Source organism: Triticum aestivum, chromosome 7D, assembly GCF_018294505.1.
Source record: "Triticum aestivum cultivar Chinese Spring chromosome 7D, IWGSC CS RefSeq v2.1, whole genome shotgun sequence".
Classification (NCBI taxonomy): domain Eukaryota; kingdom Viridiplantae; phylum Streptophyta; class Magnoliopsida; order Poales; family Poaceae; genus Triticum; species Triticum aestivum.
In genome coordinates this window covers 462,261,142-462,331,898 of record NC_057814.1, presented here as the reverse complement: position 1 = coordinate 462,331,898, position 70,757 = coordinate 462,261,142, and the positions used below count along the sequence as shown (strand labels likewise).

Genomic DNA, 70,757 nt, shown 5'->3' with positions numbered 1-70,757 from the left:
TCTCATGATTTTAATTTCTCTAAATTTCATAGACAACCTCATGATAAAGAATTGCCTAGTAAGGATGAAATTATTGGTCTTGCTTCTATTGTCCTACCTCCTACAGATCCCTTAGAACAATATTTGCTAGACCATGAAAATGATATGTTTATGAATGAAATAAGGGAAATAGATGAAGTATTCTTTAACCAAAGGCCTATTTTGAAACACAATTTGCCTGTTGAAATCCTCGAAGATCCTCCTCCACCCAAGGGTGATCCCGTGTTTGAGCTTAAACAATTACCTGATACTCTGAAATATGCTTATCTTGATGAAAAGAAGATATATCCTATTATTATTAGTGCTAACCTTTCAAAGCATGAAGAAAATAAATTATTGAAAACTCTGAAGAAGCACCGTGCCGCTATTGGATATACTCTTGATGATCTTAAGGGCATCAGCCCCACTCTATGTGAGTACAAAATAAAATTGGAGAAAGATGTTAAACCAGTTGTTGATCATCAACGACGGTTAAATCCTAAGATGAAAGAAGTGGTAAGAAATGAAATATTAAAGCTTCTGGAGGCAGGTATAATTTATCCTATTGCCGATAGTCAATGGGTAAGCCCTGTTCATTGTGTCCCTAAGATGGGAGGTATTACTGTTGTTCCCAATGATAAGAATGAATTGATTCCACAAAGAATTGTTACAGGTTATAGAATGGTAATTAATTTTTGCAATTGAATAAAGCTACTAGAAAGATCATTACCCTCTACCTTTTATTGATCAAATGCTAGAAAGATTATCCAAGCATACGCATTTTTGCTTTCTAGATGGTTATTCTGGTTTCTCTCAAATACCTGTGTCAAAAGAGGATCAAGAGAAAACCACTTTTACTTGCCCTTTTGGTACCTTTGCTTATAGACATATGCCTTTTGGTTTATGAAATGCACCTGCTACCTTTCAAAGATGTATGATTGCTATACTCTCTGACTTTTGTGAAAAGATTTTTGAGGTTTCATGGATGATTTCTCCATTTACGGAACTTCTTTTGATGATTGTTTAAGCAACCTTGATTGAGTTTTGCAGAGATGTGAAGAAACTAATATTGTCTTGAATTGGAAAAGTGCCACTTTATGGTTAATGAAGGCATTGTCCTGGGGCATAAAATTTCTGAAAGAGGTATTGAAGTTGATAAAGCTAAAGTAGATGTTATTGAAAAGATGTCGTGTCCTAAAGATATCAAAGGTATAAGAAGTTTCCTTGGTCATGCTGGCTTCTCTAGGAGGTTTATTAAAGACTTCTCTAAAATTTCTAGGCCTCTCAATAATCTCTTGCAAAAAGATGTTACTTTTGTTTTTGATGATGATTGTGTACAAGCATTTGAAATACTTAAGAAAGCCTTGATTTCTGCTCCTATTGTTCAGCCACCTGATTGGAACTTGCCTTTTGAAATCATGTGTGATGCTAGTGATTATGCTGTCGGTACTGTTCTAGGACAAAGAGTTGATAAGAAACTGAATGTTATTCAGTATGCTAGTAAAACTCTAGACAGTGCTCAGAGAAATTATGCTACCACTGAAAAAGTGTTTTTAGCAGTTGTATTTGCATGTGATAAGTTCAGACCTTATATCGTTGATTCCAAAGTAACTGTTCACATTGATCATGCTGCTATTAAATATCTTATGGAAAAGAAAGATGCTAAACCTAGACTTATTAGATGGGTTCTCTTGCTACAAGAATTTGATTTGCATATTATTGATAGAAAGGGAGCTGAGAACCCCGTTGCAGACAACTTGTCTAGGTTAGAAAATGTTCTTGATGATCCACTACCTATTGATGATAGATTTCCTGATGAACAATTAAATGTCATAAATGCTTCTCGTAATACTCCATGGTATGCTGATTATGCTAATTATATTGTTGCTAAATTTATACCACCTAGTTTCACATACCAGCAAAAGAAAAAGTTTTTCTATGATTTAAGACATTACTTCTGGGATGACCCATACCTTTATAAAGGAGTACATGGTGTCATTAGACATTGTGTACCTGAGCATGAACAGGGACAGATCCTATGCAAGTGCCACTCCGAGTCTTACGGAGGACACCATGCTGGAGATAGAACTGCACATAAGGTATTGCAATCCGGTTTCTATTGGCCTACTCTTTTCAAGGATGCTCGTAAGTTTGTCTTGTCATGTGATGAATGTAAAAGAGTTGGTAATATCAGTAGACGTCAGGAAATGCCTATGAATTATTCACTTGTTATTGAACCATTTGACGTTTGGGGCTTTGATTATATGGGACCTTTTCCTTCCCCTAATGGGTATACACATATTTTAGTTGCGGTTGATTACGTTACTAAGTGGGTTGAAGCTATTCCAACTAGTAGTGCTGATCATAACACTTCTATTAAGATGCTTAAAGAAGTTATTTTTCCGAGGTTTGGAGTCCCTAGATATTTAATGACTGATGGTGGTTCACATTTTATTCATGGTGATTTCCGTAAAATGCTTGCTATAGATGATGTCAACCATAGAATTGCATCTCGATATCATCCTCAGTCTAGTGGTCAAGTAGAATTGAGCAATAGAGAGATTAAATTAATTTTGCAAAAGACTGATAATAGATCTAGAAAAAATTTGTCTAAGAAACTTGATGATGCTTTGTGGGCTTATAGAACTGCTTATAAGAACCCTATGGGTATGTCTCCGTATAAAATGGTTTATGGAAAGGCTTGTCACTTACCTCTTGAACTAGAACATAAAGCTTATTGCGCTATTAAAGAGCTCAACTATGATTTCAAACTTGCCGGTGAGAAGAGGTTATTTGACATTAGATCACTTGATGAATGGAGAACCCAAGCCTATGAGAATGCCAAGTTGTTTAAGGAAAAAGTTAAAAGATGCATGCCCCCGACCTTGTGGCCATCTCGTGTGCCCTCCGAACTCCGTTTTCTTGCACAATACTTCTTTTGATCGGTAAAAATTCATTATATAATCTCCCGAAGGTTTTGCCCACCGTACCACGGCAAAATCCCCTGTTTTCGTTTTGAGTTGTTTTCTGCCAGAGTTTTCAAGGCCAGGCATTATGTCGTCCTCCTCCTCCAACAACGCAGACAGCGGTGCTTGGTTGATGCTAATGGAACTTAGAAGGGAGGATGCCAAGGGAGCCACGATGGAGGAGGATGAAGGAGATTCGCTTGAGGACCACCCTCCGGCTTCGGAGAGAGGCACTCTGGCTGGCATCTCCACTATTCCCAATCCCCATCAAGCAATAGGGACTACAAACAGCCATGAAGACCAAGAGGTTCGAGAAGTGCTTCCCCCTAGGAGGCCCTTACACAGGTCACATCAGAACAACTTTCATAATTTGGTTCATAATTACGATGTGGAGAACACCCCTCGTACACATATACCCTCCAATTGGGACATATCCCGTCCAAGTGAAAGCAATGCAGGAAAGAGTTCTTGGGGGGCTGAAAATAAGCATCTTTTGGAGGAAATCCAGAAGAATGCAAATATGCTCCAACGTGTGCTCCAAGAATTGAAAGTCCTGAAAGGTGCCTTAATAAAGTTAACGGATGCATCATCAACTCCATCATCACAACCTCCGAAGAAAGAGAAATAAATACATGGGTATGGGCACTCCCCTTGGCAACTGCCAAGCTTGGGGGAGGTGCCCTGGTATTGTATCACCATCACACCTCTATCTTTATCATTTTTCTTAGTTTGATCCTTTTGGTTATATCTTGATCTAGTAGAATAAAGTTTTAGTATGATTTAGCTTTGAGTTTTGTTTCAATCTCTATCAATGTAATCGAGTCCGTGAGTTATATATAATAAAGAGTATTTTTGAGTTGAGGGCTTTGCTATCTTGCTATGATCTTGAGGAAATTAAAGAAAGAATAAAAAGAAATAAAAAAGATCATATATTGATCTTATGGGGAGTAATGACTTCACATATAAAGAGTATGATGAATAAAATTTGTTGAGAGTTGACAAACATAGTTTTGGTCATTGTTGCAATTAATAGGAAGTAATAAAGAAAGAGAGGTTTTACATATAAATATACTATCTTGGACATCTTTTGTAATTTTGAGCACTCATTAAAATATGACATGCTAAAAAGTTGATGTTGAACAAGGAAGACAACATAATGGGTTATGTTTTCTTATATCCGAATAAAAGTTATATTGTCATGGATCCTCCAACATGTTGAGCTTGCCTTTCCCTCTCATGCTATCCAAATTCTTTGCACCAAGTAGAGATACTACTTGTGCTTCCAAACATCCCTAAACCCAGTTTTTCCATGAGAGTCCACCATACCTACCTATGGATTGAGTAAGATCCTTCAAGTAAGTTGTCATCAGTGCAAAGCAATAAAAATTGCTCTCTAAATATGTATGATCTATTAGTGTGAAGAAAATAAGCTTTATATGAACTTGTGATATGGAAGAAATAAAAGCGACAGACTGCATAATAAAGGACCTTATCACAAGCGGCAATATAAAGTGACGTTCTTTTGCATTAAGATTTTGTGTGTCCAACCATAAAAGCGCATGACAACCTCTGCTTCCCTCCGCTAAGGGCCCATCTTTTACTTTTATATTCTACCCTTATACAAGAGTCATGGTGATCTTCACCTTTCCTTTTTACACCTTTTCCTTTGGCAAGCACTATGTGTTGGAAAGATCCAGATATATATATATATCTACTCGGATGTAGGTTTTCATAAAGTATTATTGTTGACATTACCCTTGAGGTAAAGGTTGGGAGGCGAAACTATAAGCCCCTATCTTTCTCTGTGTCCGATTGAAACTTTGTACCCATAAGTATCGCGTGAGTGTTAGCAATTGTGAAAGACTAAATGATGGTTGAGTATGTGGACTTGCTGAAAAGCTCTTATATTGACTCTTTCTGATGTTATGATAAACTGCAATTGCTTCAATGACTGAGATCATAGTTTGTTAGTTTTTAAAGAAGTTTCTGATTCATACTTTACCTTGTGAATGAATTGTTACTTTAACATAAGAAATTATATGACAATATATGTTGCTATTCTAAAGATGATCATGATGCCCTCATGTCCGTATTTTATTTTATCGACACCTCTATCTCTAAACATGTGGACATATTTATCGATATCGGCTTTCGCTTGAGGACAAGCGAGGTCTAAGCTTGGGGGAGTTGATACGTCCATTTTGCGTCATGCTTTTATATTGATATTTATTGCATTATGGGCTGTTATTACACATTATATCACAATACTTATGGGGAGTGGAGTTTTGGCTCCCGGGTCTAGATGACCCTGATATCTAGGCCATCCAGGATCGCATGGGGATGTGAGCCGTGTATTATTCAGCTGGATATACGACAGCAGAAAAGGCTGGGGAAAGGACATGTACGTATAGTGTCAGAGGGCTGCTCGCGACGCCCCGTCCACTTGCCGTTAGCGGATGTGACGCCCGCCCGTTCGTGGCACAGTACTGCTGTCAGGATCCTTCCGATGCAGCCCGTGAGCTAGACCCACCAGTCAGCAGTGGGACACTTGAATGCACCCCCCGGCCAGCAGGGGGTCGGTCCATTTGTTGAGTAGAAGGGGATCCAAGGACGAGCAGAGCAGTGGGCGGCGGCGGATCGGCGGTGGCGCAGCCATGGCGATGGATTTTCCAGTATCTCCGGTGGGCAGGTAAACACTCTTTAGTTCGTGATTAATTTTGGTTTCCGTCCCCTTGAGCCAACTACCCGACCAGATAGCTTAGGGGATTCGATTGAATGTTAGCAGGTTGCCCATCTTCTCGGGTGAGGTAGGAGCTCACATGGGCACTATGCTAGTATGTTCAGAGAAGAAGCAAGTGTTGATGTCGGCTGCGGCGGGATATCCTTCGTCAGCGAGAGTGAAGGTGATAATGCTGATGCCATTGGACATGGGGGTGTTTAATCGCATCTCGATGGTCACCAGGAAGCTGTTATCGGAGGTAGAACATGAATTGCAGATGTAGGGTCTGCTCAGTCTACTGGCAAGGTTGATCCTCAGGCCCCGGATGGTCGAAGAGGTAAAAAAATGTGTTTGATCATTTACTCTGATGAAAAATGTTTGTCTCTGATATTTGTTTACTGATTTAGTTACTGGAAATGAATAGCATGTAATTCTTGGGCTCACATATGAATTCTTGCTGAACTAATGTAGGGAGAGGGTCGTCCATTTTGGAGTCATTCATGTGCTAATTGATGTTCATGCTGCAGGTTAAGGGTTGGGAATCAGCCTCCAGATAGGGCTCCATGTCCATTCATGTTGTAGGTTAAGGGTTGGGAATCAGCCTCCAGATAGGGCTCCATGTCCTGATAGAGTCGGAGCGCTTGAACAGACTATTAGGGGCTATGCAAAAACACTTGTTGACCATGTGGTTGAGCCTGCTATTGGTTTGACATTTGACTCATTGGGCAAGGCATGTGATTTTTACAACTTGTACCCTTGGGAGCATGGATTTGGCGTAAGGTACGGCAAAAGAAGACTTAACTCTAAGAAGACAAAGTGCATGCAGGAAATGGTGTGCGGATGCTCTGTAAGTTCTTCGTTGTAAAGTTATCGAAGATTATCATGAGTAAAATACTAAAAGGTATGAAGAAGTGTTGATGATCTGTGATAGCGAAGGGGACAACGCAGCGCTGGTGGGAGGCCAGGGTGCTGTAACTGAAGATCGTTCTAAAAGTGGAGATGCAGCATCGGTGTCGTCTACTAGCAAAATCGACCCGCAAGCCCCAGTTTGGACTAAAAAGGTAATTATCAGTTGCGTAAAACTGCATCTGCCTTTGTAGTGACCGATTAGATGACAATGGTTCATGCAATGTGTGATCTCTTGTTATGTGGTTTAGGCTTGACTCCTTCCAAGTACTTGCAAAAAAATGAGCTACCTTGAATTTGCTCTGGTCTGAATATGCAGGTTTAGTCATTGACCTTGAAGGTTCTGCTGGTCATGTGGACACTGGTGAGGTGCCAGGACACATGGACCAGGCTGTCGGTGATGTGGATACTGCAAATGCTTCGTCCAGTGCCTCTTGAGATGAGTCTATGGGGCATTTGCCTGCTGTGATGCATGACAACATCATAACACTAGTTCCATATGGAGACATTGATGAAGAGGTTTCCCTGCCTGACGATGATGTTGCCTTCTGCCTGCAGTCAATGTTTGCAGAACTAGGTTAGTGTATGAAGATCATAAACATGTTGCTGGTGAGAGTACATTCAAGGACTATACGGTGCAGCTTATGGGCACACAGATCCAGACATACTTTGATTGAAACAGTGATCCAAAGGTTGACCACATAGTGGCAATGTGGTGGCTGCTGAGGAAAGAGGAGGCAAAACTGTTTGCTGGTTTACCTGGACGCTTTAGGGTGATACCAGACTTGAGATTTAGTGTAAGTAAAAGTGACGGGTTTCAAATTGGACAGGTTCTTATGATAAATGCCATCACCGGAAAAATCATACTGATGCAAGACATAAACCACTCATGCAGGTTGAGTTCATGGAAGCAGAGAGATCATTACACCTAGAGTTCGACTAGATTGAAACAATGATAACCGAGGAACGCACTGGTGTGAGGATTGAAGCTTGGAAAAAGGTAAAAGCATTAACTAAATTACTGAATGAAATTGAATTTCAGAAGCAGGTGTCAGTTGAGGGGCTAACTTGATTACTGTTGACCATCCTCACAGACCACTCTGCTGCTGAAGTACCAGGATATCTGGGCAGTCTATGCAATTGACTTTGAGAAGAAGACATGCCGCGTCATGAAGTTGAAGCTAGGTAGGGAGAGAAGGTTGAAGATGAAAGTGCACGGCATCATTTTATTTTGGGGGAGGCATTCTTCAGGAGACAGAACAATGAGCTGGACTATTCCTCCCACCCGAGTGATTTGTGGTTCTGTTTCCCTATCATATTATTGTAAGGATCTATGATCTATGCATGAACCTACGTATGTAGCTAGTGCACTAGGTTGACAGAACTTTAATCGCCTAGTGCACAATAGTTAAAAAGACCAGCTAGTTTGTATGCAGAACCATTAAGTACTCCCTCGGGTGTCACCTAGTTGAACCACGGCAAATTGTTGGCATAATTTTATCTACATGATGTCTCTGTTAGAATGGTTGGCGTGGATAATGTGCAACATAAGTGAGGCCAAGTTTCTGTAGCTCAACGTGACTGAGTGAGGTAAGTACATAGATAATTCTGTAGCTCAACGTGATGAATTGTTGATCAGAATGGGCAATCATCTGGACCCAGGAGCCGAATTGGTTTTCCCTATGTACCTGACTTAGATTAGCTAGCAGCAAAGCCCACACAAGCACACAGACACATGCTCCAGAGAAGGCTAAGAAACTAGCCACAGAAAAGCAACCAGCCATAGGGGTGGAGATCCTGAGCTCCACGGGGGAACACTCCTCCCAGTACACTTCCTTTTTTTGCAGGGATCCTCCCAGTACACTTCCGTGGCCGCGTCTGGGCCGAGCCTACCTGTCGCCATCGTCGATGAGTCCGTGACCGCCGTCCGCCGACTGGGCCGAACCTACCTGTCGCCATCGTCGATGAGTCCGTGACCTCGCGGTCGACATCGGTGCCGGTGTCAAAACCGGCGGATCTCAGGTAGGGGGTCCCGAACTGTGTGTCTAAGGTCGATGGTAACAGAAGGCAGGGGACACGATGTTTACCCAGGTTCAGGCCCTCTCTATGGAGGTAATACCCTACTTCCTGCTTGATTGATCTTGATGAATATGAGTATTACAAGAGTTGATCTACCACGAGATCGTAATGGCTAAACCCTAGAAGTCTAGCCTGTATGACTATGGTAATGAGTATCTCCCTTTCCGGACTAAGTCCTTCGGTTTATATAGACACCGGGAGGATCTAGGGTTACACAAGGTCGGTCACAAAGAAAGGAATCTACATATCCAGTCGCCAAGCTTGCCTTCCACGCCAAGGAGAGTCCCATCCGGACACGGGTGCAGTCTTCGGTCTTCGTATCTTCACAGCCCATCAGTCCGGCCCATGGCTGACATGCCGGACGCCTGAGGACCCCTTAGTCCAGGACTCCCTCAGTAGCCCCTGAACCTAGCTTCAATGACAAAGTATCTGGCGCGTAGATCTGTCTTCGGCATTGCAAGGCGGGTTCCTCCTTCCGAACTGTACCCGAAATAGTCTTCGGACGTATCGACGTGTCCGGATCTGTAACACGCACACCCCACACAACCATAAAGAGAATACAATATTTCACGAATCCAATCTGCTGACAACTTTTTGTAACATGACATCACGTCTGTCCGGTCATAATTTCGAACCATTTTCCGTCCGCCGCTCCATGTTTCGAGACGCGGTTGCCATTGGCACGTCTTGTCAAAGCTGAGATCGTGTCCCCTTATTGCGGGATTCTCATCAATACGGGCGTGGGTAACCCAACCATGCCGTTTACACAGCCCTTGGGAATAGGCGAGTTTTAGGGCGAGTGGGAGGGCGTTTGGCACTCGCGGCCTTTATAAGGGGATAAGAACTCGTCCTCATTCACCCACGCCTTCTCCTTCCTCTGTCCCTCCATCTTTGAGCTCCAACGCCCAAGCTCTAGCTTCCCCCGCCCAAGAAAGCACTCTGACCATGTCCGGATCCGGAGCTGGAGGCAAGTGGATGGCCTCCTCCGTCAAGAAGAAAGATATCAAGGAGCTCTGAGAGGCCGGATACCTGGCCAAGGAGATCGTTCACCAACTCCCGGCCAAGGGACAGATCGTCCCTACCCCCGAACCTCAAGAGAGGGTGGTGTTGCTTGTGCATTTCGTCCGCGGGTTGGGATTCCCTCTCCACCCGTTTGTCCGCGGACTGATGTTTTACTATGGGCTGGACTTCCATGATCTAGCCCCCAACTTCATCCTCAACATCTCAGCATTTATAGTCGTGTGCGAGGCCTTTCTCCGCATCCCGCCTCACTTCGGCCTATGGCTGAAGACCTTCAACATGAAGCCGAAGGTGGTGAGCGGCCAACAAGCGGAGTGCGGAGGTGCCATGGTGGGCAAGATGCCCAATATCACCTGGCTCGAAGGCTCCTTTGTGGAGACGGTGAAGGGATGGCAATCGGGGTGGTTCTACATCACCGAGCCACGCGATACCAACTGGGCGGCGGCCCCCGAATTCCGATCCGGAGTTCCGATGCGGCTCACCTCCTGGCAAGAGAAGGGCCTAACCTGGGGATCTTCGAATGAGCTGACTGGGCTCCAGACGTGTGTCCAGAACATGATAACCAAGAAGATCAAGCTTGTCAATGTGATCCAGGTTATGCTCATCCGCCGGATCCTTCCGTGTCAACGCCGGGCCTGCTATTTGTGGGAGTTCGATCCGGCCAAGCACCAGATGCTGCTAGAGCTCTTTGGCACGACGCACGAAGACATCTGGAAAGTGCTCTTCAAGGCCGGCGAGACACCACCGCCTAAGACCGAGGATCGCGGGCTTAGCTTAAAGCGCCAGGCTAATTCGGTAAGTTCTTTCATGTTTTTAAGGTATAGCCTTTACTGGCATATTCTGAGGAAGGAGTGTAAGCCTTCCTATCAATTTCTTTTAGGCCTGGACCGACATAGCGGGGCGGATTAATTGTCCGGCTCCGCTACCCGAAGATGAAGAAACCCCACTCCTGACGAAGATGCTGTTTCCGGCGCCCTATGATGTGCCGGAGAAGAAGGCCAAGAAAATGGCCAAAGGGACCAAGAGTGGTCTTCGCCGAAAGGGCGCTTCGGACATGTCGTCTGAAGACGAAACTGACTCTTCGGCCGCTGAAGACGACGACGAGGAGGAGGAAGAAAGCAACTCCCCCCTGAGGGCGGAAAGAAGAAAAGGGGGGCCTCCACGAATCTGGCGGCGAAGGCGCCCAAGAGGGGGAAGGGCTCCCATGTGGAGTTGTGGAGAACTCCACATGGGATGTTGATAGCAGCCCGGAGCGAATGCCCCGGACCAAGCCTCAGGCCGCTTCGTAAGTACAAAAAACCTTATGCACATCCAAATACCTGGCCTTTCCACTTTATAATGTGTTTAAATTATGCCATTGCAGTCCGGCCCGCGATGGCTCCCCGCGATCCTCGACAGAGGGTTCGCTAGACTCAAAGGAGATGGCTCGCATGTCTCCGCCGCCCGCTCACTCTATCTCGCCCAAGGGTGATGACGAGGTGGTGTCCCAAAGGACCTTCCCTGACCGGGGGAAGGTTCCGGAGAACGTAAGGGTGGCGCCCCAGGATGACTCCTCGGCTGCCGGACACATGGGGGGGAAAGCCCCCATGGGAACTGGTGATGGGGGCCAAGTTCCATCTGGCCCTCAGCCGGATACCATTCCGGAGATCGACACGGCTCCGGAGTCCAGCGAACGGCCTTCCCCGAAAGGAGGAGGTGTGCCTGTTCCGCCGGTGTCCTCTGTCCAACTAGAGGCACCGGACAATCTGCTGGAAGCGCTGCGAGGCGCCTCCATTGTGGATGAACACCGTGTCCTTATGGGTACGGTGATCGGAAAGGTTCAGTCCGCCAAAAGCGGACTGACAGAGGCCTGCGCTAGCCTTTTAACAGGCTTTGACGTAATAATCGTAGAAAAAATATCACAGTGTGGACAGTAGCCCCTGATGCTCTGTTCGGTGTTCGGAAAGAAAAAGTCGAACAGAGGATCAAAACAATTTTTGCAGGAGTCTAACATAAGATGTCTATGTGAATAAGCAGGCGTCGCTACTGGCTGCTGCCGCTCATACTACGGAGGTCTCCGGCCTGAAGCAGAGCCTGGAGCAGGCCAACGAAGAGCTCGGCCTCGTAAAGAAGCAGCTGGAGGACAGCCAAGGTACACAGTAACCTACGCGTATATTTTAGGAAGGATGAATGTTTCGTGTGGACTAAAGCGTCATGGTCTTTGTTAGGGGCCACGACCGAGGTGGCGGTCCTCAAGAAGGCGTTAGCCGAGGCCGAGGACAAAGCGGCCAAGGAGCGCGCCACGCGCGAGAAGCACGAGGCCCAGGTCGGCGAGGTCCAGCGAGAGCTCCAGGACTCCGTCAAGAAGTACTAGTCCTTGGAGCATGATTCTAAGGCGCAAGCGTCCGAACTTGCGAACGCCTGCCAGAGCGCACAAGAGGCTCGAGCCGAGGCCCAGAGCGCCTGTCGGGTGGTAGGTGCGACATATGCCAACGGATGGCTTATCATTATGGGAGCCAGTAAGACGTCGCCGGTGCCTGGAAACGGGATGAGGCGAAGACATGCACGCCGGCGAATCTTACGCAGGTTCGGGGCTCTTCGTGGAGATAACACCCCTAGTCCTGCTCTGCGGGGTCTCCGCATGATCACTAGATCAAGACAAGTAGCTACAAGTCCTCTTTGAGCTGTCGGGCTAGAGGAAGAAGAAGGACAAGGCTAGCTCTCCTTTTCTCTCTATGTGGTGTGTGTAACTCTATGAAATCAACCCTTTGCATGGGTGTCCCGGGGGGTTTATATAGGCCTACCCCCCAGGGGTACAATGGTAATCCGGCTGGGCGCGGGTCCCAGCCGTCAGTGTCTATGCTCGCCGGCTTCTCCGCCGGTCATTGGGGCCTGCCGACTAGTGGGTCCCGCCGGCTGCCGGCTTCTTGGCCGGCACGCCGGCCCCACCGCATGGGGGCTTTGTCGGCGGCTGGTTCCTGTTGACTCGCCTCTGATGACAAGGGCTTTGTCGAGGTAAGCGTGGCTACAGTGTCGCCGCCTTGCGAGCTCTCACTGTAGCCTTACCTCGTCTTGTCTCCTTAATTGGGTGCATGCTTCGAGGGAGGGAGGTAGCCGGCTATTGGGAGCCGGCCACATCCCTGGCCGACTAGAGGAGGTCGGGCCGTCTTCAGATGTCTCTCTGGCAAAGGGGCCCGCCGCCCGCGGGCCGTTCTGGCACCTGTCGTGGGTGACATCGAGGCCAGCATGGCTACAGTGCCGCGCCGGACGGGGGATGGCTGGCCCGTACGGCGCCCTGTGGCCACGCCTGCTCCGGGAATCGGGGGTAGTGGGCTGTACTGTGGCCACACCCCATCGTACCGCCGCTGTGAGGGTCCAGTCTTGGGGGGTGCAATCTTGGCCGGCTTCCAGGAGCCGGCTTTCTTCGTGGCCGGCTTCTGGGAGTCGGTCTTCTTGGGGCCGGCTTCCCGGAGTCGGCCATCTCGTATCTTTCTTGGAGGAGGTTTCTGGGGCTGGGTCGCCTTCTGGGAGTCGGCCTGGGGGTAGCCGGTCGGGGGAAGGCGGCCCTATGCTTTGTATGCTTGAAGGCCTGAACGGCCTGATAATTTTCAAAGAGCCAGGGGGAGTCGGTTAGGCTACCCGTGGTCATTTACTCCGACAGTAGTCCCCGAAGCTGGTTGGGCTTCGAGGCTGAGTGGAGGTCGAGAAGCTCGGTCAGCTTCTTGTCTTGACGAGCCAGCAGCTGGGAGCCGGCTTCAGTTGGGCGCACTGTCTTGGCGAAAAAAATTTGAAGTCGGAAGGCGGGAGTCTGTCGGCGCGCGCGCCGGGCTGCGGGCCGGCCGCTCGCCGCCTGCGAACCACGTGGCGTCCCTTGGCTGAAGGGAGCCTACCAACCCACGCGCGCGACAAGACGTCGCCGTAGGCCAAGGGCCCGCCACTCCTACGCCTAGGCCCAGGCGCGGATTCTTTGCGGCCCAAAGCCGTCCGCACGTCTTCCGGCGACGGTTTCCGCACGCCGTTAGGGCGCAGTAATCGCGGGACGTGGGGGAGTGGGCGCAGTTAATCCCACGTTCCTCCCCACGCCTCGCCTCCTCGGCTTCGCCGCACGAGGCTATAAGTAGGGGGAGGAGGGGAAGCGGCAGACGCTCGCACGCTCCTCTCCTCTCCGCCATCTTCTTCCTCCTGCTTCCCCTCGCAATAGCGACTTGCCGCCGCACCGTCCCACCATTCTTCACTCCACCCCGGAGCTCTGCCGCTGCAGGGCCGTGCTCTCTCCGCCGCCGCACCCTTCCTCTCTAGCTTCTTGCCACCATGCAGTATGGCGGGGACTGGGACCGCTCCAACGTCCACATGGACCACATCGAGTTCCTTCGCAAGACGCGGCGGTTGCCCGGCGCGGACCAGGTGCGGGTCCGCCTCGCGCCTGCGAGGGAGATCACGCCGAAGCCGGAGGAAGGCGAGCGGGTAGTCTTCCGCTCGCATTTCCTGCGCGGCATCGGCTTCCCGGCGAGCGCCTTCTTCCGCTCCTTCCTCGACTTCTATCAACTCTAGCCGCACCACCTCACTCCGAACACGGTGGTGCTGCTGTCCGCCTTCGTCACCTTGTGCGAAGGCTTCCTTGGCGTTCTCCCCACCATCGAGCTCTGGGGGGAGTTCTTCCAATCCAAGCTGGGCACCCGCATGCAGGGCGTGCCGGCCCAGAGCGGCGCCTTCATCGCGATGCGGAGGCCGGCGGCCGACAACCCCTTCCCCGTCATCACGTTAATCCAGTCGGTGAAGCGCTGGCAGACGTCCTATTTCTACGTGAAGAACGTCGCCCAGCAGGGCGACTACGTAAACTTGCCGGCTTACGTAGCCGGCCACCGGCTGGGAGGCGGCCCCACTGGTCCTATCGGGCCGCGTCGCTGACGCCGGCTCGAGCCGCGGCCGTCGCCCGACTGCGGGTGATGATCCAGTCGGAGGGCCTGACTGGGCCCGACTTGTTGGCCGCCTTCGTCGTGCGCAAGGTGCTTCCACTTCAGAGCCGCCCTCACCTGATCTTTCAGATGAGCGGCCAGCTCGATCCGAGCCGGATGTGCACCAAGGACATGCCGCATGACGAGGTGGCCCACATGGTGAATTACCTTGCGAACTGCAAGCTCTCCGCAGAGTGGCGGTTTGGTAAGGAGCCATATTCCCGGGCGCATCCTCTGCCCATGGTATGTTTTCTCTTTCCTTTTCTTTCCTTAGTTTTGTTGCCGAATTCCTTCTGGCCGTCTCTGACCAGTCGGGGTGCCTTGGCAGAGCTCTCTCCTTCGACCTGCAGCCGGGTCGGAGACGGAGCGCCGATTCCTCCCCGACCGGGCGGAGCATGACCTGGAGGACTACGACTTGGGGGCGGCGGGCATGGAGGACAACACCGAGACGGGTGGCGGCGAAGCCGGCGGCGAAGCAGGCGGCTCCGGTCTTGGAGCCAGCTTCGACGACTAGCCGGATGACGACGAGGCGGAAGTCGTCCCACGCCGCCAGCCGGCGTCTGGCCATGGTGCGGGTTCCTCCGCCGTGCCGCCTGCTCGGGGCGGCGGGCAGAAGCGTCGTGCCCCGTCGGGCTTGTTCGGCAGTCGGCCGAAGAAGCCCAAGGGCGGGGCGGCGGTGACCAGGCAGGATGAGGCGGCCGCGAAGGCGGCCCGCTTCCGCAAGGTGGTGAAGCAGCCGCAGACGGTGTCGGCGTAAGTGCATACTCCTTTGTGCATTCTTTCTTCTTTTCTTTGGTAGTTTCTGAATCCTTGTCCTTTCTCAAAAAATCAGGGCTCCGCTGTCGCTCGAGCGGGTTGCTGCTGCCTCCATCGTCGGATCGCCGGGAGGATCCAGGAGCACCCGCCGCGTGGACCCCCGCGCCGAGCTTCAGGCGGCGACGGAGCGAAACGCGCGGGAGGCGCGGGAGGAGCGGGAGGCGGAGGAGTTGAGGGCGGCTGCCGCCAAGGCGGCGAAGGCGCACGCCGACGCAGCAGCCAAGGCCCAGGCGGAGGCTGCGGCCGCGGTGATGGCGGAGGGGGCCTTGCTCGTCACCCCTCTGCGCGTCGCGGTGCCTGAGGCCCCAGAGCCCCCGCCAGAGGAAGCCGGCGGCAACCAGCCGGGATTGGAGAGGGAGGACAACGTCGTCGTCCTGGAGAGGGAGGCGGCACCGGCCCCGCCGACTGGAGCGACCCAAGGTGGCCAGCCTAACTTGCCGCCTGCACAATGGTGGTCCAGTCGCCATCGCCAGGCGGGCTCCAGCTCGTCGGCCCAGGACATGGAGGCGGCCAGCGCCAGCTCGGGGTGGACGCCGGGTGGAGGGACGGCTGTGGTGAACGTGGCAGCGCAGGACGTCCGGAACCGGCTTCAAGCCCAGGCTGCGGCGCTGAGGAAATATAATGACGATTTCCTTGCGACGCGGGCGGCCATTCAAGTTAGTCTTCTTATTTTTGCTTTTTTGATCTTGGTTTCTTCCGTGGGGGTGCGTCAGTGCACCCACTGGGTGTAGTCCCCGAGTTTCGAGTCGGCTGCTGAGCAGGCGGCTTGGAACTTCTTAGCGGGCCTTGTTTTGCTATTCTGTTCTCATTCGCTCCTCTGCCTGACTTGCAGGACTACCACAACCTCCGCGCGGCTGCCTTCAACTCCCAGGCTCGGGAGCTGACCCAGAAGAATGCTGACCTATCTGAGAGCCGGGGTAAGTGCTTCGTCTTTTATCTCACGTGGGGGCGCGTCAGCGCACCCACTAGGTGTAGACCCCGAGATTCGGGCTGACTGCTGAGCAGTCGGGTGGATCTTCCTTGACGACTTCTTCCTTATTGCTTCTTCCTTTTCTGCCATCCCTGCAGCGGCCAACGCCAGTCTAAGGGAACAGCTGGGCGGGGCTCAGGCCGCCCTCCGCGCTAAGGAGGCCAAGTTTGCCGCCTTGGCACAGGAGCGTGACCGCCTGGCCAAGAGGTTGGCCGACCAGGAGAAGAGCCACAAGGCGGCCCTGAAAGCGGTGCAGGACAGCGAGGCCGCCCTCCAAGCCGAGTATGAGACAGAGGCGGCCAGCTGGGCTGAAGCGAAGCAGACGCTGATCAACGGCTATGGCCAGATCAAAGACTTGGTTGACGGTAGGCCGCCTTCCTCTTCGTCCTTGCTTGCCGCTTGCCGTTTTAGCTCATTTTCTGACTTGGTGTTTTTCTCTTCTTTCTCTTTCTTCTTTGTGCAGAGTACTTCCCTGGCTACTCTACCGCCGCCAACCAGGTCGTCGAGGCCCACCGCGAGGCACGAAGGCAGGCTGGCGCAGAGATCGCGCCAAACGCTTGCCGGTCGCTGGAGGAGCAGCTCTTGGTGATTCAGGCCCGCCTCCAGCCGGCTCATTGCATGCTCCGCCGGCTTCAGCGCGTTGGGGCGCAGGTGTTAGCCGCCCTCTGGCCTGGAGAGGTGATTCCCCGCACCCCCAGTCGGACCGCCGACTGGCTGGAGGTGGCGGTCGGCCGCTTCGAGGCCTGGAAGGCTTCGGCGGCTCGGTCCGGCGCCAGGCAGGCGCTGGAGTTTGCCAAGGCCTGGTATCCCAAGCTGAGTCTGGACCAGCTGGCCACCTGGCGGCAGGAGGCCGACATGGAGCTGGAGCCGGCGCGGCCGGCTATCATCCAGCGGGCTTCGGCGATCGCCGACTAAACCGACACCGGCGTCTTCGCTCCTGAGGTGGACGACAGCGGCGTTGCCCAGCCGGAGGAGTGGTTCGAGCTGAACCCGGCAGACGACGAGGACTCGGCGGAGGAGATCGACTCCAGCGACGAGGGCGAGGAGGAGGAGGAGGAGGGTGAAGACATCACGCCAGATGGTGGAGCGGCCGGTCCGCCTCAGCTTGACCGTGTCTCCAGCAACAAGGCACGCGTGGGTGCGCCGCCTGCAGCCGGCGATGATCAAGCCGAGATCCGCCAGCCGGCCACTCCTCCAGCCGGTGGTGCCGTCTCCACCGACCAACCCGGCTCCCACACTGCGCCCTTAGTCTAGTCTGCTGCCTCTATTTTCCTGTTTTATCACTCTTGGAACAGTATTTTGTTAAGTTTGCACAATTCCATCCACTGGGGGTGTATTCGAACAATATTGATTGCCAGCCTGTTGGGGCCTTATGTGTAAATATAATTATGCATGCGTTTGGCTTTCCCTTGTTCTTTGCTTTCCATCCTTCTGCTGTTTCCTTTGCCGCCCTCCCTTGGTTGCCGCCTCCCCAGTCGGACAGTTGCTCTGCAATCTGTGGCTGGAGAAGTGCTTGGCCAGTTGGGAGGGCAAGTACTCTAGCTTTGTTGGATTTTGGCGAAGTGACTGGGAGGCCGGCCAGCCGGCTGTTTTGACAGCCGGTAGGCGTGGTTGGAGGCCGCCTTTGTGTTATATGAGTTCGTTAGTCCTTACCCGTTTTTCGTGTGGGTATCCTTTCTGCCTTTGGCTCTTGCCAGTCGGACAGTCGGTTCTTCGAGCTGCGACTTTCAACAAGAGAGGGCTCAGGTGCCGGCACACTACTTGTCTGACTTCAGGTAGAACTTTTAATATAACTTAAGGCGGCCAGTCCCCGGGCCGACTGGTCGAACCCGGTGCCAGACAGAAAATCAAATGTAATAATACATTCATGAGTATGACGCTCGTCATTCATAGATAAAGGACGGCAGTCCCCGAGTGCTCCTCGGGGGGCCCGTTGCTTCGTACTTAATACAAAAAGGTAGCATGATACATACTGCTTTCAACTGTAAAATCTTCTCAGGAGGTTCGCGTTCCATGGTCGCTCCGACTCCTTACCGGAATCATCCCTCTTGCGTGCTCTTGGTTTTTGTGCGTCAATCAGGTAGTAGGAGTCGTTGCCTAGTGCTTTGCTGATGACGAAAGGGCCTTCCCAAGGGGCCGAGAGCTTGTGCTGGCCGGCTGTTCGCTGGATCAGCCGAAGCACAAGGTCGCCCTCTTGGAAGGATCTTGGCTTGACCTTCCGGTTGTGGTAACGGCGCAAACCCTGCTGGTAGATGGCGGACCGGCTGAGTGCTAACAGCCGGCCTTCTTCCAGCAGGTCAACGCCGTCTTCTCGCGCTTCCTTGGCCTCCGCCTCCGTGTACATGGTGTCCCGAGGCGAGTCGAACTCGATGTCAGTTGGGATGACAGCCTCGGCGCCATATACAAGGAAGAACGGAGTGAAGCCGGTTGACTTGTTTGGGGTAGTACGCAGACTCCAGAGGACAGCCGGCAGCTCATTGAGCCAGCAGCCGGCCGATCGCTCCAGTGGTACGACCAGTCGGGGCTTGATGCCGGAGAGGATGAGTCCATTTGCTCGCTCGACCTGGCCGTTTGACTGCGGGTGGGCAACGGACGCTAAGTCCAGTCGGATACCCTGCATCGCGCAGAAACGTGCCAGTTCTCCTTTGGCAAAATTTGTGCTGTTGTCGGTGATGATGCTGTGCGGCACGCCGTACCGAGTAGTGATGTCGGCAATGAATGTCACGGCAGTCGGCCCGTTCAGCTTCTTGATCGGCTTCGCTTCGATCCACTTGGTAAATTTGTCCACGGCTACAAGCAGATGTGTCAAGCCGCCGTGGGCTGTCTTGAATGGGCCGACCATATCCAGCCCCCAGACGGCAAAGGACCAGGTGAGGGGGATGGTCTTGAGTGCAGAAGCCGGCAGGTGTTGCTTGAAACTAAAGACTTGGCATCCTTTGCAGCTTTTGACTATCTCTTTGGCATCTTCCAAAGCAGTCGGCCAAAAGAAACCATGGCGGAAAGCTTTGGCCACAAGTGATCTTGAGGCTGCGTGGTGGCCGCATTCGCCTTGGTGGATATCCTTGAGGATTGCCACACCTTTCTCTGGCTCGACGCAGCGCTGGAAGACTCCAGTGATTCTGCGCTTGACAAGCTCTCTGTTTATTATTGCATATGCTCCGGCTCGGCGTTGCACTAATCTTGTCGAGATCTCATCAGTCGGCAGCTCTCTGTTGACTAGGAAGTTGAGGATGGGCTGGGCCCATGATGGAGCTGTGACTTGTTCTACTGTCAGTACGACCACTGTGACTCGGGTGGGCGGGTTGGGTGGTGGGGAGTTGGAGTCGGCCACCGCTTCTTGTGTCGCTGCAGTCCCCGGGCCGACTGCTGCAGTCCCCGGGCCGGGCTCTGAAGTCTCCGAGCCGGGTGCGACTACGGCAGTCCCCGGGCCAGTTGTCGAAGTCCCCGAGCCGCCTGCTGGGTTCCTCCAGTCGGATCCGGCTGCATCGGGGGCAGGCGGTACGAAGATAGAGTCCGACTCTGGAGACGGCTTGATGGATGGTTTGAGGAGGCGCTGGAGAGAGACACCGGTTGGTATAGCCTGCCGGGTGGAGCCGATCCGCGCCAGAGCATCTGCTTGGTCGTTGTCGGCCTGTGGCGCGTGAAGGAACTCGCACCCTTCGAAGTACCCACTGATCTGCTGGACGAGGAATCGATAGCTCGCCATGTGTGACACCCAAGTTTTTATTTGGATTTTTTTCAAAAGATTTTATTTGACTTAAAGGGAGTGATTCAAAAAATTTTCTTCAAGAGAACTCTCACTCTCAAATATTTTTTTATGGCAAAAGTTTTGTTTGGATCCACCCAAGATCTTCCTTTGGTCTTGGAGGTTCTTGCTTTTCATTTGGGCTCAAGACAAAATGTTTTTTTTCATTTGAGAAAATAACCTTTGAAATATTTTTGAGAATGCACTATGGCTTTTGGAAAGTCCTTTGCCACTTTCAACTATTCCTTCTTGCCATGGCATAAGTGCAAATCTTCTCTCCTAACCTTTCCCTCACCTCTGGATCATGATTTACATCAAATCCAGCAAGTTGAACCTCCTCATGTGATCATTTCCATTCAAATTCTATTCAAATAAATTTCTGTCTTCTCTTATAGCACTTGGAGATTTACAAAGGTACCCTATTGTCTGTTTTGATTTTTGGCCCCAAGCTTCTTTCCCCTCCTAGTCCTTTGAACCCTCAACCTGGAACCATGAAGATCCACTGGTCTCCAGTTCAAAAAATTTCAAACTACATCAGCTGCAAGTTTGGACCAGATTTGGCAAATTTGGTGAAATTCATTCAAAACTTTCTCCAAAAATTCCAAGTAAATTCATGCAGCCCCTGGGTGCTTTGAGTGATCATCTCACCAAGTTACAGCTCCAGAAAAATATACCTCTTTACCAAAACCTACTGTCGAACACCTGCAGTGCATGGTCATGTCAAGTTTCAGTTAAGTTCAGACAACACTGCAGTGGCTGCTGTCGTTTTCTTCAGAAACGGGCGTCGATCTCGCCAGTACCCTCGCGTCGCCTTGCTCCTCATCCTCGCCCTCTCGTTCCTGCACCGCACGAGTGCCTGGCATCTTGCAGGCGTCGGCGACGAGCAGCAGAAGGTGCGCCGCCCCGTGACCGACGCCGGCGGCGGCTTTGCGGACGCCAGCGGGAGACACGGCGCCGCCGACTCCACCCAGTGCCGCCCAAACCACCGAAGCCCGCCGCGTGGTCGTCCACTCCCCCGAATGCGCTGCCGCTCTCGTCGTGAACCCCAGGGCGCGGAGCGTGCTCTCTGCCGCCGTTGAGCCCGTGCGGTCACCTCACCGTGGGCAGACGCCATTACGCCAGGGCCAGCTCCGTTTAGCTGCAAAACGAGTCCCGTAACATCCACTGATGTTGCTCGACCGCTCAAACCCCGTGCCAACCCACTGCTCCGCCGTAATCGCTCGCCGGAGATTCTCCGTTCACGGCCACCCCGTCGATCTGCCTATAAATAGGGGCCCCGAGCTTCAACTCGAGCACCCACCAGCCCTACACTTCCCCTAGAGCACGCCCAGCCACTGGAAGAGCCGCAAGGGGGTCTCCTTCCTCGACTCCGGCCGCCGCGATCCGCCACGGGATCCAGCCCGATTCGCCCCCGTGTGTGCTCCGCAGCCCCCATTCTCTTGCCAGTAGCTTCACCTTGCATCACCCGTTCTGACCCACGCCGCAATTCGTACCTTGCAGCCCTCCACCGGAGTTCCCCAACCTCACCCGAACCGCCGTCCGCCGGAGATAGTGTCGCCGTCGACGTGGTGCTCCCCGTTGGACGAGTCCACCACCCACCGACGCGGAAGAAGACACTGAAGCTCTTGGTACCCTCCGTTTCTCCTAACTCGCCGTGGTTCAACGCCGGCGTCCACCGCCGTCTTCGGGCGCCGGCGAGCTTTCAAACCTGACATGCGGGCCCCGCGTGTCAGCCTCTATTTTATTTCCCCGAACCGTTTTCTGTTGGCGCCTTCGGGCAAAATACGTTTTCTCCTTGCGCTTGCGCATTCCCAGCCGAAGCGTTTTCTGTTTTCTCAGTTAAAACCCTGGAACTTTTCTGTTTCATTACAGAAAGGTCCCTGGACAGAAACCTTTATAACTTTTTAATAAAAAGGTATTTTTGAGTGATTCTTTTTCTGTCAATCTCCAAATTTTGTCTAGTTTTTTATGGGATTTATTTGAAAAATATTTGGCAAAGTTTCTGTGCATGTGTTGGTTTTCACGTTAGTACCCCGTTTCGTGATTGCCGTAGGTTCCGGGAGAGGGGACGGAGCCGCGAACTTCGCCGAGCTAGACTCCGACTTCTCCAAACCAGGCAAGCATGTTTGAACATTTGATATGGCAGATGTTTTGCATGTTCATGTGAAAGTTTGTGCGTGGCATGTGTGTGCCGATAAATACCTCGTTGCCTGTAAGGCAACGACCCGGTTGTTCCGAAGTTGCGATGACCTCTGATGAGAGGTGGCCTAATCATGTGGTGACATGAAGGGCGGCGAGGTGGTACTGTTGTAGCATGCCAGCCTTGCGTCATCCGACTTCCTTCGACGTTAACGTGGTTGGAGCCACGTTATCGATCTTTCCCCGCATGTTCCAAAGTTGCGATGACCTCTGATGAGAGGTGGCCTAATCATGTGGTGACATGAAGGGCGGCGAGGTGGTACTGTTGTAGCATGCCAGCCTTGCGTCATCTGACTTCCTTCGACGTTAACGTGGTTGGAGCCACGTTATCGATCTTTCCCCGCATGTTCCAAAGTTGCGATGACCTCTGATGAGAGGTGGCCTAATCATGTGGTGACATGAAGGGCGGCGAGGTGGTACTGTTGTAGCATGCCAGCCTTGTGTCATCCGACTTTTCCGACGTTAACATGGTTGGAGCCGTGTTATCGTCCCTTCCCCTTTCCGTGCTACCACATGTCTCATTGCCAGGATACGGTTTAGTAAGTTGGTAACCTCTTTCCGTGTACACACCAAATAGAGAGGCCGGGATGATGGTACCTTGGCCCAGGATTAAAGCCAGTCATTCGGTCAGGGGGCATGGGTGTTTCCGGTTGGGACCGAGAGGGGGGGCACCCCCTTATAGCGCGCGTATAGAAATTTGATCCCATGCTACGCGAGGTTGTAGCCTCCCCGACTCAGGTTTTTCCTGAATGTTGCCGAGGGTGATCCCTGGCTTCGGATGGTTAAATTGGGTGTGTACTGGTTAGACGTGTTTCCTTCCAGAACACCGTAGACGGAACTAGTCCCCGTGACTACTGAAATCCGTTGGCTGTGGTTAAGTACAAACTCTGCAGAGTCAATTCTTTCCAAATCATCGTATCCATGATCAGTAATGTAGACTTTATATCCAAATCTATCCGTGTGAAAAGACTTGCCCCGGTGAACAAGCTCAAGTGGTAAAATTCAATTTCATTGTTATTCCTGTGGATGGACTAACATTATATTTGTCTCGTGCTTGTGATAAGTTATATTCCCGAACTATTGTATTGTTGTGTTACAATATAAGCCCTTTATGAGACGTCGCGCAGACGTCCGACTGTGGCGTGTACTCGTTTCTCACTTTCGATATAAGCCCTTTATGTGACGTCGCTCAGACGTCCGACTGCGGCATGTACTGTCTTTATTTTCTGTTATAAGCCCTTTATGTGGTGTCGCCCCGACGCCCGACTGTGGCATTGTTATTCCGCATTTTCCGCTCGAGGAGTCTTTCAGACACTCGTTTGGCACCTGTATTATTATTCCGCATTTTCCGCTCGAGGAGTCTTTCAGACACTCGTTTGGCACCTGTATTATTATTCCGCATTTTCCGCTCGAGGAGTCTTTAAGACACTCGTTTGGCACCTGTAATATTATTCCGCATTTTCCGCTCGAGGAGTCTTTCAGACACTCGTTTGGCACCCGCATTACTATTCTGCAGTTTTCGCTCGAGGCGTCATTCAGACCCTCGCTTGGCACCCAGTATTTATTATCTCTATGTCTGATCGCTCTGGTTAACTTATTCATGTGCTTCATGTTTGCATTTGTTATACTTTATGTCCGAACTGCCTTGCGAGTACTTTCATAGTACTCACCTGGCTTGTTGATTTGGCCAGATGTTGACGAAGGCGATCTCTTGGATGAAGAGTTTGATAGCGCATCCGACGCCTAGAGGAGTCCCAGTCAGTCCTGCGCGATCCCGGATATTGGTCACTTGTATCGTTTACGCTTCCGCCACCCGCAATAAGTCTTCTCGAGCCTCACTCCGACGCTCGAAGAGTTGTAGTCTTCTGGAATCATATCACTCACTTCGCGATGATATTTCCACCACCGTTATTATCGTGAGTTAGTAGTTTGCCACCCTATCCGCCGTATTGTTTTATCGGCGTGCATGTAATAAATTGTTGGGCAGTCTCTGCTCAACTTTGTATTATATTTAGTACTCCTGGTATTTTTCTTCTGTGACCAATGTATTGTCTATCAGTGAGAAGGAATTCTTCCTCGCTGGTCCGTAACAGGGATTGGTTTCTCAATAATTATTTTATTGAAAAACCGGTCGTGACAAGCTTGGTATCAGAGCCAGGCTGACTGTAGGAAGCCACTAGGTGCGATCGCTAATCGGTTATTAGCGTCTTTTGTGCTTCTTTCAGCATTTTGCAATTGTAGCTATTTTCTGTTGGTCATCATAAATTTATGACATGACTACTCAGAATTTTTGCCTACTTTTGTAGATGGCTGGCAGCAGCTGTGAGAATCGAGTGTTCACCAACGTGCCCGAGGGGTTTGTCAAGCTCCTCGTCTCCATCACCAAGCTCGCGATCGGGCCAGCAGCTCGCCCGGAGTTCACCCTCTATCAGCACAAGCTCAGTGACGACGTGTCTATGCACCAAGCCGTGGTGCAGTTCAGGGGAGGACGATCTGCTGCTCGCCACTTCCGTTTTACGGGAAGGGCCATGCCTACGGAGAGGCATGCCATGCAGATGGCTGCCCGCGAGGCGATAGCTCGCCTTCGGGACATCCTTCCTACGATGAAGACTCGTCGCTACCGCTACCTCCCATGCCATGTGCCTTACACCAGCCACTATGCGTTCGCCTGCCATCGGGGAGAACGAGATGAAGCCATCGAGATGGTTGTGGAATATCTCAAGGCTCTGGAGGAGTCTTTCGACAACCTCGTAGATGATCTTGTGGCTGCCCGCATGGACTTAGTCCGGGGCGGTCCTACCAGCAGGAAGGAGCTTCTCCACACGGCGCCGCCTCTGACACTCGTCTCGTCTTCAGCCTCGTATGCACCGGCCGTTTTGGCCACTGCTCGCCGTCTGCCTACCACTGAGGAGTTCGACCGAGTCATCGCTCCTACTCCAGTCAGAGCCGCACCGCCTGCCGCACGCGCTCTACCGCCAGTCGCCCCCGCACCATCACCGCAGCACAGCGTCGCACGCCAGGAGCCAGCTAGAGAGGAGGAGGTTGATTCTCCTAGACCGCTGAGCCTTGCCCTCGGCAAGGGGAAGGAGATCTTCACCATCTCCGACTGAGAGCGCCGAGTAGCCGCGTGTTATGCCTGCTTGTATGACGTGTTGTTTTTATCTGTACGCTAGTTTGTATTGGTGTGTTTGCTGCCTTCCGGAGTAGTACGCTAGTTTTTAATAACATGTCAGGATTGTGTACGCACAACCTGAGTGCTGTATATGTGTTTGCTTTCGCATGTAAGATTTGTGTTAAGCACTTCTTCTCCGTGAAAATCATTTGTGTTTCTTGAAAACCTTGAAGCCTTTTTAATTATTGCCTTTGCAAGGGTTTTCCTGCGCTACACGGTTTTTCTCATGGGTTTTGCAAATGATACCCCAGACTGGAAAAATGTCTCGCCCTTGGACTCGCTCTATGCCCAATAAGCCAGAAGAGGTTTACGGAACACAGACAGCAACAATTTCACTCAGGGTCAGTCCAGCCAACAGGACAGCGAAGCGGCACTATCTCAAGTGTGCCGTCTCTTCGAGCAAAGCCAGCAACAGCACCAGGAGATGATGAACCATGTCATCAACATGGGAAACCACCGTGAACCCTATCAACCACATTCCAAGTTATCTGAGTTACAGAAGACTCGCCCCTCAACTTTTGCTCACACCGACAGGCCGCTGGAAGCCGATGATTGGCTTCGCGAGATTGAAAGGAAACTGATTATCGCTCAATGCTCAGATCACGAGAATGTGCTTTATGCACCACACTACCTTACTGGAGCAGCCGCAGCATGGTGGGAAAACTTCCTACACATGCACCCCAGGGAACACAACATCACCTGGGAAGAGTTCAAGGAAGGCTTCCGTGGGGCACACATCCCCAGGAGCATCCTAAAGATCAAGAAGAGAGAGTTTGATGACCTGAAGCAAAGAGGCATGTCAGTCACAGAATACAATGGCCAGTTCACCCAACTGTCTCGTTATGCCTACGACGAGCACATGACAGAAAACAAGAAGATGGAAAAATTCCTGGACGGCCTGGCACCAGCACTAAGATGCCAACTGATTGTACACACCTTTCCGGATTTTAAGACGCTGGTGGACAAGGCCATCACCCTGGAGAATGAGCGCCGTAGTCTGGAAGATATCCGCAAGCGGAAGAGGGACAAGACGACTCTTGCCCGCAGCAACCGAGGCAAGACTGAGGTCCCAAGGACAGACACAAGGAGATCCACGACTACTGAGCCAAGACCCGTCGGACAATTTCATGCCAGAGACAAGGAGTTCACATACCGTCCAGGGGTCACCTGCTATGCTTGTGGTCAGCAAGGGCATTATGCTAAACAGTGCCCGAAACCAAGAGACTCGGCACCCAAGCCGAACAATGGTGGAAACAATCCAGCCCCCAAGCGCAACAACTTCAATCCCAGCAACAACCACAGGAAGGGTCACTTGAACCATGTGACCAGGGAAGAAGCGCAGAATGCCCCAGACATCGTGCTCGGTACGTTCCCTGTCAACACAGTACCTGCCACGGTTTTGTTTGATTCTGGAGCTTCCCATTCGTTCGTTTCGAAGAGTTTTGTTTCGCAACATGGTTTTCCGATACTCCCCTTGGAAAAATCTATGATCATCAAGTCCCCCGGAAATAAGCAAATTGCTCAGGGTTACTGCCAAGGAGTGGTCATTGAGTTCGAAGGACTACCATTCCACGCGAATCTCATCGTGTTGGAAAGTAAAGGACTGGATGTCATTTTAGGGATGGACTGGTTGACCACCAACAAAGGATTCATCGACTGTTTCAATCGGACAGTGATTCTCACTCACCATCACGGCAAGACAATAAGAGTTTCCGCTCAAGAAAGGCCACGATCACAGAAACCAAAACTGAACAAAATGGACATTGCAGAACTGAGAAAAGTGCCAGTGGTATGCGAGTTCCCTGATGTGTTCCCGGAAGAACTACCAGGTATGCCACCAGACCGAGAGATCGAATTCAGCATTGAATTAGCACCTGGCACCGCTCCCATTTATAAGAAGCCGTATAGAATGGCACCCTCAGAATTGGTGGAGTTGAAGAAGCAGATAAAGGAATTACTGGACAAGGGGTTTATACGAGCCAGCTCCTCACCATGGGGTTCGCCCGTATTGTTCGCCAAAAAGAAGGATGGGACTTTAAGGCTGTGCATAGACTATCGAGCCCTCAATATGGTCACCATCAAAAACAAATACCCGATGCCACGGATAAATGATTTGTTTGACCAGCTCGCACAAGCTAAAGTGTTTTCAAAGATTGATTTGAGATCAGGATACCATCAACTGAAGGTACGAACGGAAGATATTCCCAAGACAGCTTTCACTTCCAGATATGGGTTATACGAGTTTACGGTGATGCCTTTTGGACTAACGAACGCCCCCGCATATTTCGTACACCTCATGAACAAAGTATTCATGAAATTCATGGACAAATTTGTGGTGGTATTCATTGACGATATTCTGGTTTACTCGAGGACACCCGAAGAGCATGCTGGGCACCTCAGAATGGTTTTGGGAGAATTGAGGAAGCATCAGTTGTACGCCAAATTTAGCAAATGCGAATTTTGGCTAAGACAAGTTGGTTTCTTAGGCCATATACTGAACCAAGAAGGCGTAGCCGTAGACCCAGAAAAGGTCAAGGCCATACTGGACTGGAAACCGCCCGCCAATGTCACAGATGTGCGGAGTTTCCTAGGAATGGCCGGATATTACAGGAGATTTATTGAAGGATTCTCCACTGTGGCAAAACCTATAACACAGTTACTCAAGAAGGACAAGAAATTTGTATGGACAGAAGCATGCGAGCAGAGCTTCCAAGAACTCAAGAAAAAGCTGACAACCGCACCAGTCTTAACTGTGCCAGACATACACAAGAGTTTTGAAGTATATTGTGACGCGTCCCGAAAAGGTCTCGGATGTGTGCTAATGCAGGATGGCAAAGTTGTCGCATATGCCTCCAGACAGCTGCGAAAACATGAGGAAAATTACCCAACACATGACTTGGAACTAGCAGCAGTTATACATGCACTCAAGGAGTGGAGGCACTTTCTGTTGGGAAATCGCTATGAAATATATACAGACCATAAGAGCCTCAAATATATTTTCACACAGCCAGAGCTGAATTTACGCCAACAACACTGGTTGGAACTGGTCAAGGACTATGACGTCGGTATTCACTACCACCCAGGAAAAGCAAATGTAGTGGCCGATGCCCTTAGTCGAAACCCCAGCCCGGACAGTGACGGTCAGCAAAGTTTGAGGCCTGAGTTTCAGCGAGAGTTCACTCGGCTCAACATGATGTTAGTCTCTGAGGGCACCATATCGAACCTGGAGATACAACCCACCCTAGTGGAACAAATCAAGAAGGCTCAACAGGGACACCCCAGTATCGAAGGCATAAAGAAGAAAATGAACCGTAGTAAGACTTCAGAGTTCGTCACAGACAGTGAAGGAACATTGTGGTACCGAAACAGACTTTGCGTACCTAACATTGAGGAACTCAAGCAACAGATCTTGACGGAAAGCCACACCGCTCCATACTCGATCCATCCTGGAGGAACCAAAATGTACAAGGACATCCAGGAAAGATTTTGGTGGCACGGTATGAAAAGAGATATAGCCACATTCATTGCTTGTTGCGATTCATGTCAGCGCATCAAGGCCGAGCACCAAAAGCCTGCAGGGCTACTCCAGCCTAACAGGATACCGGAGTGGAAATGGGATGAAATCGGAATGGACTTCATTGTCGGATTACCCCGATCGCAACGCGGAAATGACGCCATATGGGTCATCACAGACCGACTAACCAAGGTTGCTCATTTCATTCCCGTGAAGACTACCTACTCCACACAGAGACTGGCAAAACTTTATCTCTCCCGTATAGTTTGCTTGCATGGAGTCCCGAAGACTATAATATCAGACCGAGGCACCCAATTCGTCTCCAAATTTTGGGAACACCTACAACAAGCTCTGGGCACGCAACTAGCTTTCAGTACAGCATACCACCCTCAGACAGATGGACAAACAAAGCGTGTAAACCAAATCCTAGAAGATATGCTAAGAGCCTGTGTGCTCACCTATGGATCCAGTTGGGAAGAGAGTTTGCCGTATGCCGAATTTGCGTACAACAACAGTTACCAAGCCAGCTTGCAAATGGCACCCTTTGAAGCATTGTACGGACGGAGGTGTCGTACCCCATTGAATTGGTCAGAAACAGGTGACAGCCGTATCTTCGGCCCAGATATGCTTAAGGAGGCCGAGGAAAAAGTTAAACAAATCAGGGACAGACTCAAGACAGCACAGAGCCGACAAAAGAGCTACTATGATCAGAAGCATCGTGAGGTCAGCTTTGAACCTGGTGATTCCGTATACCTCCGAGTATCTCCTATGAGGGGTCTGCAACGGTTCAAAATTAAGGGGAAGCTAGCCCCAAGATTTATTGGACCATTTTGTGTGAAGGCACGAAGAGGCACGGTAGCCTACCAACTAGACCTACCCAAGGAGCTGTCAGACGTCCATGACGTATTCCACGTCTCGCAGTTGAGGAAATGTGTGAGTAACCCGGAGAAACATGTACCTCATGAGGACATTGATATGCAACCAGATCTCACCTACAGAGAAAGGCCAGTAAAGATTTTAGAAGAGTCTGAACGGAGGACCCGTCAGAAAACGACAAAGTTTTTCAGGGTCCAGTGGAGCAACCACACTGAGGATGAAGCCACATGGGAAAGGGAAGATTTCCTCCGAGCAGAGTATCCATATCTATTTGAGGATCAGCAGAAATCTCGAGGACGAGATTTTTCCTAAGGGGGTAGGTGTTGTGACACACAAGTTTTTATTTGGATTTTTTTCAAAAGATTTTATTTGACTTAAAGGGAGTGATTTAAAAAATTTTCTTCAAGAGAACTCTCACTCTCAAATATTTTTTTTATGGCAAAAGTTTTGTTTGGATCCACCCAAGATCTTCCTTTGGTCTTGGAGGTCCTTGCTTTTCATTTGGGCTCAAGACAAAATGTTTTTTCATTTGAGAAAATAACCTTTGAAATATTTTTGAGAATGCACTATGGCTTTTGGAAAGTCCTTTGCCACTTTCAACTATTCCTTCTTGCCATGGCATAAGTGCAAATCTTCTCTCCTAACCTTTCCCTCACCTCTGGATCATGATTTACATCAAATCCAGCAAGTTGAACCTCCTCATGTGATCATTTCCATTCAAATTCTATTCAAATAAATTTCTGTCTTCTCTTATAGCACTTGGAGATTTACAAAGGTACCCTATTGTCTGTTTTGATTTTTGGCCCCAAGCTTCTTTCCCCTCCTAGTCCTTTGAACCCTCAACCTGGAACCATGAAGATCCACTGGTCTCCAGTTCAAAAATTTCAAACTACATCAGCTGCAAGTTTGGACCAGATTTGGCAAATTTGGTGAAATTCATTCAAAACTTTCTCCAAAAATTCCAAGTAAATTCATGCAGCCCCTGGGTGCTTTGAGTGATCATCTCACCAAGTTACAGCTCCAGAAAAATTATACCTCTTTACCAAAACCTACTGTCGAACACCTGCAGTGCATGGTCATGTCAAGTTTCAGTTAAGTTCAGACAACACTGCAGTGGCTGCTGTCGTTTTCTTCAGAAACGGGCGTCGATCTCGCCAGTACCCTCGCGTCGCCTTGCTCCTCGTCCTCGCCCTCTCGTTCCTGCACCGCACGAGTGCCTGGCATCTTGCGGGCGTCGGCGACGAGCAGCAGAAGGTGCGCCGCCCCGTGACCGACGCCGGCGGCGGCTTTGCGGACGCCAGCGGGAGACACGGCGCCGCCGACTCCACCCAGTGCCGCCCAAACCACCGAAGCCCGCCGCGTGGTCGTCCACTCCCCCGAATGCGCTGCCGCTCTCGTCGTGAACCCCAGGGCGCGGAGCGCGCTCTCTGCCGCCGTTGAGCCCGTGCGGTCACCTCACCGTGGGCAGACGCCATTACGCTAGGGCCAGCTCCGTTTAGCTGCAAAATGAGTCCCGTAACATCCACTGATGTTGCTCGACCGCTCAAACCCCCTGCCAACCCACTGCTCCGCCGTAATCGCTCGCCGGAGATTCTCCGTTCACGGCCACCCCGTCGATATGCCTATAAATAGGGGCCCCGAGCTTCAACTCGAGCACCCACCAGCCCTACACTTCCCCTAGAGCACGCCCAGCCACTGGAAGAGCCGCAAGGGGGTCTCCTTCCTCGACTCCGGCCGCCGCGATCCGCCACGGGATCCAGCCCGATTCGCCCCCGTGTGTGCTCCGCAGCCCCCATTCTCTTGCCAGTAGCTTCACCTTGCATCACCCGTTCTGACCCGCGCCTCAATTCGTACCTTGCAGCCCTCCACCGGAGTTCCCCAACCTCACCCGAACCGCCGTCCGCCGGAGATAGTGTCGCCGTCGACGTGGTGCTCCCCGTTGGACGAGTCCACCACCCACCGACGCGGAAGAAGACACTGAAGCTCTTGGTACCCTCCGTTTCTCCTAACTCGCCGTGGTTCAACGCCGGCGTCCACCGCCGTCTTCGGGCGCCGGCGAGCTTTCAAACCTGACATGCGGGCCCCACGTGTCAGCCTCTACATTATTTCCCCGAACCGTTTTCTGTTGGCGCCTTCGGGCAAAATACGTTTTCTCCTTGCGCTTGCGCATTCCCAGCCGAAGCGTTTTCTGTTTTCTCAGTTAAAACCCTGGAACTTTTCTGTTTCATTACAGAAAGGTCCCTGGACAGAAACCTTTATAACTTTTTAATAAAAAGGTATTTTTGAGTGATTCTTTTTCTGTCAATCTCCAAATTTTGTCTAGTTTTTTATGGAATTTATTTGAAAAATATTTGGCAAAGTTTCTGTGCATGTGTTGGTTTTCATGTTAGTACCCCGTTTCGTGATTGCCGTAGGTTCCGGGAGAGGGGACGGAGCCGCGAACTTCGCCGAGCTAGACTCCGACTTCTCTGAACCAGGCAAGCATGTTTGAACATTTGATATGGCAGATGTTTTGCATGTTCATGTGAAAGTTTGTGCGTGGCACGTGAGTGTCGATAAATACCCCGTTGCTTGTAAGGCAACGACCCGGTTGTTCCGAAGTTGCGATGACCTCTGATGAGAGGTGGCCTAATCATGTGGTGACATGAAGGGCGGCGAGGTGGTACTGTTGTAGCATGCCAGCCTTGCGTCATCCGACTTCCTTCGACGTTAACGTGGTTGGAGCCACGTTATCGATCTTTCCCCGCATGTTCCAAAGTTGCAATGACCTCTGATGAGAGGTGGCCTAATCATGTGGTGACATGAAGGGCGGCGAGGTGGTACTGTTATAGCATGCCAGCCTTGCGTCATCCGACTTCCTTCGACGTTAACGTGGTTGGAGCCACGTTATCGATCTTTCCCCGCATGTTCCAAAGTTGCGATGACCTCTGATGAGAGGTGGCCTAATCATGTGGTGACATGAAGGGCGGCGAGGTGGTACTGTTGTAGCATGCCAGCCTTGTGTCATCCGAATTTTCCGACGTTAACATGGTTGGAGCCGTGTTATCGTCCCTTCCCCTTTCCGTGCTACCACATGTCTCATTGCCAGGATACGGTTTAGTAAGTTGGTAACCTCTTTCCGTGTACACACCAAACAGAGAGGCCGGGATGATGGTACCTTGGCCCAGGATTAAAGCCAGTCATTCGGTCAGGGGGCATGGGTGTTTCCGGTTGGGACCGTAAGGGGGGCACCCCCTTATAGCGCGCGTATAGAAATTTGATCCCATGCTACGCGAGGTTGTAGCCTCCCCGACTCAGGGTTTTTCCTGAATGTTGCCGAGGGTGATCCCTGGCTTCGGATGGTTAAATTGGGTGTGTACTAGTTAGACGTGTTCCTTCCAGAACACCGTAGACGGAACTAGTCCCCGTGACTACTGAAATCCGTTGGCTGTGATTAAGTACAAACTCTGCAGAGTCAATTCTTTCCAAATCATCGTATCCATGATCAGTAATGTAGACTTTATATCCAAATCTATCCGTGTGAAATGACTTGCCCCGGTGAACAAGCTCAAGTGGTAAAATTCAATTTCATTGTTATTCCTGTGGATGGACTAACATTATATTTGTCTCGTGCTTGTGATAAGTTATATTCCCGAACTATTGTATTGTTGTGTTACAATATAAGCCCTTTATGAGACGTCGCGCAGACGTCCGACTGTGGCGTGTACTCGTTTCTCACTTTCGATATAAGCCCTTTATGTGACGTCGCTCAGACGTCCGACTGCGGCATGTACTGTCTTTATTTTCTGTTATAAGCCCTTTATGTGGTGTCGCCCCGACACCCGACTGTGGCATTGTTATTCCACATTTTCCGCTCGAGGAGTCTTTCAGACACTCGTTTGGCACCTGTATTATTATTCCGCATTTTCCGCTCGAGGAGTCTTTCAGACACTCGTTTGGCACCTGTATTATTATTCCGCATTTTCCGCTCGAGGAGTCTTTCAGACACTCGTTTGGCACCTGTATTATTATTCCGCATTTTCCGCTCGAGGAGTCTTTCAGACACTCATTTGGCACCTGTATTATTATTCCGCATTTTCCGCTCGAGGAGTCTTTCAGACACTCGTTTGGCACCCGCATTACTATTCTGCAGTTTCCGCTCGAGGCGTCATTCAGACCCTCGCTTGGCACCCAGTATTTATTATCTCTATGTCTGATCGCTCTGGTTAACTTATTCATGTGCTTCATGTTTGCATTTGTTATACTTTATGTCCGAACTGTCTTGCGAGTACTTTCATAGTAATCACCTGGCTTGTTGATTTGGCCAGATGTTGACGAAGGCGATCTCTTGGATGAAGAGTTTGATAGCGCGTCCGACGCCTAGAGGAGTCCCAGTCAGTCCTGCGCGATCCCGGATATTGGTCACTTGTATCGTTTACGCTTCCGCCACCCGCAATAAGTCTTCTCGAGCCTCACTCCGACGCTCGAAGAGTTGTAGTATTCTGGAATCATGTCACTCGCTTCGCGATGATATTTCCACCACCGTTATTATCGTGAGTTAGAAGTTTGCCACCCTATCCGCCGTATTGTTTTATCGGCGTGCATGTAATAAATTGTTGGGCAGTCTCTGCTCAACTTTGTATTATATTTAGTACTCCTGGTATTTTTCTTCTGTGACCAATGTATTGTCTATCAGTGAGAAGGAATTCTTCCTCGCTGGTCCGTAACAGGGATTGGTTTCTCAATAATTATTTTATTGAAAAACCGGTCGTGACACCATGTTTGCATCCTTGGCGTCCCAGTCGCCAGATGACTGCTAGATCACCAAGTCTGAGTCGCCATAACACAGGATCCGGCGTATGCCGAGATCTTTGGCTAGCCGGAGCCCGTGTATGAGCGCCTCGTACTCGACCACGTTGTTGGAGGTGGCGAAGTGGATTTGCAGCGTGTATCTGAGCTTGTCGCCTTTGGGAGAGGTGAGTACGATGCCGGCTCCCAAGCCGGTGTGCATCTTGGACCCGTCGAAGTGCATCCGCCAATGAGTAGAGTCGGGAGCCGGCGGTAGGTACTGGGTCTCGGCCCAGTCGACGAGGAAGTCGGCCAACGCTTGGGACTTGATGGCGGTACGGGGCTGATAGAAGATTGTGTAAGGTGCGAGCGCAATGGCCCATTTAGCCACCGCCCGGATGCATCCCGGCTGCCTATGATCTCGGCAAGCGGGGCGGTGCATACGACCGTGATGGGATGCTCTTGAAAGTAGGGCTTCAGCTTCTTGGCGGCGAAGTACACTCCATAGCACATCTTCTGGTAGTGCGGGTAGTTTTGCTTTGAGCTGGATAGTACTTCGCTTAGATAATATACCGGCCTCTGGACTAGTTGGGCTCGGCCTTCTTCTGGGCGCTGGACCACGATGACTGTACTGACCACTCGGCTAGTCGCGACAATGTAAAGGAGCATGGGCTCCTTCTCAGTCGGCGCCGCCAGGACAGGTGGAGTGGTCAGCATCTTCTTCAACTCATGGAAGGCTTGGTCTGCTTGGTCATTCCACTCGAAATGGGTGGATTTCTTCATGAGTCGGTACAGGGGGAGAGCCTTCTCTCCTAGCCGGCTGATAAAGCGGTTTAGGGAGGCCAGGCACCCAGTGAACTTCTGCACGTCTCGCAACTTGGTGGGAATCTCCATTCTCCCAATGGCCTTGATCTTCACAGGGTTGCACTCAATGCCGCGTTCGGAGACCAGAAATCCTAGAAGCTGGCCAGCTGGTACTCCGAACACGTATTTCTCGGGGTTGAGCTTGATCTGGAATCGGCGCAAGTTGGCAAATGTTTCTTTGAGGTCTTCCAGCAGGGTGCCGCGCTTCTCCGTCTTCACCACAATATCGTCTACGTAGACGTGGGCATTTCTGCCGAGTTGCTTGAGGAGGCATTTCTGCATGCAACGCTGAAAAGTGGCACCGGCATTCCTCAAGCCGAATGTCATAGTCAGGTAACAGAAAGCTCCGAATGGTGTGATGAAGGCGGTCTTCAGGCGATCTGCTGGGTCCAACTTAATCTGGTGGTATCCTGAGTAAGCATCCAAAAAACTCAACAGCTCGCATCCGGTTGTGGAGTGTATCACTTGATCAATCCGTGGCAAAGCAAACGGATCTTTGGGGCAGGTCTTGTTGAGGCTAGTGTAGTCTATACACATACGCCATTTGTTGTTCTTCTTCAACACCAAGACTGGGTTGGCAAGCCACTCTGGGAAAAACACTTCCATTATAAAGCCGGCGGCAAGGAGCCGGGCTATCTCTTCTCCTACGATTCTTCTCTTCTCTTCTGACAGTCGGCGGAGAGGCTGCTTGACCGGCTTCGCGTCGGCTCGGACGTGTAACTTGTGCTCGGCGAAATCCTTCGGAACACCCGGCATGTCCTTTGGGGACCATGCAAAGATGCCTCGTTTCTCACGGAGGAAGTCGACGAGCTCTCCTTCCTATTTACTGTCTAGGTTCGCACCAATGACTGCAAACCTCTCCGGGTTCTCCGGGTCCAGAGGTATCTTCTTCGTCTCCTTGGCCGGCTGGAAGGAGCCCTGCGCATCATAATCCTTGGGGTTGGGGGACAAGGCCGGCTGCTTGCCGACCATGGCCACAACTCGCTCCAGCATCTTCTTCTCTTCTGCCACTACGAGGGACTCGGCCAGCCGGCTGCTGGCTGCAGCGCACTCGATGGACTTCTTGTAGTCGCCGGCTACAGTGATGATCCCCTTCGAGCTCGGCATCTTCATCTTCAGGTAGGCTTAGTGGGGCACAGCCATGAACTTGGCCAGAGCAGGTCGGCCAAGCAAGGCATGGTAAGGGCTTTCCAGATCCACTACCTCGAACCAGATTGCTTCTCGGCGAAAGTGATCCTTGTCTTCGAAGAGAACATCCATCTTGATCTTGCCGATCGGGGAACAGGACAGGCCGGGTACGATGCCATGGAACAAGGTCCGGCTTGGCATGAGCTGCTTCGCCTTGAGGTTCAACTTCTCCATGGTATCGCGGTACAGTATGTTGATACTGCTTCCGCCATCAATTAGAACGTGGGAGAAGCGGGCAGCTCGCCTCTCCATTGCGAGGGTGACATCCAATACCAATGCATAGGAGCCAGGGGACAGCATCACCTCTAGGTGATCGGGCCGGCTTCAGTTGATAGGCCTCTCGGACCAATGCATGAACTCGGGGTTGCTGGAGGCGACTGCGTTGACCTCTTGGTGCTGTCGGCGCCGGCTGCGCTTGTCTTCAACCTGGCTCGTGAAGACGACATAGGCGGCGTGCTCTTCAGGGAACTCATCTTGAATGGCTCCGACTGCTGGTCGAGCAGCCGGCTACTGGGGGCTGGAGGCGGCGGGCCGGGAGGCGGAGGCGCCACCAGCCCCTCGCCCTTGGAGATCCGTGTGAGCCAGTGGCACTTTCGAGTCGTATGGTTGGACGGCTTCGCGCCGCTGTGGAACTTGCAGGGGGCATCGAGAGTCTGCTCGTAGGAGAAGGCCGGCTGCCAAGCCGGCCTGCCGCCCTTCTTCTTGGGAGCGGACCGTTCTTCGGGCTGCTCATCTTCGACTGTGGCCACCTGCCGACTGGTGGAAGGCGGCATAGGGGCCTTGCGCTTGTGGTCGTTCTGGTAGGGGCGCCGATTGGAGTCGCCAGCCGGCGTCTTGGGAGCCGGAGCGAGCACCTTCCCAGAGGCGTCCACTCGGAGCTCGATCTTCATCGAGGAATCGACCGTGGCGTACTTGTCTGCAATGACCAGCAGCTCGTCGAGGGTAGCCGGCTCGTCGCAGAGGAGTCGGTGCTTGAGGAGGCTGCCCTCTCGGCACCCGACAGTGAAGTATTTGATGGCTTGAACCTCGTGCACCCCCTCGCAGGAGTTGCGGAGCTCGGCCCACTGCGTGAGGTAGTCGCGGGTCGACTCGTTGGGCCCTTGGACGCATAGGGAGAGCTGGCGGGGCTTGGGAGGCCCCTTGTACGTGCTGGTGAAGTTGCGGGCGAAGACTTCCGTGAAGTCCAGCCAGCTGTTGACGCTGTAGGGCTTGAGGCTGTTGAGCCAGGTGCGTGCCGTGCCTTGCAGCATGAGAGGGACGTACTTCACGGCTACGCGTCTGTTGCCGTTCGCTATGCTGACAGCGGTAGAGTAGTCGATGAGCCAATCTTCCGGCTTCACAGAGCCGTTGTACTTGGGCGTGTCTCTGAGGAGCGAGAACCCTTTGGGGAAGGGCTCGTCGCGGATGCAGGGGCCGAAGCATGGCGGGCCGACATCGTCTTAAGCTCTCGCGCTGCTTGAAAACCAATAGATCGTATCAGCTCGATTGGTTAGTTCAATACTTCTGACCTCAAAATGGGCCGGCCCATCTGCACCCCTTCAGCGAAAGCTCCGCCTCTTGACGCTAACGAGCGTCAGACAGGAGCTCCCCAGCTTTGGGGCAAATCCTATTTGGCGCTGCAAACGAGGGCCTACAGCGCCCCACACTGGGCCGACCCATCTCACCCTGGTTCCTTTCCGTTTTGTAGAGGCAAAAAAAGTAGCGCCCCCGACGGGCATCAAACCCCTGACCTGCCCTTCGAGTTAACTGGCAGTTACCACCGCGCCACCCAGCTAGATCTGATCAGTAACATCCTTTTACTTATTTTCTTATTTCATCTGTCCTTTTACCTTGTTCCTTTATCGTTTATCGTTTTCGTTTTCGTTTTTTCTTTTTATTCTTCCTCCCTCGTTGTTTTTTTATAATTCTTAAACTTTTTCTTCAAATCGATGAACTATTTTTCAAATTCGCTGAACTTCTTTCAAATTCACTGAACTTTTTCAATTTTCAATGAACTTCTTTTCAATTTTGATGAACTTTTTTCTAATTTAATGAACTTTTCTTAAAATTTTATGAACCTTTTTTCCATATTCAGTGAACTTTTTTCAAATTCGATGAACTTTTTTCAAGTAGATGAACTTTTTTTAAATTTGTAGATTTTTGTTGAAAAACCATGAATTTTTTTCCATTTTCTATGAACCTTTTTCAAAATTGATGAACTTTTTTTCAAAATCCATGAACCTGTTCTAGTCACGAAATTTTTTGTTCCCAAAAAATTGATGCGATATAGTACGTTGTTATGTGCAAGAAATAGCGTCGCGACAATGTTATTTCCTGTCTCACGCTGCATCTAACCACTCAAGGTCGGTAGCTGAAGTGGTCAGCGAGCTTTGGACGTGAAATGAACTTTCTGAGTTCGAATCCTGTATTGCCCACTTTTTTGCGTACGACGCGTTTCATGGGCCGGCCCACTTGCAGGGTGCGTGGGCGCTGGTTCTCCTAGTCGGTGCTGCGAAATCACTAATTAAAGAGTACTTGTTGTAAAAAACACTCTACTTTTCTAGGTCGCGACAAGTGGCGCACTCGCAACCTGGAAGTTTTTCTTTTTTCGTAGATACGTTTATTCAAAATGTTTTATCTCTTAAACCGTGCGTCCAAATCTCGAACCGTTTTTATCATTGGATTCCTCGCGTCGAGATCTTCATAACTAGATCCCATATTGATAGATTTTGACGAACTTTTTTTCACGAATAAACCAGACGAAAAAAACTGGGCGAAAAAACCAACCGGGAGCACGGTTTTTTCCCTTTCCGAAAGAGGCACACCAGTGCCTCTCACGAAATCACAACCGTGCCTCTCGTGGAAGCAAAACCGTGGCTCTCGTGAAAGGAAAAAAAAACAGAAAACGTGTTTTTTTTGTTTTCGGGAGGCACAGCCGTGACTCTCGCGAAAGCACAACCATGCCTCTCGCGAAAGCAAAACCATGACTCTCGCGAAAGAAAAAAACAGAAAACGCGTATTTTTTTGGGTTTCCGAGAGGGACGGCCGTGACTCTCGCGAAAGCACAACCGTGCCTCCCGCAGAAGCAAAACCGTGACTCTCACGAAAGAAAAAAAACAGAAAACGTGTTTTGTTTTTTCCTTTCCGAGAGGCACGTCCGTGACTCTCGCGAAAGCATAACTGTGCCTCTCGCGGAAGCAAAACCGTGCCTCTCCCGGAAGCAAAACCGTGACTCTCGCGAAAGCACAACCGTGCCTCTCGCGGAAGCAAAACCGCGACTCTCGCGAAAGGAAAAAAACAGAAAACTTGTTTTCTTTCCGTTTCCGAAAGGCACGACCGTGACTCTCGCTAAAGCACAACCGTGCCTCTCGCGGAAGAAAAACCGTGACTTTCGTGAAAGAAAAAAAAATAAACGCGTTTTTTTCGCGCAAAAAGTTTTTTTTTTTGAAATTTTTTTTAGTCGAAAAGCTAAGAAAGACCGGGGAAAATCAAAACATCGAAAAAAAAAACCGTTTAAAAAGCCGAAAACGCGTGCGGAAAAAAATAAAAAAAATAAAATCCGAAGAAAGCGTCCAGAGCGCGACACGTGGCGAATGGCTGAGAGCGCGCCAGGTGATGCTGATCATTGCGATGCTCCCGAAGATGCGCTCGTTAACTTTTTTTTTTGAGGGGTGAAAAACAGTTTATTCATCACCATAATCCACATGAAGTGGGATACATGAAGGGTCATGAGGGTTTTCAAGCCACATATGGTGTCCCGGACCCTGCGAAAGAGCAAATTTAGCTAATCTATGTGCCTCATAGTTTACGGCACGACCCTCCCAAACAAAATTGCAATTAAACGTAGTAGCACTGAGTTTTATTTCGCTGATGATAGTACCATATCGGCCTCTGGTCCCCTTTTGAATGTCTGAGACAACTTGTTTGCAGTCTGAGGCAATGATGAACTGTTGCAGGTTGAGGTCCTCCGCCAAGGCTAAGGCCTCCAACACAGTAGGATCGCATATACCATAAGTGACGAGTGCAGAGCTTCCAAGATAGAATCCTTGGTCATCCCTACAGATAGCAGCAGCAGAGCTTCCCCGCTCGAACCTGACTCCTGCGTCCACATGAATTTTTGCATATCCCATAGGATGAGCTCGTTAACTAGTTGCTGGTGCTGACAAGCACATCGCACGGCGTGCGACGGGCCAGGCACGACCCGTTTTAGTCCCATGCCAGGCAGGCCCGTTATGTACTGGGCACGCATGCTACGGGGCTGGCCCAGGTTTTCGGTCCGGATTGCCAGATCTGCTGCAGAGCCAACCACGCGGCCTCCGCCGCCGCCCCGGCATCCGAGAGCCCCCCACCGTTTCTGAAAAAAAAAAGGGGCCCCCAACCTCCGCACCGCCGCCGGACAACATGGATTTCGCTCGTCGTAGGAGAACCACCAAACCCCCGCCGGCGCCCCCCACCTGCCACCAACGAGACGGGGCAAGGGCCACGCGCGCGTCCGTCCGCCGCGCCGAGGCACTCGGTGGCAGTCGGAATCCTTCCACCGCATCCCCCGCCCCTCCTTGGCCGAGGTAAGCTGTTCTTTGATTTGTGTAAGGAACGATGCGATACCGATGCACACGCATTCCAACTTTTAGGTCTAACAATTCGGTTTGATATACCACTATGCAAGTTTAACATCTCCAGGGTGTAGATTACTTCATATAGTCGGGCTTAAAGTACTTGTAGAATAGGACTATTGCTCTACATTTTTAATTAGGTGTAGCCGTGTAGGGATGGAAATTAGAAGACAAAACAAAAGTTCCTTTCATGAACTTCATTTACTATAGGTTGAACCACAGTATACTGTATACATATGTTAAGGAGTATTAATATTGGTCTAGAGTCCTTATTAGTCTATGTTTAGTTTCCTTACACCTCAAGTCATGTGTAATATATATATGCCTCTTGGGTCTTCAATAAAGATAAGTCTCTTTTCTAACATGGTATTAGAGCCTAGGTTATTTTCTTTAACACGCGCAACTCGTGCTTCCCGATCCAATCTCGCGCGGTCGCTGCTTCTTCTATCGCCTGATTGTCGCTGCTTATCTCTGCCGCATGTTCGCGTGCTGATTCCGTGTCCGCCGCCCGTGACGGCTGCCGCAAGTCCCTCGATCCATATCAGGCCGGGACTCCAGATCAACCTGCCTCCATCCAACAACCTCCGCCTGTGTCCGCCCATGCCCGCGAGGACTCCCGCCGCTGCTCCCCTCAATCTGCTGTCACCAAGGACCGCTGCTGCTGGCTGCTACCTGCTGGTGTTCCCTAGCTGCTGCTACGTTGTGTTGCTAGCTGCTACGTGGTGCTCTCTGCTGTCCACTACTACCTGCTGCTACGTGGTGCTGTTACCTGCTACGTGGTGCTGCTCTCCTGGTCTGATCCGCTCCGCTGCCTGTTTCCTACGTGGTTGATCTGGGTTAGCTGTAAAAATAGAAGATAGTATGTCTTCGTCGTCGGGGTATGTCGTCATCCCTTGCTGCCCGTTGATTTTTGATGGAACTAACTACACCGAGTTCATTGCCTTCTTTCGCATTCATATGCGTGGCATTCGTCTCTGGGGTGTTTTATCTGGCGAGGTCTCCTGTCCGTCACGTCGGGTTCCTCCTATGGTTCCTACTCCACCGACGCCAACGCCTCTTGCTGTGGATGCTGCTCAACCTGCTAAGGATGCAGCTAAGCTTGCTGACGAGTCTGCAACTCGTGCTTATGAGCAACAGGTTTTGACCTATGAGGAGTCTCTTCACTTTTACCGTGATGCTCTCTCTGCTTACACTCAGTGGTCTGATGATGATGCTCGCGCCGCAGCTGTTCTCACTTCCAGTGTTTTGCCTCATTTTGTCTCTGACTTTATGGGCCTCGCTACCGCCTTTGCAATGTGGACATTTTTTGCCAGCGCTATCAACCATCCGGTGATGCCTTGTATCTATATGTGGTTCGCCAGGAGCATGCTCTTCAGCAGGGTGACTCCACTGTTGATGATTTCTACGCACAGAGTTCTGTCATTTGGCGCTAGCTTGACTCCCTTCGGACTGCTGGTTGTCGTACTTGTCAGTATTGACAAGCTGTGCGGTCCGACTTGGAGTTTCATCGCGTCTATGAGTTCTTGTCTCGACTTCGTCCAGAATTTGAGCCACGGCGCGCTCAGTTGTTTGCCCGCGGCCGTATTACTCTTATGGAGGCACTTTCTGAGATTCGGGCTGAAGAGACTCGCCTACGTGGTGCTGGTTTACTTGAGGTTCCCTCTGTGCTTGCTGCTCGAGCTTCTACTACACCGCCTCTTTCACGCTCCGGTGCTCTGCCACTCCTGCCCACTTCTCCTAGTGGTGAGGGCCGCTCTCGTTCTCACTGCGGCTACTGCAACAAGGATGTCCTGAGTCTGAATGCTTTCTAAAGAAGCGGCACATGCGCCAGGGGCGCATATCTTCTTCGGAGACTTGTGCTTCTATTCCGACCCCTTGAGCAGTGTCCCTGACTGAGCAGGATATTGTGCGACTTAAGCGTCTACTTGCAGCTTCAGGTTCTTCTTCACCAGGTTCTGCCGGTCTTGTTATTGACTCTTCTAGCTCAGAGAGACCACCCTCTTCACAGTCAGGAGCACACCACGGGAGCTCTGCTTGGCCCTCTCCACAGTCGGGAGCACAACACGGGAGCTCTGCTTGGTCTTGGCCCTCGGCACCATGATTTTTTCTTTCGCTACCATCGTATCTAGTTCATGTGTTTTGTTAGCTTCCTAGTTTTCTATAATTTCCGCTGAGTCCACCAAATCCGTTGATATTTTGTGTTTTCTCATGTCATGTGAGTCCACCATACCTATGTCCGTCAGCCTTTTTCTGGTCATTGTCCTCTGTATAGAATTTATGTGGCCTCTCTTTGCATTGTTGATCTAAGCCCATTCTCTTGCCGCCGAGCTTCTTTCGCTGTCGGTTTTCATGGGCCATGATTCTTTAAGCAATGCTTCATTCTTTTGATGTGCCATCTTCTTTCGACAACCCATCTTCTCTTGATACTTCTATTGTATCTTCTATCGATGCGGTGTCTTTCTCTGATGTGCCATCTCTTCGTTATCCCCTTTGGCGACTCGACAGGTTTAAAGACTCTTCATGCTACGACGACACTCTCAAGACACGGATTTGAATTATCATTTTTTTTAGTATTACACTTCTTCAAATGCAATGTTATTGCATACGCTTTGCATTTAAGGGGGGGTGTTAAGGAGTATTAGTATTGGTCTAGGAGTCCTTATTAGTCTATGTTTAGTTTCCTTACACCTCAAGTCATGTGTAATATATATATGCCCCTTGGGCCTTCAATAAAGATAAGTTGCTTTCCTAACAACATACACCACAAACATAGATTTACCAGTAGAATGGAAGGCAGTTCACAACATAACACGGCTGCAACCAAGATTTTTTTTTCCTTATGTAGAGAAAACTAGACGTCAGCCGTCATGAACCAGCAACGTGTGAGCAATGAAACAGTTCTACTTCTGCTCAGCCCTGCAGTGCTGAAAATGCTTCTTTGATTACGGTGACCTCAATGTAAACGTCCTGCATTGCGGGACGATCTTTAGGTATCTCTGCGGCGCACATGAGGCCAATCTTAACGAGCTCGATGATGCAGCTCATTATTCCAGCCATTTGATGATGATTTTCTTGGTCTAAAGTACCTCCTGCTTCTTCATCTTGCTCCCCATAATACGGAGCAATTCTAGGATCTAGAATCTCGCCAATCTTTTCTGGAAATGATTTTTCGATAAATTTGTAAAGGCTCAGACCATCTTTAAACATCTCATCAGTTGGACGCTTCCCTGTGAGCATTTCTAAGATGATGACTCCAAAACTGTAGACATCACCCTCAGTGGAGATTTTGCTCCCAAAGCCATATTCTGCAACATGTGTAGTTATTGAAACCGTTAATTAATACAACATAATTTGACCACATGAATCAAAGGTTTTCTGTGGAAAAGAAAGTAAAATTTTCATATCCAGAAGAGCCTACAAGTTATTCTCGAAAAATGTACCATGCTCAGTTGAGAAATTGTTACCTGGTGCAATGTATCCAACTGATCCTCTTGGTCCCACTAAGCTTGTAGAACCACCAATGCTCGAATAAGAATAATTGCGTAGGAACTTAGCCAATCCGAAGTCACCAACACATGCGCCCATGACATCATTTAGGAGGACATTGCTGGGCTTCAGATCACAATGGACCATAGGAGGCATGCAGTTGTTATGAAGGTAATCCAAAGCAGCCGCTATGTCCACTGCTATTGCTATTCTTGAATATAAACTCAATGGCCTTCTCAGGTGATGCTCGTGGAATGTTGGATAGAGCCAACTTTCGAGGTCCCCATTTACCTTATATTCAAGAACAAGAGCTTTGAACTCATTTCCTGTTGGATCACTTGTTGAGCATACAGTGATCACCCGTACAAGATTACGATGACGAGTGTTTCTCAGGGCCTCACACTCATCGAGGAAGCTCTTTGTTGCTCCAAGTTGATCAAGTTTGAAAACTTTGATAGCAACTTCATGTACTTCGGACTCAATTCTACCTTTGTACACGGACCCATATTTTCCTGAACCAACCAAGTTGTCTAAAGAGAAACCATTTGTTGCTTTCAATAAATCAGCATATGTAAACTTCTGTAACTCTTCAAAGGATGGATGAGCTGCTTGTGTGACTTTCTTTCTCTTTTTCCAAATAATTACTCCGAAGCATGATACCAGGACCAAAAAAAGAGCAGTAAATCCTACTATCTTTAAGATGTTGGAGGTGTGCCTTTGTTTGGATGTTTCTGCATTGCAAAGTGGCAACTGTAGCAATGGGGTGCTCGCACATAGCTTCTTGTTTCCTTGAATGAACACATTGCTTCCATTCTGAAATATTCCATCTGCAGGTACTGATCCTTCGAGGTTGTTGAAGGACAAATTGAGAAGCTTCATAGACTTGAAGAGCTTCAAGAATTCAGGGATTTCACCTGTTAAGTTGTTCTGAGATAGGTCCATCACAGTGATGCCTCTCAAATTCACAAAAGATTGAGGGATTCTTCCATGAAGACGGTTGCCCTCCATGTGGAGCGACTCCAATTGGACGCACTGACCTAGAGTAGATGGTATCTGACCAGACAGTTGGTTATAGGAGATATTCAGTGGACCGAGATTGATCAACTCGCCAATCTCCATTGGTATTTCTCCAGAGAGTTGGTTGTGAGACAAGTCCAAACCTTCAGAAAGGTCGGAAAGAGTAAAGAGCTCCTTTGGTATGCTTCCGTTGAAGCTGTTACAAGAGAGGTTCAATATGTGCAGTTTTTTGCAGTCTCCTAAAGCTTCTGGGATTGGGCCACTCAAACTGTTTTCTTGTAAGTAAAGCTCACTCAATTGACTCAAATTACCAACTGAAAGTGGGATCTGTCCAGAAAATTTGTTCTGGGACAAGCTTAAGACAAACAAGTTGGGAAGATTTCCAATTGACTCAGGAAGATTCCCGGTAAGCAAATTCCGTTCCATGTAAAGAAGCTTGAGGCCTGTGAGGTGCTCTATCTCATGTGGTATGGTGCCAGAAATTTTATTTGATCTTAGTAACAGTACCTCTATGCTCTTTGAAAGGCCTGCAACGACACTCGGCAAGACTCCTTGAAGGATGTTTGCATCCAAGCGTAAGTTCACCAGTTGTGTGCAATTTGTCAACGAGGATAGGAAAGACCAGTCTCCTGCTTCAAGTTGATTCTTGCCTAGATTCAGATCGACTAGGCTGGGTAAAATCCCAAAAGATGGAACAATGCCATGGAATGCATTGTTCCGGAGGTTGATCACCTGGAGATTGGTTGTGTTTGCTAGTGAAGTGGGGATTTGGCCTTGGAACTGGTTTCCTTGCATAATCAAAGTTTGGATGCTTGGAAGGGTGTATCCGATGTTGTGTGGAAGCTCCCCTACAAGATTGTTTGTAGCCATGCCAAGGTATGTGAGTGCTGACATGTTGTAAAGAGAGGCTGGGACACTCCCTGTCAAAAAGTTATAAGTGATGTCTAGTATTTCCAGGTTTCGAATTTCATCTATACTCATGGGGATGTTACCTTGGAAATTATTATCTCCAAGCAAGAGCCAGCGAAGGGAGGAAAAGTTCCCTATAAAGGAAGGTATGGTGCCAGAAAGATTATTTGATTGCAAGATAAGATACTGCAAGGGTGAGTCAATGTTCAACAAGGCTGGTATGGACCCAGCAAAGCTGTTTGTTCCCAGTAATAACTTTTGGAGTGATGTACTGTTAAACAGTGCAGGAGGAATCTCTCCACTCAGGTGATTGTTTGATAAGGCCAAAAGTTGAAGTGAGGAACTATTAGCTAGGAGAGGCGGGATAGGTCCTGTGAGGCTATTGTTCGTGAGAACAACAGAGTGAAGAGAAGAGCTGCTTCCAAGTGAACGTGGAATGCTGCCCGTCAGACTATTTGTAGCAAGACGTAAAACTGCAAGGTTTCGGAGCATCCCCAACCCTTCTGGGATACCTCCACTGAGCTTGTTGTGACCCAAACTGAGCTGCTGCATATCTGAGCATTGGCTTAGGCTTGGGGGGATCACACCATCAAGGGAGTTGCTTCCAAGATCAATAGTTTGAAGGTGAACGCATGAAGACAGAGTGCTTGGGATCCTGCCAGTAAGATTGTTTGTGCTGAGGTTAAGGTACCGCAGCCTATTTAGTTGCCCAAGTTCAGGTGGTATTTGGCCAGTAAGTTGATTGTTGGGGATGTGGATTTTTGTGAGGAAAGTGAGATTGCCGATACATGGTGGTATCTGTCCATCGAGGTCAAGTGACTCGAGGTCCAGTGCAATGACACGAGATGCATGTCTCTTGCTGCAAGTAACACCGGACCAACTGCAGAACTGCAGCGAGTCATTTTTCCATGAGACCAGGAGTCCAGCAGAGGTCGTGAGATGGAGTTTAAGGCAGCAGAGAGCATGGAGGTCGGTGTTAGAATCATTTTGGGGTGCTATAGAATCTAATGAAGATGCATAAACAAGGGAGCAGAGGACAAGGACCAGGGGAAGTGAGGAACTGAGAGTGCCCAGAGCCTGAGGAGACATGTAATTTCTATCACACACACGCTTCGACAGTTTAGTCGATGAACGGACTGACGACTGGTCAAGCTCGTGGAACAAGAAGGCAATGGAGAACTCACTTGGGAGCTGCAATGCGCGGTGGCCGTCCTCTCGCGACACCCCGGGATGGAGTTTAAGGCACTGAAGGGCTTGCGAGTCGGTCTGAGAATCATTCTGTAGAGCTGCAGCACCTAATAAAGGCGGCCTTGTGTTGAATAATCAACCAGGCCTTCAGCCAATCAAACACTAGTTTAAGTTATTCTTCCAATTCAACTTTGAGATAGTCAAATTACATGATGGTCAAATGGACAATTTTTCATATTTATATTCTACTGTACTGTGTAAAGACGTATACAAAGGCACCACTTGCTGGTGGGGGTTGGAAGTTGGAGTCCAAACTACATGATGCATGAATTAAGGAATCCAAATAAGACCATTTCAACACAGTCGCTTAAACTCCCTAAATGCTACTATAGGAGTCCAAACTCGCTTAAAAATAATCTTCCAACAAGCTGCATACTACTAGTTCAAACTCGGTGAGCACGCGCGTTGTTGCTCTCTCTTCCTCATGCTACAATAGGAGTAGAACATCACATTGGTGTTTCGGAGCTCTCTTCCTCATGCTACAATAGGAGTAGAACATCACATTGGTGTTTCGGAGCTAAACTGTGCACAGAACGACCAGCCATTGGGTTAGGTGGGTGTGGTGTCCTGACTGATGCGGAAGGTTTGAGGGTCGGCGTTGGAGATGCCCTAAGGCGCCAATTTGTTCAACTATCGAACCAAATTGTACATCCAGGACATGGAAACCACTTCCACGACTATGTCAGCATGTCAACTGGCATGCTTCTGAGACTTGGAACGAATAGTAGATGACAAGAGCGAAAGAGACATTTGTGACGAATGATGTGGACTGGACAGCAGTCGACAGAAGCAAGATCTTGGGCCCTTAACTTAGCGAAGATCCATGCAGACTTTTCCGCGCCATATGCGAGAAGAACGCGACGAAGTCCGGGGTGGCTGCACCCTAAGTCACTCTCATGATCCACAGGTTACAGTCAACGAAGATTTTAATTCTTCCTTATCTTCTGGCCGCCCCAGTCAGCAGAGCTCATTATGATCTTCCTCTCCCAAGAAAGTAAGGCATAATATATTTTGGAGCTCTATATATAGGTGCCTTAAGCATTGCGGCATGGCAACTCACGGAGCGCGTCGTCAATCCGGGAAGATGCAACCCGGCTGTCGCCGCCTGCTGCTTGCTCGGCTTCTCGCCCTCCTCGCGCTGCTGCTGCTAATCGTCGGTGTGCATGGCCGTATAGGAGGGGGCTGCGGTAGTCGTAAGTATGCCCTGCATTCGTTTTTTCTTTTAACTTCCCACGCGTGTGTCGTGTTGAGAATACGTCGTAGTATACGATACTCTCTTTTCAGATGGTCTGATATGTAGTACTACTTTGAATGTCGTCGCAGAGAACCCAAACGGCTGCACAGGTCTGCCCCCTCCAGAGTGTCCAGGCTGTGGATAGCAGCAGGTCTCACTCCGAAGCATATGCCCACGCCGATGGCATCTCAGGATGTTGTGTATCGTTCTACAATAGTTGATTTTGTTTCTGTATGGTATAAGAGAGATATGAAGGTCACAATCTTTTCCTTACTTACGGAATGTTAAGGAAAACAAGGATAGCTGAATATAAGACACAATTCATCGATATGAGCTTGCGTTGCAAATACTACCACTCCGTCCCATAATGTAAGACGTTTTTGCAAAGACTTTTTTTTACAGACTAACATAGCTTATAAAAACGTCTTACATTATGAGACGGAGGGAGTATAAGACATTTACAATGACTACTTGGGTGCCCGTGCTTTGCCATGAAACAACAAACAACAAACTTATATGTCGCTCATCATAATTGTTGGCCGCGGTCTCTGATCTAACCTTGTTGTCTCACCACCATCGCAATCAATCCCTTGTCTCTTGTCGTCTTCGACCAATGTCCTGGTCCGAGTAGCCCAACACAATAACCTCACTTTTGGCGAAATTAATCGTCAAACCTGACATCTCCTGGAAGCACATAAGAAGAAACTTCAGGTTTATAATATCCATAGAAGTTCCTTCCACTATAAGGATGGTGTCGTTCACATACTGCAAGTGCGTGACGCCACCTCCTGCAATCAAGTTAGGCACGACCTCTCATAGATGACCCTCCCTTTTAGCCGCATCCATAATAGCTGCCAGGCCATCGACCGTGAGGTTAAACAAGAAGGGGGAGCTTGGGTCACCCTGCCTCACTCCTCTAGAGGGCTTAAAAAAGGCACCTGTCTCCCCATTGATGTTTATGACCGTATGCCCACTCGTGACTAACTGCATGATCTTGGTGATCCAACGATCATCAAACCCCTTTCGCTGGAGGGAATCCCGAAGTCCCAACTAAGTGTGTCATAAGCTTTGTGGAAATCAAATCTGGAAGAGAACTGCCTTCTGGCAACTAGTCTTAATCTCATGAACTATCTCGTGTAGGGCCAGCACCCCATCATGGATCAGCCGGCCCGGGATGAAGGCCGTCTGATTTGGGTGGGTAATCCTTGCCACGATCAGGGTCGCCTTAATGGCGTATGCCTTGGCAAGGATGCGGAAGATCACGGTTATAACTGTGATAAGCCGGAATTGGCGGATGTCCGTTGCCCCCACCACCTTGGGGATCAACGAGACCACCCCATAGGTCAATCGGGAGATATCTAGCACTCCCCTATAAAAGTCCCAGAAAATAGCCATTACCACTCCTTTTATGACTTTCCAAAACTTTACGAAGAACCTAACCGGAAGCCCGCCCGGACCAGGCACCGAGTCAGGCTTCATGGAGTTAATTGCCACCTCCACCTCGGCTTCAGAGAACGGCTCCAGGGGCCTGGCGTTCTCCTCCTCTGAGACACACATCTCCAGTGGCCACACATCATCTCAGAGACTAATTCCCGGGCATGGCTGGGCGCTAAACAGATTCCTGTAGAATCCATCTATGGGGAACGGATCTTGGCCTTATCCCGGAGCATTCTCAGACCATCCCAAAGGATCCCGATCAGGGAGCGCCTGCGGTGTCGTTGGCGATGGCCTAGAAATATGTTGTATTCGAGTCACCATGGAGGGTCCAGTTGAGGCGGTCGCGAAGTCGGCAATAGATTTCCTTGTTTTGAAATAGCGACATGAGATCGTCTTCTAGTGTGTACCGTTCCATCCACTCTTCTGGGTCCGGCTCTACCGAGTTTGCTCTAGCGTCAATGGCCTGAATCGTGGTAAGCAGCACCGCCTTGCGGTTCATAAGGTCTCGGCCTAGGTTGTCACCCCATCCCCACATGAACCGCCTAGACAGCTTGGAACAGTGGTGCCAAGTGTCCAGCACGAATATGGATCTATGCGGGACATTTTGACGGCGTCGGCGAAACCTGGCTGCCGCAGCCAGAACACCTCGAGGTGGAACCGGGGCAGGGGCCGAGGGACGTCATCACCGAAGGCCAATAGGAGCAGTACATGGTCCGAGCCTACCCTTGTCACCGCCCACAGCGTAGCCAGAGGGAATTTCTACTCCCAATCCGCGGATACCAAAACCCGGTCCAACACGTTCATAACCGGGTTGGCTTGCTTATTGGTCCAGGTGAATCTAGCCCCGATCTGATCCAATTCCTGTAGGCCCATCGACTCGATGCAGTCGTTGAAATAGGACATAAGCGGGATATTGATCCCGAAGTTGTTTTTTTTATCTAAGGCCTCCTTAAGGAGATTGCAGACCCCTCCTACCACTACCGAAAGCATGGCCCGCTTCACCTTTGCGGCTTGCTCCGATTGGAAGGCACCTGCTCGACTATGATCAGCAGATCCGTAAACAATAATAGCTTCCCACTTGAAGTTATTTTTATGTTGGAGGAGCTCCATGCCCACAAAGAATTCACCGCGCTCCATGGAGCCTACCTCGAACGACTCATCCTTCACTCCTAGAAGGACGCCGCCCAAGTGCCCGGGAACCCCACTAGTGGGGAGCCAGTGCAACTGAAAGTGAAACTAATCCCTGGGTGGTTTTGGTAATTAATAACAATATATATGTCACTGAACTAATGCCTACTCAAAAATAGATTTCAAGAAAGTTCAGTGTTGGCATGGCAAGCACATGTGGATGCGGCGTTGGAGGTATGCCCTAAAGGCAATCATGTATGATGATATTTCCTATGCGTTTATGAATAAAGATAGTCATTGGACATTATCAATGATGTGTATCAATAAGTACGTGGCGAGGCAGGGGTTGCGGAGGAGATGCAGGAGGACTGCAGGCGAGGCAGGGAGGAGGCGCTTGGGGCCGACCATGGCAGGCGGTGCACGGAGCAGAGGCCGAGGCGCCATGGCAGGGGGAGCTCGCTCGCGTGAGAAGCGAAGGCAGGGAGGAAGGGAAAGGAGAGGTGGCAAGGGGCGACGGGGCCGAGGAGCTCGTCGACGGAGAGAGGGAGGTCCGGCAGATCTTCCACCGCGGCAAAGGTGCACATGAGGTGTTCGCTAAAATTCCAAAGAGAGAGAGAGATGAGGAGGAAGAAGGAGGTGATGCTGACGTGTGGTCCCCACCTGTCATAATGGTCAATTTAACGGTAAAAGGAGGGAAAGGAGAGGTGGCAAGGGGCGACGGGGCTGAGGAGCTCGCCGGCGAAGAGAGGGAGGTCCGGCAGATCTTCCACCGCGGCAAAGGTGCACATGAGGTGTTCGCTAAAATTCCAAAGAGAGAGAGAGAGAGAGAGATGAGGAGGAGGAAGGAGGTGATGCTGACGTGTGGTCCCCACCTGTCATAATGGTCAATTTAACGGTAAAAAATAAATGGTGTTGACTTTCCCGCCACGTCAGCCATGATAGACGGGCCCCGCATGTCATTAACATGTTTAAATCTTCTAAACTGGCCATTTTCCGAAAGTGGTAGTTTTTAGTCACGAGATTCTAATTTTTTGGTAGTTATCAGTCACTTTTTTGAAAGTGGTAGTTCTGTGGGACGCGAACCCAATTGTGGTAGCTTTTTGTCAAACACTCGGTCCAGGTCGAACATAATTTGGGCTTTAGGATCTGTGTGAGGCCCAAGTGTTGAGCCCATGACAGATGCCTATATATAGTGAAGGTGCGGCACACTCCTTGAGTTGATCGCTTTGGCGCCGTCACTAGGTTTTGCATGTGTTGCTAATAGCCACCTCCACTCGCTGCCGGTTGTGTGATCGGACCTAGCAGTCCACCGCACGACATTCCTCCTGCATGCGCGGATACCGTTAAAGGCGGTGCACTTGCGCCGCTCTGGCGAACCTGTTCGTGGGATCCGATCAGCTACGTGGGAGATCGACGAGGAGGAGACGACCCCGGAGACGCGCTGCCGTTGCACGACACTGCAAGTCTAGTAGTAACGATCTGTGATCCATCTCTGTTAGCATGTTTCTGGATGTTCTGCGGGTAGGAAAATTTTAATTGCAGTCGACGCACCCTACCGTAGAATCCAACATGTGGACCCTTTAAAATGCTATGAAAATATATTGACAAAAGCTCCAAGACTGTTCATTTTTGGTTAAGTAATCCAAGATCACATTGAGTTCATAGAAAAGCCAATTGTATTGAACATCGGCTCAGGCCTGAGGGAATCGCCACATCAAGGAAGTTGCTCCAAAGATCAATAATTTGAAGGTGAAAGCATGAAGACATAGTGCTTGGGATCGTGCCAGTGTGCTGAGGTTAAGGTAACGCAGCCTGTTTAGTTGCCCAAGTTCAGGTGGTATTTGACCAGTAAGTTGATTGTTGGGGATGTGGATTCTTGTGAGAAAAGTGAGGTTGCCAATGCAAGAAGGTACCTGACCATCGAGATTAAGTGACTCAAGTCCAGTGCAACGGCACAAGACTTATGTCTCCTGCTGCAAGTAACGCCAGACCAAGTGCAGAATTGCTGTGAATCATTTTTCCACGAGGCTAGGAGTCCGGCAGAGCTGGTGAGATGGAGTTTAAGGCAGCGGAGAGCATGGAGGTCGGTGTTAGAAACATTTTGGAGTGCCGTGGCACCTGATGAAGACTCGAGGAATATCACAAGGGAGGCGAGGACAAGGACCAGAGGACTTGAGAAAGTGAGTGTACCCACCGGAGGCATGCTTGGACAGTTTTGGAGAGGACAACTGTGGTTCCCAGGAAACAAGAATGCAAGGGAGGATTCACTGGTGCGCTGTAGTGCTAGTCCTCCTCCCACGACAGTTTGTCGGACCAGCACAACAGCGAATCCATGGATGACGAGCTCCGTCACAGATGCAACAGGATGATATGTTGCAGGGGAGGCAAAATGGAGAAGGGGAGGGTTGTGAGTTGTGACGCATGTTCGTTAATTTGGGCTTCCTCTGGTGCATTTATATAATTATACAAAGTAGATAGGTTGCTCTTGCTCGGTACGAAGAGCTTGGAAGGAAAAGGGAAGAACCGGCCTTCAGCCAATCAAGCATTAGTTTAGATTATTCTTCCAATACCACTTTGAGATCAGTCAATTTACCCCCATCAAAAGAAAAAGATAGTCAAATGTACTATGCATATTCTGCTTCCACTTCATAAAGACATAAACAAAGGCACCACTTCAATTGCAGCCAATCAAGCATCAGCATGTAGATCCCTAGTGCCTTTGCTTGTTGGCATGCATAATACTGCAGAAAATGTAGGGCCTCTTTGATTCTTAAGATTCTTGAAACCAATGAATATGGAAAAGCATACTCCCTCAGTAACATAATACTGCAGAGGTAGTACAAGATTAAAGTCGCATGCCTTGAATCCTACTAGATGAATTTGAAGAGACTGGCTTGTTCAAAGGAAGACCGAGCCTTGAACTGGGCAGTTTCCTTGTGCATGCATCCTTCCCACCCACTTCCACCAATGTCAAGATGACAACTGGTACCTACCATGGCATGCTTCTGAGACTTGGAACGAATAGATGACACAGGCCAAGAGACATTTGGCGAAACACGCTCGCGTATCATCGACGAACGATGTGGACTGGGGTACTGGACAATAATCAACTTAAGTTAAGTCCTAGCTTAGCCACAAGTCATGCAGACTTTTCCGCACCATGTGCGAGAAGAACTGAGAAAGTCTCATCTTCGGCAGGTTCCAGTCAACACAGGCCTTTTTCTTTTCTTTTCTTTTATCTTAACAGCCCCAGTCAAGGAAGAAATGCATAATTTTGGATCGGTATATATAGGTGCTGAAGCTTGGCGGAATGGCAATCGTTCCCTTTCTGTGTATAGGTTTGCGGGACTGCCGCGCACGGGAAGATGCTGCCACCCAACTGTCGCCGCCTCCTTGCTCGGCTTCTTGCCATCCTCATGTTACTGCTGTTAATCGTCGGTGGCCATGCAGGTCGTGGTGGAAGGTTTGGTCCACCTGCACACTGCGATACTCGTCGTAAGTACCCATGCATGTTTCGTTTTTCTTCAAGTTCCCATGCATGTGTTCATACTTCAGTCTAGAATACGTGCCGAGTGTACTCTGTTTCCAAATGGCCTGATATGTACTTTGAAAATCATCGCAGAGAACCCAGGCGGCTGCCCTCGTTTGCCGCCTCCGAACTGTGCAGGCTGTGGATAGCAGCGGGTCTCATTCCCGAAGCATATGTCCTCGACGACGGTCTTTTAGCATGTCTTGTACTCCCTCACTTGCCAAATATTTGTCTTTCTACACATTTTAAATGGACTACAACATACAGATGTTTGTAGTCATATTTTAAAGTATAGATTCATTCATTTTGCTTCGTATGTAATCATTTGTTGAAATCTTTAAAATGACAAATATTTAGAAACGGGTGAGTATTATATTTCTCGTGTTATAAGAGATATTTATCAAGGCCACAATCATTTACTTACAACATGTTAAGGAAAGCAAGCATAGCTGAATATATAAGACTGGTGACGGGCTTCCGGCTTCCGGCTTCCGGCTTCGAGGATGTTTCCCCTTCGAGCATCCTATGCGGCGCAACCCTGGAATATTTCCCCTTCATCGCTTGCCTACAAAATCGGAGCTGCCAGCTACTGGCGCTTGTGGTCGGCTGTTTGGCATAGGCCGGCGTGTGTTCCGGGCTGCTGTTTCGGTGGTGACCTCGTGGATGGTACGATGAGGTGAAGTCGGAGCCACTTGCTTGGGGAGAAGATTTTTTCCGAAAAGAATGATGACCCCGGCCTCTGCATCAAGACGATGCATGCAACCATTTTGGTAATTATTTATCAAGACCTCACAAAGTAATACATCAATAAGTTTGAAGCCATCATCTCAGCAACACTTGTCGCTACTCTTATCGACTTGGTGAAGGGGTGTAGATTGTCTGAGCCGCATACCCAAACCTCACACCAAAACCTAATATCTAAAGCCGGAGGGCCCAACCAAGCCACGTTGCCGGGTTGGGGCACACACCGGTCCGGCGCACTCTCAGTGGTCACCGCACACGCACGCTGCAGAGGCAGCCGTCACCGTCTTCCACCGACCCATCTTCAGAACAGGTACTGACGCATCGACCTTGCCAGGCCTAACTGCCGTCGACGTCACCACGATGCCAGACACCACCACCATCCTGGGCTCGTCCATCAACACACGTCCTTAGCCCAGACCACGATGCATCATATCGCCGAGACCTGTCGTCGATGACGCGGTAAAAACCATTCCGCTCTGCCACCTGTCCACTCGAGTCAGTACCTGCTCCAAAACGTTGCCTTCAACATGGAGTGCGGCGCCAGACGTCGCCATCGCCCGATCCGGGAGTACAGATCTGGGGTTTCCCCAGAGCAGACCGAAAGGAGCGACGCGAGTTGCTATGATGATGCCTTCGACAAGGAACGGCGCCAAAAGACGCCACCATCGTCCGCTATGACCGTGTTCGAGGCTCGGTCATCATCGGTAGTCTTGCCGCTCCAAACTCGCCACCAGACATATCTGAAAAACAAATTCGCCACCGCCTCCTGGCTGGCCACCACCAACATGGAAGCGCGCAGCAGGAGGCGACCACCGCCGCCGCACCGCTAGACAGGCTGAGCCCCAACCTGGATGCCCGACCTAGGGCCATAGATCGGCGAAGGATCCCCAGATCTAAGCCGCCGAGCAGGGGACCGCCGAGGCCACACCGCCGCCACGCGCCAAGCGCCTGCAGCGTTAGGCCCTCCGGAGCATCGTGCTTGGTCCAACCCGTGGCGGTGGCCGCCGCCATCCGCAGCTCCTCTGTCGCGCCGAGCGCCTGCACGCCCACGCCACCACAGATGAAACCAAGTGCCCCGCCGCCACCTTCCTTGGGGCCAGCCTGGCCTTTGCCAGGGAGACCCCTTCGGCGGCGGCGAGACCAGGTGGGGAGGGGAAGGAGTCGCGGCGGCTAGGGTTTTTTCTCCTTGATCCGCCAGGGAGATGACGCGGGGTCAGGGAGGAGTCGCTAGCCTTCCTGACGACTCGTAATTCTATGCTTGGGGAGAAGTGATGACGATGACTCTTGTGGACTGCCTTGGCGATGGTCTTCCTCTTGACAATGTGTGTGTGTTGGTAGCCAGGCCGGCGGGTTCCCTATGAGTGGGGCGTGTTGTTACGGTTTTCTCCTGGTTTTTCGTTAATTAACCGGACAATTCTCTTCTTCTTAATCAGTAATAAATTGAACCCTAAGGGTTCCGATTTCAAAATAAAAATAACACACGGTTCATCCGATGGACTTGCAACTGCAATGTTTTTCAGCGGAACAGGCAAACACTGAAAACAACGGGATCCTTATTTATGATCTCAAAGGTGGCTGTGTGATTGTAGGATGCAACCGTAGAAATAGATGCTCCAGCAACGAGTCTCTTCCACTAGGCTGTAGCCTACTACTCTGCTGTTGCGATAACGCGGTGCCAAATTATTACTCCCTCTATTCATAGATATAAGAAGTTTTGGATATTTCAACACGAATTATATATATACTAAAACGAATGAATAATAAACACACTAAAACTTGTCTATATACATTCAATTCAGAAAAAATATTAAAACATCTTATATTCATGAACGGAGGGAGTATATACCAATTATCAGGTAGTATTATTCGTCATTTAACCCCTGTTGCGGCATCTGAGCATCTCAAAGCATAGGTGATTTGGTGTTTGAGACCTGAAATATGTTATGCCATGTGACATGTGATCTTTCGCACGCAAACCTAGGAAATACAGAATTGACGCGATACGGCCACGACGGCCATTCACGAATCAATTCAACTAAAAAACCTGAAAAAATGACTGGCACAAATAAAACTTCGCCAACACCCCCGCATGGTCCGTCCTATACATGACGGTTAGGGTTTACTCCTGACGATCCCGAGGCGATTTCGCCCGCGGTTCCCAAACTACCCGCCGCTCGGGCTACCCGTCACAGCTCGCACTCCCACTCTTTCCCACGTCAAACCAATCCACAAAAAACCTTCCGGGTGTGGCTAGGGCACCGGGTCATAAAACATCAATTTCCTAGAGCGGGATTCTCGGATCTGAGGCAGTCATGGAGGGGGTGGAAGGCATGTTCAAGAGAATGAATCTGTCGGAGACTGAGAAGAAGGGGGTGAAAGTCGGATTGAGAAAGTCAATATAGAAGAACGGGGGTGTGGTGCAAAGGCAATGGGGAATCTCGTCTCAGACAGGAAAGGGTTTGCAGTGGGAATGGAGGTGGCTTTGGCTAGGGCATGTTGTCCGAGGAATAGGTTGGAGGTGAAGAAGATGGAAGGGAATAGATTTTTGTTTGTGTTCCAATGGGAGGCGGGGAAGAGGAAGGTGGTGGAGAATGGTTCTTGGACGTTCTTAAGGAGCTTCTGATAATGGAGGATTTCGGCCCGACAAAAACCCTGGATGACTACAAGTTCGAGAAGGTGTACATTTGGATTCACATCTTTAAATCCCTTTGCGTATGATGTGCATGGAGCTCGCTGAAGACATGGGAGAGCAGATCGGGGACCTGGTGGAGGTTGATACCGATGAGGATGGCACCACGCTGGCACAATGCTTGTGTCACTACTGCAGGATGCTGTTAACGCGACACTACGATCAGAGACCCTTTGAAGAAACTGTGTGCGATGCAATAATCGCAAACGATGGTGTAAAAGAACCGTCAAAAAAGGTGCAAAACGTTTGCGATGGCGGAGCGATCAAACACAGTTCAGATTTTAGTTGCGTGTGCGATCCAGGGCATACGATTCAGTCCAATGAACTGTTTGCGATGAGGCGGAACAAAAGAAACGGGCAGCCTGATGAAGGCGTGTGCGATGTAGAGCATACGGTTCACTCGGATGAACTGTTTGTAATAAGGCAACACAAAGGAAACGGTTAGCCAGATCAAGGTGTGTGATTGAGGGCATACACTTCAGAAGGATTAACTGTTTGCGATTAGGCAACATAACAGAAACCGGTCAGCGAGATCAAAGTGTCTGCGATTGATGGCATACACTTTACATGGGTGAACTGTTTGCAATTAGCCACAACAACTAAAACAGTTAGATAGATCAATGTGTGTGCGCTAGACGGGCATACACATCTATTATATAAAAAGTATTTGACGGGTTAACCAATAAAAAGAGAAATAAGCTAGAAATTACCACAATAATTAGAATGGCTCCGGTTTGTAAGAAGATTGTACCAAAACTTGATCCAAATTGGACTAGTTTTTTATCACAACATGTTGGTGCTATGACATAACACCATGCCAAGTTTCATGATTTTGAGGCGACTTTTGGATTTACAGTAATTTTAAAACCAGGTCTCTCAATGTTTACTGTCGAGTCGGCACCGCCCTGGATAGGCTTTTTCCTCGTGGGTCCCAAATGATAAATCCAAATATGTGACTACCATGCAGCTTTTCTTATTAAGAATTACATCCCTTGGTGTGCAAGCTGAAAATAAGTTTGTGGGTGCTGGTGGGCACTAAAAACTTGTGGTTCTGTAATGAACAAAGATCTCAAGGATCCCGCGAGAGTGATGTTCTTTGCCTATGTTGTGAATGCTTATAATATTTATGTCTTAATTAAAGAAATGGCAATCCATTGGCCAAGTATGAAAGAAAATATGGGTCAAAGCCAAGTTGAAAAGGGCAACAATATCTAATTCCAGCTAACAAACAATACAAAAGCACGAGGATTAATTGCTCATCAGGTTTAGACAAAATCTAGATTGAACAGGACAATGACATCTAACTCAACCAAAGTTTTTGGCAGTCACAATCAAATGGATCGGTCTGATCCATAAAATCAAGATCAACGGCCAGAAATTCTACTGGTCCATGATGACAAGTTGTTGTAAATAGAAGCCGAGCACGATCAGAAGCCCTTAGGTCCACATGAAACTTCTTTTTATGTTGTTCAACACCTGCAGCCGTAAGAAATTTCTTGTTGAAAAACTTAATCCTCACGAACTATAGTGCCCTCGCATTCGACATGAAGAATGTGACAAAGCTAGTGTTTGCATTGTTGGATGCATATCCTTCCAGTGTTACTGTCTTCAAACGAATGTCGTGAGATCTGAGAAAATCCCGGTGCTTCTTGAACCATCTATTGGTTATACCTTTTTTCCATGTGTTAGTGCCTAAATAGAGATGAAGATTGAAAACAGTTAATGTCTAAAAAAGATTATGTTGAAAGAGTGATAGCTGAACGATTAATTATAGTACATTATATATGGGCTTCCAATGTGCGTGAAATTATCACGTTCATATATAAATTCTCCAGACATGGAAAGCATTGCAGCAAGGCAATAATGATGTTGAGATCAAAACACCACATAGTGATATATAAGGTCTTGATAGAATCCACCACCACCGATAGGATGGACAAGCGCTTCATTGAGCATAGAACATAATATTAGCACTGAAAGTGTACTCCAAGATGATACTTAACTTATGCGCACAAATGAAAAATGCAAATTACAAAAGTGTACGTGAATAATATACAATACCTCAATAGGTGTGGAGGCAAACACCATGTCGGACCATTCAAACGGGTCACTAATTGCAACCAAGGTCTCCAGTTTAGGCGCAGAGACCACAGTTATTTGTGAAAGTTTATAACAACAATTAAGGAGCAACCTTTGAAGTGAAGGGGCGTCTTCGATGATGAGCTCCTGTCCTTCAAAATGAATTCCAATGCTTACAAGGTGAGACGACTTTATTTTGAGACAAGGGATATGGATTCTATTCCAAAAATAAGCACCAAACGCTGCAGTGCAGGGCAGCTAGAGTGGATGATGCTGTGAAGTGAGGCCACCGACAGATCAACCAACACAAGCGGAACTTTTTTCAGCACTGGCAGTCGAAGCATTTGTACCAGATAGTCTGCTAGATGGCACCGGGTCAAGGTGACTGTGTGGAGAGAGAGGAGGAAAACCATGAGATGGGCATCGGTGGTGAGGGCACAGATGCAACTCTTGGTGGAAACCTATCGCTGTAATGGTAGAACTCAAGCTGCTGGAGTTTATCGAATTGACGGGATGTCAGGCAGGCGGCCACTGTGCAGGGTATGTCTAGCAGGTAGCATGCCGGGATGCAGATGCGTTGAACGGAGCCCCCGTGGGAGGAGATGATGGCTCCGGGGAGTTCAGAATCATCATCGACAGATAGCGACCGTCGAGATTAAGAGGCGCGGTGCGCCACAGAGCGCGCCACCGAGATGCGAGGACTTGTGTGCGGCAGCCATCCTTGGTGGAAAGAAGGGAGATGATCTCCCCAAGGATTCCGTCCGGGAGATCGCTGATGCGGTCCGCCGGAGATTCTACTGGTTCCTCAGGTCCAGGGGGCGCTTCTGGCCGCACAGCCGGGTCGAAGATCTACATCCGGCGGCGGTCACTACAAAAAAAAGACACATCCGTGACATTTTGGGCCGAACGAAATTTTTTTCTGTCATACTTATGACACTTCTATGACGATAATTGTGAAAAATCCCGGTATCATCATAGATGTGGTGGGCTCCTACTTCTGTGACAAAAATCATGACAGAAAATGGGCTTTTCGTCCTGGGCGGGCCGGGGATGCAGCTGCATGACATTCTTTGGGCCGTCCATGACAGAAAAACCGTGGTAGAAGCGAGGGCGAGGAAAATATCGGGGTGTTCCCGGTTACGGTAGGTGGTCGGGGCCGAGCGATGCACGGAGGTTTGCGCGTTTTTGTCGTACACGCACGCGCGTGGGTGCGAGGCGTTGGGCTCTAACTGAACCCGAGCGAGGCGTTCGCCTACTGAACCTGAGCAATTGCACTGCAGGCTACGCGTTACTGAACCCGATCGAGCGATTCCTTCGCTACTGCTGCTAACTGAAGCCGATCAATGCTGCCTCTGGATGAACAGTGAGCGTTGCTGGGGGGGGGGGTTGGATGAACAGTTCCCGGTGGGGGTGGATGAACAGGACCCGTGGTGTTGCCTCTGGATGAACAGGACCCCGATCGATCGAGCCGGTTGGGGCTGGATGAACAGGACCCCATGGAGGGCTGGATGAACAGGACCACCCCGTGGAGGGCTGGATGAACAGTAGACGGTGGAGGGCTGGATGGACAGTAGCCCGTGGAGGGGTGGTTGAACAGGAGCCCGTGGAGAGGGCTGTTGAACAGTAGCCGGTGGAGTAGCGCGCGGTGGAGGCTGGATGAACAGGAGCCCGTGGATGAACAGTCGCAGGTGGAGGCTGGAGGAGGTCGACGGTGGATGAACAATAGCCCGTGGAGGCTGGAGGGGGTCGACGGTGGAGATGAACAGTATCCCGTGGAGTCCCGTTTTGCGGTACGCCACACCCCTCCCGATGAACAGGACCCCCGTTTCAACCGTAGCGCTCCAACACAAGTCCGTTTCCTCCGTTTTGCGGTACGCCACACCCCTCCCGATCAACAGGACCCCCGTTTCGACCGTAGGAGGTCCGTTTCCTCCGTTTTGCAGTACGCCAGACCCCTCCCGATGAACAGGATCCCGTTTCGAACGTGGCCGGTCGAACACAAGGCCGTTTCCTCCGTTCTGCGGTACGCCAGGCCTCGTTTCCATCGGCTGTTCCGTCCAAGCCCTCCCGATGAACACGACGACGCATTCCGTTCCGACCCAGCCGGTTGGCTCCCCATGAACACGACGACGACGCAGTTTCTCCGTTCCGACCCAGCCATGTACACGAGCCCTGGCCGTACGTATGCGCGAGTAGGCGTTCGAGACCCAGCCCGTATGTACGTACGTGGCCGTATTTTCTTTCTTGCACACTGCCGCTGTACGTACGTGTACATGCTACGTGCGCGCCTCTACTACGACACGTGCGCGCCTCTACATCGACCAGTATGTACGTACACGTTCGCGACCAGAATGACAACGCTACGTACGCTTCGACCAGGTGGGTCCCGACTGTCAGGTACTTCCTTCCGTGCGAAGATGTAGCTAGTGGGTCCCAGCAGTCAGGGGGCGAATCGTTTTTTTGCCCGGACGCACTTCCTTGCGTGCGAAGATGTAGCTGGTGGGTCCCAGCAGTCAGGGGGAAACGTTTTTTTCGCGAAATACGGTGGCCCGTCCGGTGGGTCCCTGCTGTCAGGTGGAGGAATAATTATTTTGCGCGTAATAAGGAGGCACTTCCTTGCGGCCGCCGTGGACCCAGCTGTCAGCCTCTCCACGTACAGTACTCTTCCGATGGGAGTCGTTCCTTGACCATGTTGACCACGCTGCGCCGAGAGCACCAGGGCGGTGGACGACGGCGAGGCCTAGGAAGGGGACGACGCGGAGCCGGGGAAGACGCGGCAGTGGATGCCCACGCGGAGAGGAGTACGAGGGTTCACTGGTTCGGCTGCGGTGTGAGGCTGCCGTCGCTGCAGAATAATAAGGGGTGTGGGTGAGTAGAGGGATGCCCTGGCCAGCGGTGGGAGTAGTAGGGGCGGTGAGGCCTGCGCGGCAGCACAGCCGGCCACGGGAGGCAGGAGCAGGCGGCACGACCGGCGCTGCTTTGGGCGGCTGGAGCAAGAAGACCAGAGGTTGAAGAAGCACGACGGCCGTTGGATGGACATCGTACGGTCACTGCAGCTAGAATCGTTTATATTGACTAAGTTGACAAAGCCCTTGGTACGCGTCAACTTAGTAGGCCCACAGGTCAGCTTCCGAAACGGTGCGCCCCAGATGTCAGGGGGGAATCTCTTTTTGGGCGGGTGAAGCTAGAATATCCGAGATTGAATAAGAAGCACGGCATCCGTTGGATGGACATCCAACGGCCACTGCTGCTAGAACCGTGTGTTGACTATAAGTTGACAAAGCCTTGCATACGCGTCAACTCTCTTTTTTTGAGGGGACGCGTCAACTTAGTAAGGCCACAAGTGTGTGGCAGAGAACTTATAGCCCATTTGAGATTTGTAAGAATGTGCAGCCAATTTTTGAATTCTAATGGAATTTACTACAGCCCATTTACAGTTTGTTAAAAGTACAGCCCATTTCAACCAACCGTTCAAAACAGAATTCAATAAAATTTCCCACATTTTGATGGGATCCGAAATATTTTTATCCCGAAATTTCTAGTCAGATTAAATACAATTTCAATATAAATTTATATTACGTAAAAATCCAACGAAACATTGCGCTCGCAACAATTAATGAAATTAAAATTTTCAATATCCAAAAATAATATTTTATAAAGTAATTACGTGTTTGGTGCATTTTTTATAGTTACTGCCCAGTTTTTATAATTACATCCCATTTATTATTTCTTAAAGCCCATTTTCTTGTTAAGCCTAATGCATCCCTCCTAGGAAAGATTTGCAGCCCAGCGGGGCGGAGAATAACAACTTGACCTTGCCTGGGTATTCCTAAAAAAAGTATAGCTGGACTAGCCATTTTCAGCTTGAAAAAATTAATATCTGGGCTGGATATCTGGCCTGGGCTAGACGGGCCACAGCCCGCCCAGTTAATACCTGCAGCGATGTTTTCGTTGTTGTTCAGAGGAGAAAAATTAATATCTGGGCTAAACATCGCTCAAGAAAAACTCTGCAGTGCTCACACCTCAAAAACACAAATACTGCTCGAGCTGCTTGGTCCCAGCTGTCGGCCGCTTCTTGTGCAATTCTCTCGTTTATTAACTACATAGGTTGACAATGGTGTGGGACCGTGATGTCAGGAAACCAGGAGGAAGCAAAAAAATTATAGTTTTATATACTAATAAGGAGGCACTTGCGTACGTGCGGCTATGGCCCTGGTGGGCCCCCACTGTCATCCTCTCCAAGTAAAGTCATCTCCTCATCCTCATGTCCGTTGACCATGTTGACAACGCGAGACGGCGGCGCCACGGCGAGCGCAACAACTCGAAGGACGACGGAGAGGGCCTCGCGGGCCCTACGGATGGTCTGATACAGCGCCCGCTGCTCATTCGGGAAGCCAGGATCATAGGGCCACATGTCCGCGACGGCATTGTCGTTCGCTTGTTCACCGGTGCTCGTTGAGGAGACGGAGGTTGCAGCACAGGTCCTCCTGCGCTGGTAGCTCTTCCGCCATTAGGGCGTCGAAGTGCGGCCGCACCTGCTCTATGGTGAACACGGCATGAACCGGCTTGGACAGTGGCGCCGGCTCCTGGTCGGAAGCTACGTCCATCGTCTGATTGTCGTCGCTCAGCTCGGCGAGCTAGCTGGCGAGCCAGCATGTCCGGCTGCTGGACCGACCCGCTGCCAAGCACGAGTCTGACTGCCCTGGCCCACCCAGACCGCCTCCCTCGCCCGCGCGCGCTTTCCGCCCGAAATGGTCAGCGCCGCTCGCCCTACTTCCCGGTGCAGGCGATTGCTCCGCCTTCAAACGACACAAGTGCCGTCCGTCCGCCCTTCTGCCGCCCACATTAATGATACGCGGTTGCCGAGGGGGCTACTCCGGTGCCACACGTCCGTCCCTCCGCCGCCCACCATTGCTATATAAACTGCTGCGCCGGCCATAGCCGCAGTCATCCGCATCCGTTCCCTTTCTCCTGTCCACACCACTACTGCCCACCATGGCTTCCTCGCGCTCCAGCGCTCTTCGGGACGGGCGGACGACGGACCACAAGGAGATGGCAGCCATTGCTGCCGACTGGCTGGCCGGCAGGCAGCCGGAGGACGACGACGTCCCAATGGAGAACATGGTAGTCGACGATCCGGCGCCAACCCCCTCCTCCGCGCCATCCTCGCCGGTGCATTGCACCATGACCATCGGCGAGGCCCGTGCCCAATATATGGACACGGTGAGGCAGAAGCGTGAGGAGCAGTTCCGGGAGGCGCAGGCCGACGCCGCCTACAACCACCATCTCCTCCAGGAGCACCTGCAGGCAGAGGAGCAGATCGCCGCGGAGCGGGCGGAGCAGGAGGCGCTGCTCGACTCGTACCGCTCCGCCCGCGAGGGCCGCCTCGAGCGCTGGCGGTACCGCATGCGGGTGGCGGAGGCTGCGGCCGCCTACAAAGAGGGCGATGAAGCGGGCGAGGCGCTGTTTGGCGAGACCGAGGACGAGGCAGAGGACAATGCCGGCTCCGACGAGTCCCCGCTCCGCTGGCGTCGACGAGGCCCTGCTCCGCCGAGGCCCCGCGGCGCCAACAACGAGGCAGAGGACACCGCCGGCTCCGCCGAGGCCCCACCCTGCCGGCAACGAGGGGGAGGATTTCCCCCGCTCCGCCGAGGCGCCGCCCGCCGGCAACGAGACAGAGGACATCGCCGGCTCCGCCGAGGCCCCGCCCCGCTGCCAGCGAGGCCGCGCCACACAGAAAACGAGGAAGAGGAACACGGTAGGTCGCCGCCGCTCGGGTCCAAGTAAGGCCACCGCTGCTACCCTCCGGTTGAAGCCAAGCTAGGCGGGTTGACCACTGACGGCCGGTTAGCTTCTTGGCGGCGACGTGGAGTCGGAGAGCTATGTTGGAGAAGGACGCTGCTTCTACTTAACTGCTGGTGCAGTTGGCTGACTGACACGTGGGCCCAACAGGCATCTGGGCCACATGTCAGTTACGCAACTGCACCTGCAGTTAAGTCACTGAAGCTTCTGTTCGGCTCAGCCGGACACAGGTGGGTAGCTTCGGTTAATTAATTATACCTCCAGCGCACCCCTTTTTAGTTGAAGAATGTATGAAATGTAATGAAATCCGGCATGTTTATATGAAATCCGACCGTGTATGAATGAATTTATTTCGATTAGTTCGAATTCTTGTATCACTGGCATTGGATGAACATGCAAAACAATACGTACTAGCATTATTCCCAGGGTGATCACCTCGTTTGCAGCAGTTTCACATGTACTCCCTCCGGTCCTTTCTAGTCTGCATACAAGTTTTGTCTGCAGTCAAAGTATCTCTACTTTGACCAATCTTATAGAAAAAAGTATGCACTTTCACAATGTGCGAAGTAAAAAGGAACAGAAGGAGTACAAAGAGTTTGAGCAGCTTTTTAGCGTTCCTGTACATTGCAATCAAACACACAGGCCTGGCAATTCATAGAGAACATTCAAAACAATCGATGATTATGCATCTCAGCGATTCACATGTCAGAGCCAATATTTACTTCACAACTAAAGAATAAAGAAAAAATGGATCGACGCTGCTGACAGCAAAGGGCGTCCCATTCGAAAATATCAAACGCATGTCTTCTTGCTAAAATCAATGAGCAAAATTTGACAAGGTTGTCCCATTCCAAAATATCAAATGCCTACGATTGTGGAATGGGCAGGGTTTGCCATCAGTTCGGACATTGACATGGCACCTCGTGCTAAATAAACCAGCTGTTCTTTTTGTGCAGTTCCACCAAAATCAACCAAATTCGCGCGTAGCTTGTATGATTTCGCCCTTATATGTTGCAACGCCTTGAACTTATCGGCACCTCCTTTCTTGTGGTGGAAATGAATGATTCGATGTATTCATGAACATTTTGTGCAGTTCCCATTGAAATCAAGCTGAGCACCCCTGTTTGCACAAATACAAAAAAAGTGATTAGTATAAAGCAAACTGTACTATGAATTGACAGTTTAAACAGGCACCTACATGGTCCATGTAGAGCACACTTTTAGAAAAATGGAACTCACCGGAAAGAATCCTAGAACAACATTGTACTCGCGTATCATAGCAAGAAAATGGAGATTTGTCAGTCCTTCTGAGCTGAAGTTAGTTTGGTCTTGTGGGGAGTAATGTAACCATCCTTCAACTGCTCCTTCTGATGAGAAGATAGACATGGCTTCTTCATCCTGGCATAATCGGAACTAGTCACTTCACGTACTCCATATTCTTCTTCAGAGGAGGATGATCCTGTTGTGCAAAGACAAGAGGACAACTAAATGCTAGCATCCCTGTTTGCTCGAAAAAAGGAAAGGAAATATTTAAAACAGCACAGATGAAGCACTTCTCAAGGACAATACCACTTTTTCATGACAGTATCTAAACAGTAGCACAACACCAATAGAGATGACAAAGCTCAATCATATGGATGAAATCAGTGGGCGAGTACCAACCTTTGTCAGGAGGCTTATTGTGTAGAGCATACAGATGAAGCACTTCTCCGGAACCATCTGTTGCTATCTACTGTGGTGGCCATGCTTACTATATACTCCTCGATTAGTTTAATGTTTCCAACATCTTCTTGTGCAGTTCCACTAAAATATATGGTATCTTCAAAGAAGATCCCTGTTTGCACAAGTAGAGATAATTACGTATTACATTAAGAGTGGCATCAAATCAGTGGCAAAACAATTGCTCGTTCCAGCCATAGCAATAAATTAAGATGCAAAACTATATCATTACTTGTGTCATCACAGTTCCAGTGCTTCATTACAGCACCGGGAGTTGATTTTTGTTTTTCTTCCGCTTGTTCTTCCCCTTCATCACTTGGTTCAATAACAGACAAGCTTCGCCTTCAATGTAAGATTTGGCATGTCAATTAGGTTGCACAAGTATAGCACTAAACAATGACATTAATTTTCTGATGAAAGTGGCAAAATACAGGCCAACAGTTGTGAAATATCCTTATCTTACCTCAATGGGATATTACGGTGCACATACAGATTGGAAGTCTTGTCTCCATTTGTGCAGTTCACTAAAATCAAGCAACATTACCGTACAAGTAGCACAACATATGAAAGCACACTGCAGAATCATGTGAAAGAAGGCTAGTACTGACCTCTCATGACGCGGAATTCAAACAACTCACAAGAAGAAGATCTGAACCAAATTTGCCAACACGGATAGGAAGTAAGATCTCCTCTTGTGCAGTTCCACTAAGATCAAGCAATCAAGCAACGTTGTCGGTGTGACATTTTGGTTGAACTGCACAAAACACTCTTAAAACAAAAGTGTTTTGTGCAGTGCAACAAAAGGTCACAATGGCAACGAGGTGAAGTAGATAACCCTGTTTACACAGAGGTGCAAAGGAAACAACTAGTGGTCAATAACGGTGGATGACACAGAAGCCAACAAAAAGAAGCATCTACCTTATCTAAATGGGAAAGAAAGCAAGACAGTAGCATTTCTCAAACGGTGGCATTGATTTATATTAACAGAGAGATTATATTAACAATAAAATTCGTTAAACATGTAATTTGCTTTTAACTGTGGCATTGCATCAATTTTCCAGCGGCATTATTAGAGGGTGTTTGTTTACAGGGACATTTTGGTGGAGGGACTAAAAAAACTCCGTGTCAGTCCCATCTAAACCAAACAGGAGGGACTTTTAGGGACTAAAAGTGGGCATTTGGGACTAAAGAAAGAAGACCCCGAGGGAGAGTCTTTTTGGGACTTTTTCCAACAGTTGCCCCTGCCACGCATCGCACCTTGTCTCTATTAGTTCATTACTAGGGGTAACATGGTCTTTTAGCATGTCATTTAATAACCTCTAGTCCATGTTTAGTCCCTGGAACCAAGCAGGTAGGGACTAGGGAGTTTTTAACCAAACAGGGCCTTAGATTAACAACAGCTAAAGAGTTGCACGGGACAGTGGACGCACCAGCACCATGTGCATCTACCGATGTACTGGGGTGATGCACAGTCTGTTGCAACAAAGAACAAACAACCAAGGAGCATATTTGTGTTGGTCCCAGTTTTGTTATCTTTAGACACCTTTCCCTATGTGAGCGCAACAAATCTAGTCCTGCTCAAACTCTACAGCCTTGTCCCCCAAAACAAAAGATCAGTTCGTTACAGATGTGCGTACTGCGTTTGTCATTGTTTTCCCTTTTCGACCAACGTAGGTGCTGGATAGCCAGTCTGTACTAGTACTTTCCCCACTTCCTTTCCTCTTTGAACCACATCCTAGATTTATGCTATACAACTTTCCCCACTACTTTCCCCCATTCCTTTCCTCTTTGAACCACGTCTTAGATTCATGCGATACAACTTTCCCCACTACTTTCCCCCTTCCTTTCCTTTTTGAACCACGTCCTAGATTCATGCTATACAACTTTTCCCACTACTTTCCCCCATTCCTTTCCTCTTTGAACCACGTCCTAGATTCATGGTATACAACTTTCCCCACTACTTTCCTGTTTGATCCAACACCTAGATTCGAGTGCAGAAGCGAAAAAAGCCCACATGCAGCTAGAGCAATGCATGTGGAATAAGTAAATTATACCTTAAGGTTCTTGGGGTGTGGTTCGGTGGGCGACCGGAGGCCGTTCGACCCACACTATGTACGGCGGCGAAGAAGAAGGGGTCGGAGGCCCTCCCGCGCCGCCGCTGGGTGAAAGTGAACAGCTGCGCCGGTAGTGGATTCCCTCCCTCGCCGACGGCGACAGCGTTAAGCCTCCTTCCCTTTCCGACGGACGGATCCTGCCGGCTCTTTGACCGGCAGTGAGGGGGGAGAGAGAGGCCAACGAAGTCTTGTTTAGATCTGGAGAGGGTGAGAGAGTGTGAAGAGAGCAACTACAAGCAGACCAGCAGTGAGGGGAGAGAGAGAGGCCAACGAAGTC

The 70,757-nt window shown here is 50.0% G+C and overlaps 2 protein-coding genes and 2 long non-coding RNA genes across 5 annotated transcripts; 3 read left to right on the top strand and 1 right to left on the bottom strand.

The window, feature by feature from the left end:
* Positions 1-40,987: 40,987 nt before the first annotated feature.
* LOC123165982 (uncharacterized) lies at positions 40,988-49,706 on the top strand. Of its 2 annotated transcripts, none has more exons than XM_044583745.1 (3): positions 40,988-41,297; positions 49,035-49,202; positions 49,329-49,706. In XM_044583745.1, the coding sequence occupies exons 1-3, from the start codon at positions 41,134-41,136 to the stop codon at positions 49,525-49,527; spliced, it is 531 nt and encodes a 176-aa protein (XP_044439680.1). In that variant the 5' UTR covers positions 40,988-41,133; the 3' UTR covers positions 49,528-49,706. The 2 variants fall into 2 exon arrangements, 1 of the variants encoding a protein (XP_044439680.1); XR_006483299.1 differs by having other exon boundaries at positions 41,002-41,297; positions 49,035-49,198; positions 49,329-49,567.
* LOC123165981 (receptor kinase-like protein Xa21) lies at positions 44,241-47,846 on the bottom strand. The gene is made up of 2 exons (XM_044583744.1): positions 44,810-47,846; positions 44,241-44,650 (listed from the first exon to the last, which is right to left on the bottom strand). The coding sequence occupies exons 1-2, from the start codon at positions 47,844-47,846 to the stop codon at positions 44,256-44,258; spliced, it is 3,432 nt and encodes a 1,143-aa protein (XP_044439679.1). The 3' UTR covers positions 44,241-44,255.
* LOC123165983 (uncharacterized) lies at positions 46,013-48,303 on the top strand. The gene is made up of 2 exons (XR_006483300.1): positions 46,013-46,254; positions 46,374-48,303. It is a non-coding gene; the product is annotated as an uncharacterized lncRNA (long non-coding RNA).
* Positions 49,707-55,138: 5,432 nt separating the features above from the next.
* On the top strand, positions 55,139-55,693 carry LOC123164355 (uncharacterized). The gene is made up of 2 exons (XR_006482336.1): positions 55,139-55,299; positions 55,427-55,693. It is a non-coding gene; the product is annotated as an uncharacterized lncRNA (long non-coding RNA).
* The last annotated feature ends 15,064 nt before the right edge of the window (positions 55,694-70,757 follow it).

What these genes read in the sequence shown, in the direction of transcription:
- LOC123165981 (XM_044583744.1), bottom strand. Translation starts at nt 47,846, where the DNA reads ATGTCTCCTCAGGCTCTGGGCACTCTCAGTTCCTCACTTCCCCTGGTC. An exon ending in AGTTGGATACATTGCACCAG is followed by an intron (nt 44,651 to 44,809) that starts GTAACAATTTCT and finishes CACATGTTGCAG; the next exon opens with AATATGGCTTTGGGAGCAAA.
- LOC123165982 (XM_044583745.1), top strand. Translation starts at nt 41,134, where the DNA reads ATGGATTTCGCTCGTCGTAGGAGAACCACCAAACCCCCGCCGGCGCCC. An exon ending in CCCGCCCCTCCTTGGCCGAG is followed by an intron (nt 41,298 to 49,034) that starts GTAAGCTGTTCT and finishes CTCTATATATAG; the next exon opens with GTGCCTTAAGCATTGCGGCA. An exon ending in GGGGGCTGCGGTAGTCGTAA is followed by an intron (nt 49,203 to 49,328) that starts GTATGCCCTGCA and finishes ATGTCGTCGCAG; the next exon opens with AGAACCCAAACGGCTGCACA.